The sequence below is a fragment of the Antechinus flavipes genome, chromosome 1 (assembly GCF_016432865.1).
Source record: "Antechinus flavipes isolate AdamAnt ecotype Samford, QLD, Australia chromosome 1, AdamAnt_v2, whole genome shotgun sequence".
NCBI lineage: Eukaryota > Metazoa > Chordata > Mammalia > Dasyuromorphia > Dasyuridae > Antechinus > Antechinus flavipes.
Window position 1 is genome coordinate 627,545,169 of NC_067398.1, and position 60,948 is coordinate 627,606,116.

The 60,948-nt window shown below is 34.5% G+C and overlaps 1 protein-coding gene across 1 annotated transcript; it reads right to left on the reverse strand.

Annotated features, from left to right (window-relative positions):
- Positions 1-1,924: 1,924 nt before the first annotated feature.
- Positions 1,925-58,785, reverse strand: HHLA1 (HERV-H LTR-associating 1). Its single transcript, XM_051974793.1, has 14 exons — positions 58,695-58,785; positions 55,774-55,833; positions 53,766-53,846; positions 49,212-49,295; positions 49,016-49,099; positions 43,327-43,410; positions 41,342-41,398; positions 41,138-41,224; positions 31,265-31,348; positions 24,522-24,590; positions 21,684-21,758; positions 9,671-9,827; positions 5,833-5,915; positions 1,925-2,177 (listed from the first exon to the last, which is right to left on the reverse strand). Exons 1-14 carry the CDS (start codon positions 58,783-58,785, stop codon positions 2,134-2,136), a joined length of 1,140 nt encoding a protein of 379 aa, XP_051830753.1. The 3' UTR covers positions 1,925-2,133.
- Between the last annotated feature and the right edge of the window lie 2,163 nt (positions 58,786-60,948).

Sequence of the window (60,948 nt, forward strand, 5' to 3'; positions counted from 1 at the left end):
ACAAAGGAATAGTTTTTTTAATATCCTTTCCATTCCTGAAATTTTTGATTCTTGGGATGACATCTGTTATCTTCACACACATGCATGTGTATGAGTACACACTCATGCTCACACATACAAATAAACACATAATTCCTGGGTTTGCCTTGACTATTTAAGTTTTTTTTTTTTTTTTTTTTTAATTAAAGCTGGCTTTGTGATCCCTTCCCATGCTTGAAATGGTTTTGCCATGGAAAAGCAAAATATTCAGAAATATGTTGATTAATGTTTGATTCTAGGTTTAAGGCAATGTAGCATCAAGATAATAAGCATTTATTAAGGTCCTACTATGCATGAATCTGGAGAAGGAAGCAGCAAACCATTTTCTTTGCTAAGGAAACTCCAAATAGGGTCACAGAGAATCAGACATGACCAAAAAGATAACTAAAAATATATCAGACATTGGACAAGGAGAGGCAGACTTTATCCTTCATTTTATTTTTTTCTTTTATTCCCCCCTTCAGTTTAAAAAAATTTCATTAATGACTTTTGCTTTTATATCCATCATTTCCAGATATACTTTAATTCATACCAGAATTAAACAGTCAGTCAACAAGCATTTATTTATATTTACCATATGCCAGGCACTATACTAACTACTGGGGATACAAAGATAAAGCTGAAACAGCCTTCAAGCAGCTCATATTCCAACAGAGGGAACAATATGTTCATATATGTTTATATATACAGAGATAGAGGTCTTGTACTTTTATGGATATATATATAACTCCTGGATAATAAAGTCCTTTCTATCAATACAGGCAGGCAGCTTCTATGCCCTTTATAGTTGTAGACAGCTGTCTAGGGCAATGGAAACTTAAGTTATTTGCCCAGAGTCAGACAGGTATTTGTGTATCTATCTATGACTGAAACAACTGAATAAAATCTATATATTTACCATATATCCATCTATCTATCTTTATCTACCCATCTACCCATCTACCTACCTATCTATCTTCATTTCTTTTTTTCTATCTGTTCGCCTATGCATATGCCTGTCTATCTCTGTATCTCTCTGTTATTTAGATAGATAGATTGCTAGATAGAACATTTATGATGTGCCATTTAAATGTTAAGTGTTGGAGACACAAATACATGTGAACAAGATAGTCTTCCCCATAGAAAGAAAACGCCCTTCCTATCATTTTAATGGAAGAAGATAACATATAAAGATGAACTAGAAAGGTGGAGAGAAAGAGATATATTAATTGGAAATGGGATGGATGAAGATATAAAACTAAAAAAAGGTACTTTTGTGAGAGAGGATGCTAGTAACTGTGTGTGTGTGTGTGTGTGTGTGTGTGTGTGTGTGTGAAAGAGAGAGAAAGAGAGTGAGAGAGAGAGAGAGAGAGAGAGAGAGAGAGAGAGAGAGAGAGAATGGGGTGGGAAATGGAGGAAGGGGAAAAGGGAGGAAAGGAGGGAGAGAACAAATTGGAATTACCAATTAAACAAATTAAAATCAACAACTTCGATGATCATTCCATTTGACAATACTTGTAGCATTCTGTTCCTGGTAATCCCTCTCTGTCAAGATGAGGGGAAACATATTTTCTCAAACACATTTTATCTTAACTAGAGCACTAGACCAAGATCAGTGCCATTTTCTTTGGGATTTACCTCCTTAACTATAACATGAAAACAAAGGAGAAATCTCTGACAGACGATTTTAGAGAACCTGGCAACGCATTTCTGTCCTATCAGCAAATCTTTATGTCTTGAGATATTGTGAGACACCAGTTTCTAATATAGAGGTGGGGTCACCTTAGGCATTTTGATATTTGCCTTCTGTGCCCAATTGGTCTGCCTGGGCCTGAGATGACCACAAAACTAAAACTGATGGGTTTATTAACATGAAATACGTTGGACAACTATTTTGTGTGTGTGTGTGTGTGTGTTTTTAAAATAATCTCTGGGCTCCCTGTCTATAGTGGCCTAGCACCAAACACACCTGCAAGAGAGAACAAAGGGCTGATTAAAAAACAACAGCAACAAAAACATCAGTTCTTGGTGATCTTGCTGGAACTGTAGAGTAAGGAAAGCAGCCAAGGAGGTGGAATGAATTCATAGCTCTGCTTCAGTGGTTCCCTTGGGGCCTCAGACAGATGTGCAGATATTTGAAAGACATTTTTGCTTTAAGGCTGAAAGAGAAGAGGAGGGGAAAAAAATCACCAGTACGGAACAAGTAGAAGGAAATGCAGTGTGTCTGACTGAAGTGATTCTGGGAACAATGCCAACTTAATGTGCTTCATCCATCATATACTGAGGCATTGTGGGATTATGGAAGAGGATATATATATATATATATATATAATTGAAGGTAAGCTGAACTAGTTCAGGTCCTGCCACTAAAAATGATAACTTCCATTTATGTAAGTTTGAAGAACAATATACATACATGCAAATGTGTGTGTGTATCTCCTTATTTGATCTCTACTTCAGCCCCAGAAGATGGGTACTATTGTTGCCTCCTTTTACTTACAGGTGAGGAAACTGAAATCTTGAGAAGTTAAGTCCCCTGCCTCTGGTTACATAAATATTAAATGTCAGAGGTAAGATTTAAACTAAGTGCTAGCTGACCCCACATCCAGCACACAATCTATTTACATCAACTATTTACTTCTCAATTAAATTGCTTGGCCAATTGTTCTCCCCTCTGATCTTTAATTTCCCATCTATAAAATGAAGGTGTTGGACTAGAGGGCTTAAAGGATGGAATTCTTCTAGATCTGAATCCTTAATTTTAATTATGAATCTGTGCTTAAGGTTCTAATATCATGGGGATGATCAGCACCCCCTTTGGATAAAGCACACTCCATTGGGTCATATATAGAGCTAAGCCAAGAGCCCTGGTAGTCCTAAGAAGCTCCAAGCTTAGCTGTTCTTGAGGAGAACTAAAGTGACATCACTAGGTTAGAGTCGAGTTATAATGTGTCTGACTGTGACTTACTGGACCAATATTATTAGTGTTTATGAATATTTGGGGTAGATTCTCTAACTTTGTGAGTCTTGCATTTCCTCTGACCTACTTCAATTCTGCTTTGCTCATAGAGCTCAGCCCCTTCTCTGATGAGGGTATACCATGCTGGGCAGTCCTGTGCCAGAGTCTCCCAAATCATACAATCAATTCTAAAGTTCTTAAGAGAGATCTTGAGAGAATTTTATATCATTTTTTTTTCTGACCATCTTGTGAGCTCTTGCCCTGTGTGAGTTCTCCATAAAATAATTTTTTTGGCAAGGGTACATTTGGCATTTGAATAATGTGGCCAGCCCAAATGGAGTCGTGCTCTCTGCAGTAGAGTTGGAGTTCTTGGCAGTTTAATTTGAGAAAGGACTTTCTTGGATCGACAAATGTTGTGTACAGACTCTATGCTGCTCCTGGCATTTTTCCTGGAGTTGTTGGGCATCAAATACCATATAGACCATTCCTTGCTCCTGTCTGAAGACACACTCTCAGTCACTGGGGAAGCTTTACGGGATCAGGGCCACAAAACTGCAGACTCTCCTTTGGTCTGGATTTCTGCCCTGGTTATTTCTCTGTGGTTTTCAGATCAGGCTACAAGTTGGAACTGAGATCCTGCTCTGTTCCTGTTGTCTGAGTCCCGTTGTTTCTGCTTATTTCTTAGTCGTTTTCTCTCTGGGTACACACCCCAAGGCTTTCTGGAATTTGTGGAGAGGGAGCATGTCTCTAACTTGGACTCAGAGCTGGATAGTCAGTGACCACTCAGACAGAGGATCATCATCCCAAAGTTATCAGCTTTCAAACTGAAATAGGATTTTGCTACTCCTTGATTATACTGCTTCCCTTATTACATCAAGGTATCCGCTCTACTGGATATGTTTTCAGTTTGATGACTACTGATTCCTACTTTAATTGGGAGATGGTCAAGACAAATCAACAAGAATTTATTAAGCACCTACTACATACCAAACATATTATCAAGTACTGATAATATTCAGAACAGGAAAGAAATTTGGCCTGGGAGTCACACAAGAACTACTTCCTGCTCCTATGTCTCTGCATATATGCTGTATGTGCTATATGATCTTGGGCAAGACCCTTTATCTTTCCAGACTTTTTAATTTCTTTCTTTCAAATGAATTTTATTTCAGATGTTTCTTGAAGGATTAAATTAAGTGGAGTTTGAAGAATCCTGGAATCATAGACTCTTGAAATTGGAAGAGGTTCTTTAGTGGAACTCCCTACCCAATGCATGATTCTTTGTATAATTATTCAGTCTCTTGTTTTTCTTCGGTAAAGAATCTTTTGCTCCCAGGTTATTCAATTTAGTTACAATTTAATAAGATCTCATTTAAGTGATATATTGTACATATGAGATATAAGGTTAAGCAAACCTTAAAACGCTACACAAAAGGTAGCTCTTATTATTATCATTATGAGAGAAACTGTAGTACAGTGAATAGAGCTGTCCTTGGTCCCAAGAATACTTAGATTCAAATTGAGTTTTTCACATCTATTAGCTATGTAATCTGAGCAAATCCCTTATCTTCTCAATGCTCTAAGAAACTCTCTAAAACACCAAGTCAGAAAGAAGCTGCTCATTTATTCCCTATGTTAATGAAATCACAGGTTCAATTTCTATATGATGATGATGATGATGATGATGATAATGATGTAATAATATGAGCAGATCTCTGCAATAATTCATAATTTTCATAAAAGTAGGAGTAGGCAATCTTTCTGATTATTTCCTTTTTCTTTTTTGTTAGAGTATTCCTTTCCCTCATGCTCCAATATTTTTTATTTATTTCATTAAATGTTTTTCAATTATATGTAAATTTTAAACATTATTTTAAAAAAATTAAGTTCCAAATTCTCTCCCTCCTTCCCTGAGAAGGCAACTAACTTGATACAGATCATATGTGTGAAATCATGCAAAAATGTTTTCATTTTAGACATATTGAAAATAAAACACAAACCTAAAAAAAATCAAAAAGATAAATAAAGTTTTAAAAAAGTATAAATTCTTCAAAATTGTCTAGGATCATTCAGTTGATCAGAATAGCTAAACCATTCAGAATTGATCATCACACAGATGTACAATGATGTTCTAGTTCTGTTTACTTCATTTTGCATCAGTTCATATAAGTCTTCCCCAAGTTTTTCTGAGCTATTCCTGTTGATCAATTTTTATTAGACATAGTATTCCATCACAATCATATATCACAACTTGTCACAACTTGTTCAGATACTCCCCAACTGATGGATATTCTCTTAATTTCCAATTCTTTGCCACCACAAAACACTTGCTTTAAATATTTTTGCACATATAAACCTTTTTTTTTTCTTTTTCTTTGATCTCTTAATATGAAATATCTCTTAATATGGATATAAATTCCACCTGGTCCTAGAGAATGATCTTTGTGATACATTATTGGAATCTCCTTGCTAATATTTTATTTAAATTTTTGCATCAATATTCGTTAGGAAAATTAATCTATAGTTTTCTTTCCCTGTTATCTTATATGCCCTTCAGAACAACCTTGTGAATTATCTTCCCATTTTGTAGAGGAGAAACTCAGTACAAGAAAAAGTTGAATGATATGCCCAGAATCACTTAGGCGATATATATCTAAGGTATGATTTCAACTTATGTTTTCCTGACTCTAAGACTTGCATACTATCTTAACTATTAAGCATTATTCATAATCAGGTCAAGTCTGATTTTATGGGAGTTGTGTTATACAAAGCCTTTCTTGATAATGATATTTGTTGTAGCTAAAGTAACTTTAACTAAAGTAAATACAGTAAGTGTCAATAGGTAGTGTACTTACTGTGGGAATGAGCCATCCTTGTCACTCTCTGACAGATGTAGGTTGCATTTCTCAAAAACCAGGAATAGTACTCAGTGCAGAACCTAGAGAGTTAATATAAGTCAGAGAAGAGACAAACTTGCAATTGCTAGCAATTTACATTTAGAGCAGCTTGGGGAGTTTAATTTAAAATATGTAAGGTAGGACTTGACTTATTAATAGTCAGAGAATGATTGCAATATACTAATCTTCATTTTGTCAGTGCTTTGGGGTTGTTTTTGAGGATGAAATATAAACTTCATAAGACCCTATTGTCTTTGGGATATCTTTTGCCCAGATGCTGTATTCATATACAGCTCAGAGGGCTCTAGAAATCTATAGAATAACTCAGTTCAGTCCAGTATCATGCTTTTCTTTGATTTCAACCATTCTTGTGAAACTCTCAAGAAATATCATTCAATGCTGACAAGATGACCGGAGTACTAAGGTATGTAAGGTCAAGGCCCTTATTCATAGAATAAGGAAGATGTAGATCTGGAACTGGAACAGGAAAAATGTCTGTGCTCCATATACTGATAAATGGGAAAATTGGATTGAAATTTTTACCCCTTATCCTCTCTATCTATTTCTTTTCCCAGATCTAGGCTACCACTCTTGAGTCTGTAGCCAAATACCTATCATGGTCATTTCCTCAAGTGCCATCATAAGTTAGGATGGATTTTTCTCCAACTTTCTCCTTTGTCCTGATCTGGCCAGACTCTACAGTCTTACCTCTTGCTTCACTCTATAGAAAACTTAGCCACATCCTTCCTACATTTCTTCTCAAGATTTCATTTCATTTCTACTACATCCTCTAACAACTGTTTTTGATTGTAGATCAGTGGAAAGATCAATGCATTTAGAGTCAGAAGACTTAAGTTCTAATGCTGGCTCTGCTGTTTATTTATTTTGTGCTTGGCATATAGAAGGTGCTTAATAAATGTTTACTGACCATATTATTTGTGTGATCTTGGGCCTTCAACTTCACTTCTCTGGATCTCAACTTTCTCATAGTTAAATGAAAAAGTTGCACTAGATAGTCTTTAAGGTCCCTTCCTTAAGTGTAAACCTATGGTATTAGATCTCTTCCTTTTAGATTACTTGTATTTTCTAAGGTCTGCTGCAACCTAGGATTTTTTTTTCTGAAGACACCACATTTCTTAGCACTCTTTTACAAGGCTGTCTACTCATTCCCTTATATTCCTTGAAGCAGGAGATTAGAGGAATTAACAAGGAGTTAACAAAATCCTTGTTCCCCACCATCACATTCAGTCCTTCTTATCACCACAAGTATCAGTCAGCAATCACTTCTTTTCTTATTAAATATAAACCAATCTGGATCCTTGTGGCTAGCATTTATTAACTCTGCGTCCAATACAATTAAGGTTTTTTCTTCCCAATTTTGTTCAGTCCAGTCTCCTAGATTCTCAGTTTATTCAACTCCTATAATCTCTGTCTTCAATCTACCTCAAGTATACTAGGGCAGATTATATCTTTGATTTACTTCGAGCCACTTCCACTCAAGCTCAACTAAACTTAAGTAGCTGCCAGGATTTCTGGTGAGGGTTTTGGAATATGAATCCTTGATCAAATAGAGCTACTGTTTTAGAAAGAGACTTGGGAGACTCCAAATGTGGCAGGAATGGGGAAATACAAATGTGTCCAGTAAAAAGAATCAGGTAGTATTAGACAAATGGTCATCTCACTAGTCCTCCCAGAATCTTAAATTCTTGATGTAGGATGGATTTACTACACCTACATTGCTATTCCAAAACCCAGTCTTTCTGTTCTCTTGGCTCTAGATTTTGGGACTGAAGATATTGTTCTCCTAACCTGACCTGTCTTTTTAGTATGTATTTTCTCTTCTTCCAGTTCAGATCCATAGTTCATTTGCTGTAGATGGGCTTCATTCTTTAATCATAGTTCTATTTTTAAAGAGCAGCCACAAATGCCCATAAGGTAGAATGATATTCCCCTTTTCTTTATTCATTTTCTCCTAATTCCTGACACTCAAGACCTTGATAAACTGTCCTTGGCCTATTCATTTAGCTACAGGAAACAGGAGATGCTGGATAAGGTATCCAAAGATAAGAGCTAGAGAGACAGTAAGGGCATCTATTGAAGGACTAAGAGTAGTTCATAAGAAGAGAATTGATCAATAATAGTTATAACTATTGAATTGGATTGAATTGCCACTTTACTTTAAGATTTAAAAAGCACTTTTTCATAACAACTTTGTAAGGTAGAGAGTATGAGTAGTATTGAGTTATTTTATAGAGGAAGGTTTCTAAAGGTTAAATGGCTTAACCACATTCACATAGATAATAGACATCAGATTTGTAACTTGTTCCAGGTGTCCTGACTCCTAATCTGCTACACTACAGATTCCAATCAACCAATCAGTTTTAGTTCCAGTGGGTCTTTTAGTAGACTTAAAAAAAATGATATTAAAGGTTTGAAAGTAGACAGGATCTCAGGACTAGAAAGGACTGTTGTTTTTTTGTTTTTTTTCCTCTATTATTCTGCTTATGGCAGCATCTAAAAGAAAATCACAGTGAAGAGAAATCATGTCAGTATTTCAGGGAAAGCAAAAATCCCTGACCAAATTTTCTGAAACATTACAGAGCCCATTCTCTAATTTTCCTTTACTGACCCATTCATTTGGCTCTGAAAATGACTGGTATTAGCCTTTGGAAGAACTGTGATTTGTTCATATTTGAAAGAGGGAGGCAGAGACCTCTCTGACCTAATCCCCAGCAAATTCCATTAGTCTGAGAAGAATGGGAGGCTAGGGAGTAATACACAAGATTTTGAAACCAACACTTACTCTTCTTACTTCACATTCTGTCCCAACATAAAGCCAGAACTCAAGTTTGTTTCCAAATGTATTTAGGAAAAAAAAATCAACCAGCTTTAGGACAAAGTCTTATGAAGACTGATTGATTAATGAAATGATATGATTAATGAATGAATGAAAGAATGATTAATGAATGATAATATCTAGAATTTATTTTAAATCTTCAAGCAGTATAAATTTTAGCAACATTCTTCATCTAATCCTTTAAAACAAAACATGAGAGTGCTAGTCCATTTATTAAATGTTCTCTAAGTGCCAGTCACTGCACTAAGCACCCAGTGATCTCAAGGAGCTTAAAGTCTAAAGCAAAGCTCCTTAAAGTGTGGGTTGCAACTTTATATGGGATCCTTTAACTGAATGTTAGGGGATTTTTTTTTTTTTTTTGCAAAATTATGATCTATTATCAGTAAATCTTTGATTTGTATATCTGCTTTATATATCTAGATAGCCAGAGTAATGTAAAATTTTCTCAGTTAAAAGGAATCCTTAGTGGAAAAAGTTTAAGGGACTCTGGTCTCAAGGAGGAAGATAACATATAAAAAGGGAAAAAGAAAATAGGAAAGAAAAGATGAAGGGGTATACACACTATGACATGTCTTAAAAATGAAGGTCCTATATCCTATGCTTTCTAAGGATCAATTGAAGCTAAAACAGTGCCTTAGATGTAATAGTACTTGATTAATTAATGTTGTTTGCGATAGCTTGAGTTATTTAAGTTTTTTGTTTTGTTTTGTTTTGTTTTTGGTGGGAGTGTTGGATCATGTGTGTTGGATAGAAATATCCCAGATAGAGAGACTGGTTTCTGAATTCTCAATCAAGTTATTTGTGCAGTTACTAAAATGATAAAAACCACCATTTTGCACAAACCAAAGTACAACTTTTCTTCCTGTAAACAAAAAAAGAGAAGCAGTTTAAAGGAAATATTCCAACAAAATAGGAAGGGTCAGAGGAGAGTGTGGTTACCTCATAGTATCTTTTCTTGAATATTGCTTTTGACTAACACAGAGGCATTGCTGATAAAATCGGCAAAGCTCCAGGACACAAGGATTTATCTTTTGGAGGCTAAGGGTGAGAGGAAGGGTCATCAAGTCTTTGTCCTGGAGGAGTGGCTGTGGACATCCTGAAAGATAAATAGAGAAGCAGGGTGTGGTGAAAAGAACATTGTTCTTGATTCTATGATTTTGGTTGTTATCACAGAGATCACCTGATGATTTGGGAACCCAGTGGTGGTTCTTAACAATGGTCCAAAGAGTTTAAGCTATATATTTTTAATGATGTCAAATACAGTAAATAATTGTAAAGAATATTATAAGTTCTATGTTCTACTACTCTGAAGATTCAAAACACTTTTTTGTTGTTGTTGAAAATAATTCACAGAATAGGACCAACTGGAACCATCACTCTACTATAAGTACATATTCTGCAGTTTCCCAATTCCATGCCCCAGGTAGTGCAGTAGACAGATTACTGTGACTGGAGACAGGCAGACCTGAGGTGGTCTTCATGGCTGTTGGAACAAATTGTTTTCATCCACTTATTCCACCAGGAGATATCTTCAAATGACTGAGGTAGACATCAGTTCACTGATGATGAGTTGGAGATTTAAGGGTTACTTTAACCTGATTTAGCTCATCTGCTAAGATGTGGCGGCTGTGCATGCTATAATTTCTTGGAGCCAAAAGTGAGAGTTGGATGACAGGTAAACACCAAAATTGGATGAGTAACCTTGAAAATGGCTTAGCAGTTTTTAATTAGTAGTAAAGATGCTTACATGCTGTATAAAGGAGTTTGTATTTGCTCCTATAGGTAATTGGGTACTATCAGGGTAGTGACACAGCCAGCTCTATCTCTGAGGAATCTTACTGGGCTGCTCCAAATCCTATAATTCTAATATTACCCAACATGCCCTGCACTTATTGGATGCCTTCCCTCACCCCATGTTCAGCTTCTGTGTATTATCATCCTACATTTGATTATAAGCTCCTTGAGGACAGGAAAATATATATTTTTATATTTGTATTCCCAGAAGTTACTTAGTCTTAGCTCATAGTGGGCATTTAATAAATATTTACTGTCCATTCTAGGGGTTGCTACAAATCCTAGAATTCTAACTTATTTCCAGTAACTCCTAAGTGAGTAGACAGAATTTCCCACTAGATTTTGCCAAATAGTATTGAGTATCAAAATAATAAAATATGAAACTAGAAAGGACATTAGGGGATGATTTAGTCCAACTTTCATTGAACAAAAGGACTGAGGACAAGAGTGGAGAAACAAACTGTGTCACTAAATTAGTAAGCGGCAGGTCTGTGACTAAAACATTCATTTCTTGTCCCAGGTTAGTGGTCTAGTGCTTACTTAGCAATTCATTTGCTGCATAGTAGGTGTTTAATAAACACTTGTTGACTGATTGATCTTTGTATTAAATCACACTGGCTTTATTTTACATCTATTTTCCCTTCCCTGTAAATGCACTCTGAAATTCTCACTTTAAAGGGTCTTATATCTGTAGAATGCTTGGAAAATGGGGAAAGTATCTGGCAGAATAATTGAATTTTTGTGTCTTAAAGCCCCATTCATTTCATGTGTGGGGTGATCATATGTTACTTGAAAGGAAGGATTATGCAGGTTGTCTTTGGATTAATAACACTCTGTTGAAATATGTCCCGATTGCATAATGCTGACATGAAGTTAATATAGAATGGCATTCACTGGCAGGAAGAAAAGGAGGGAGCAATTAGTCTGAAAGAGATAGCTTCGTAACAGTGTGTCTCTTATGGAAACTGACTTGACAGAAAAGAAAGACAGTACTGATTGTTCATCTGATAGGTGCAGGGGAGACCCACCCCTCACAAAAAACTCAAGGTCATGTCCAAGAAAATGTGTAATAAATTATGAATGTGATGCTGGGAGTATGACTAAGGCAAGAATTCTTAGTCTTTCTGAAAGCAGCTCAGAGACCAGCAAGGTAGGATGCCCATAAAAGCAAGCACTAGTTAATCCTAGCCGGTGATTATCAGAATTAAAACCTTGAATTGTTCCCTCTAATTATTCTGATGGCTTATATTTATATAGTACTTTACCTACTTATTTTCATTTTATTTTTCCAACCGTCCTAGGATTTAATCAGGGATATGCTGGGAAATGTTTACCAACTGGCTCTCCAAAAAGTATGCATAACACAGTTTTATGTTTGATCTACACACTGATTTTCTCTGTCACCTTTTGAAGCCTAGAAAATCCACAAAACAATAAATAAAGCCCTGACTTGTATTATTTAATGATTTTTGAAGCATATATGCTCATTCTGCAATTTTTACAACTGGTTTTCCTGATCTGGCTCTGAATACCCTTGGTTTTGACGAATATCAAGTACTATTGTCCTCATTAATCAATTAACAATACACATTTATTAAAAATCTACTTTGTGCCAAGTAATATTCTAGGCATAAGGGATACAAAGACAAAAATAGTCTTTACCCTCAAGGAGCTTATATTCTACTGGGGATAGGAAAGACATAATACATATACATTTAAGAGCTATAAAGTTTATGCCTGATAAGCACAAGGCAATAGGGGAAGGGAATAAGCATTTATATAGAACTTATTATGTGCATGAGTATGTATGTGTGTGTTTACAAGTTCTGATTTGTATTGGTGATGAAAATGTACAAGTTTCAAAAATAAAAAATCCCTTTACTAAAGAACTTGTTTTCCATTGGGATTTATGCTTGCCTTTGAAGCCTGATGGTTACATGATTGAAAGAATATTACTTCTTCCTGCACCTCAATTATTTCAACTGTAAACTGGGAATATCTATCTCATTTATGCTATATGCTAACTATCTTTGATCAGAAAGTCTCCTCCTGAGGACAATGACAGATTACATGAGTATATTTTGGAATTTTCAGAATGTATAACTACCAAAGAGGCCACATTTGCAAGGGCTGAACATTTTGTATTCATCTTTCTTAAAACACAAAGCTAAAGCTGATTCTGAAGACTTCAGCTGAACAGGGTAAGCTCAAAGAGAAGAATGAAACTTCCACCTCCCCCCTCCCATCTCTGCAGAGACAGAAGGCTTCTATGATCTGTGATAAATGACAAATATTCCAGAAATATAATTTTATTAGAAATGTAAGAAGTTAAAGGTGATTTTGAAAAACAGCAGGGTGAAATTGGAGTGTATTCCTTAGATCCATGAATCAGGCTTGGGGGGAAGATGCTTGGATTTTAAATGCAAAGTGGCCTTTGGAGAGTTTAGTTACCAGAAGAAAAAGACTAGAAGCAGAATTAGTTTAGTGATGGATAGCCTGAGATGACCCAAGGGAACAACTATAAAGACTGTAAATGGGCATCTTTCTGCTAGGATACCAGCTAGCTAGAGTTCTTCAAATCTCTGGTGAGAGAGCTGACCTTGTCATCTGGTGCTAAAAGTAACTTGAAGTTCTTTAGTAATTATGTTCAAAATGGGAGAGGAATAGTATAGTGGAAAAGGCAGAAGATCCAAGTTCAAATCTCAGAGCCAGCATTTAACACCTGTTTAGTCTAGGACTGGTCATGTCACTGGAATGGACCTCAATTTCCTCACTTATAAAATGAGGGATTTGGTTTCTAACATTCCTTCTAGTTTTTTTTTTTTAATATCTATAATCCTATGAAATAATCACTCACTTGCCCTGTGAGATTTTTTTGCTTCTATGTAAATAATGCTATGGTTGCTTGGCAACCAAGTTATATCCCCCTGCTCCCATTCCCCACCATACTCCTTAAGCTGAATGTTATCCTTTTGAACTGGGTCTTCCAAATCTGGCCTCAGCCTCTTATTAGCTAGGTGATCCCGGACAAGTAATAATCTCATTCAGCTTCAGTTTCCTCATGGCAAAATGGGGATAGGGTTGATGTGAAAATCAAATGAGATAATAATTGTAATTTTACACAGTTTGTAAGTGGCTGAGGATGGACATTCAACTTGAGGATTGTGTGATTGGGATATGGAAGATATAACATGGTTGCCAAGCAACTGTAGGTTCATTTATATAGAAATTAAAGTTACACATATGTCCTGCTTTATCATTATTATTATTGTGATTGTGATTATTATTATTATCATTTTCTTCATCTGCTTCAAATATTTTTTGTAATCACATTTTATTGGGATAAAGATAGTAACTAGAAAGATATGAACAGAATATTAATATTTAGTAAAATTTTCCTTGAACTTTACATCCCTAAATCCCTACTAGAAATGGCTTTGAGAAATGAATACCTTTGACAACAAAATGCAGTTTATTTGTCCCAGGACACAGGTACAATGAAGAAACCCAAGCAGTATAATTGAAGAAAGTAGGGGATTTAAAAAGTATGGTGGTCCTGGGTTTAGAGACACAGGGCCTGTATTCAAATCTTGACTTTCTTCTTTATTAACTATATGATCATGGACAAATCACTTGATGTCTTTAGATGAGAGATTTGGACTAGATGACCTCTGATCTAAGAAGATCCCTGAAGGCTCTTGGTCTATGATCTTATGATATCTGTATGTTCTACATTCCTTATTCCTTCCCCAAATATACTAGCCTGTAACTATGTTACAGTCATTCCATCATTCTCAAACCTAGCATTACTCAATTTTATTATGGTAATAATAATACTTATGACAAGTATTGACAAAAGTATTCATTTTCCACTATGCTACTCCTCTCTAATTTTACTATGACAATTTAAGAGTTGTCATAAGGTAAGTACTTTTCAAGTGTGTAGTGCTAGATAAAATATAATAGTTATTATCAAAATTGATATTAGTGCTTTTGGGTTCTGTGAGGCAAGGTGAACACATTTGGGTGTTGGGTATTTGTTGTTCCTTCTGTTTTTGATATATGGTAGACACAATGATGAATTTCATCAGTCCATCAAAGTGGGGGACTTTTAAGTTTTTCCAGTTTTCTACTTACCTAGATAATATCATAGGATACCCAATAACTTAGTTCTTAGCTCATCCCACTCTTGGTTAATTGGATGCTATTAGGTTGTCTGGGGAAGAAGGTAGTAAAATAAGCTTTCCCTCCTTCTCACACATGATATTAGTTCTCAAATGGGTCCCCACTGAAAGAATGACTTCCTATCGTGGTTTTTTTTGGCAGAACTTTCTTAACAGGCCTCGAGGAGGGATGAGCTCCATCTGTTCGTTTCATGGTAGTCAGCTTCTCCTTTGAAACTAACTTCTTTCTCACAGTTCTTCTATTGTGACTAGACAGTAGTTTTTTTTACCTCCAAGGAGGAAGAGCACCTTGTCTGAGCAGGTGACCCACTTTGCCTGCAGGTTTCATCAAGCATTGACCTTGACCTTATTTTTGACTACTCTATTTGTTTATTTATTCTAGAACGATCAGAAAATTCCTCTTTTTTCTTATTGTGGATAACAATGGCAAACACTGGACTACACATATAGTATTTTCCCTTTCATATAACTTTGAGGAGTAATGGCAGCCCAGTTTTGTGGATGTACTTCACACATATTCCCTGAACCTAGAATCATCAAGCTCTTATAGGAATGATTATGTGTTTTCTATTTTTAGGGTTATATTAAGGCTTTTCTTTTATATTATTATTATTATTATTTAAGAGCTGTAAAGTCGTACTAAGGGAAATTAGTACAATAAGAAGAGAGCTGCTTTGAGTCAGAAGTTCAGATTTTGCCTCTGACAAAGCTGGCTGGGGAATCTGGAGAAAGTCAACTCCTTTGTGAGCTAAGTTGTGGAGAAGGTATTTCATTAATAAAGAGTACTTCTTCATCTAGGAGATTCTCCTACCCATCAGTTCACAGGTTCAGTCTCTCTAATCCTGCCTCAGCTGAACTTGAAAAACTCACTTAATCTTTCAGTTCCCTAAGCAACTCTAAGTCTATAAAAGTTAAAGATTCTCATCTACTTTGGAAAGCAAATTTTCCTTGCTCAGAAATCTTACACTAAGGAAACCAACAATTAAAAAGGAGCCATTATTAGTAATTGTGTGTGTTGTTGAGCTAATGAGCTGGTGGTGGGCCATCTGCTAGATAGTTTAATTTATATCAATTCAGGATTCCCATGATTGAGCTCTGAGTGAAGAATTTCTCTGTGGGACACATTCTGATGATTCTCTTTAAATACTTCTTTCTTTAAAACATTTCTGACCATGCTGTTCTCCTATTTCATAAATTACATTGATGTTTTCTCTCCCTATTATCTCCAATTTTGAGGACTGGGATTGTCTTTTGCCTTTATTTTGTATCCTCAGCACTTAGTTCAGTGCCTGACACAGTAGATACTTAATAAATGTTTATTGATTGATTTAAAATAATCTCTTTCATTTGCCATTTAAAAATCTTCACAATCAGCCCCAAACTATCTTTGACCATTATAATACATGATTTCCTTTCACATATTCCATAAGCTAATCAGATGTACTTTCTTAAGGTTTTCATACATAAAATTACAAATCTCTATATCATTTTGCACACTGCCCCCCCATGCCTCCCTCATATTTATCCTTAGATTCCCTGTTTCATTCAAACTCAGGGAAAACACTACTTTCCACATCAAGCCTTTCCTGATTCCCCTTAGCTATTAGTGTTACTCACTTCAAACTATCTGATATTTTTTAATATGTATATGTATTTGTATATGATTCTATAGGTATATATTATATCCTTGGTAGAATGTAAGTTCCTTAATGGCAGGGATTTTTTTAATTTTAATTTTTATTTCTCTATAACCTACCATAAGATCTGGCATATAATAAGAGCTTAGTGAATGCTTGTTTGGCTAGTTAAAGCAAAATTGTGTAGCCATTTTGTGAGCTTCAGGTTTATAAGTATGATCCAAAAGTTCTGGCATTCCAACAAATTTGGCAAAAAGTTGTTGGGAGGTACATTTCCCTTCTTTTAGCCAGCTTGGCAACACAGACCATTGAGGTAGTAAGTATAACGTTCTTTTTTCAACCTTCTATACCATGTCCTACTGTCATGAAAGAGTGAATGCTGCTTTTAAGAAGAAAGCCTCATAGGCAATGAACAGCTCACACAGGAGGAATATCTATTTCCTTGTGACAAACTAACATGACAAAAGAGAAAAGAGAAGAAAACTTTTATTTATATAATCTTCATGGTTCTAGGATTTAGAGTTTTAAGGGACCTCATCTGATTCAACTCTCATTTTACAAGTAGAGAGTTATAGAGAGTTAAGTTTCACTAATGATGTCACTTTGCTTAAAAGCAATTTCCTTTGTTAGATAAGAACACTTCTTGATTGAATCAATCAGTCAGAAATGAGTGTGAACTGTGTCTATATACCTTTTTGAATCAATAAAAGTCAATGTGTAAAAGACTTAGTCATACACTGAAATGTTGTATAAAAAAGGATTAGAATCTCAGAACCAGATAGAGATTCTGAGGGTTTGGAAGCTGAAAGGAAGGAGCAAGGATCATATAAAGTTGAGCCAAGAATTGGAAGCTCAAAGCAACTTGTGAAAGACAAAGGACTGAGATATATCAGAAAACAGACATTGAAAAAGTTGATTGTCTCTGCAGGTATCATAGAACCAAAGCCTTGAATTGACACCATCAGGATACTCAACTACTCAAGGACTGGGCTAAGTCTCAAGAAAATATGTGCTCTACCCCAAAGTCTCCTCCTCATTTCTATCTGTCCACAGACACTATTGAAAAGTTTGATTGAAGGTCTACCTGCTGCAAATATCTTCCTAATCTAGCCCATATTCAGCTGCTAATTATTTTCCTCATTCCTCCTAACTCAATAAAGTCCAGTGACTTCCTCTCACCTCTAGGATCATATACAAAATCCTTTGTTTGGTGTGCAAAATCCTTTATAACTTACCCTGCCTTTCCCTTTCCAGTTGTATTTAATCTTATCCCCCCCCCCCCCCCATACTCTTCAATCCAGTGGCACTTACCTCCCCACTGTTCCATAAATAAAATCTTTAATTTCTCTGAATATTTCCTCTGAATTGTGTTTCTTCCTCATCTTGTCCAATTCCCTCATTTTTTAGATTAAGAAACTGATTTCCAGAGAAATTAGGTGAGTTGTACAAAGTCACATCAGTAGTAAGTAGCTGAGTGGGGATGAGAATCCAGATTCTCTGATGCCAAATTCAATGTGTGTGTGTCTCCCAGCCTTAATTAAATGTTATTAATTCAGGGGGCAGCTAAGTAACACAGTGGATGGAGTACCAGGTCTGGAGTTAGGGTGACTAAACTTTGTGAATTCAAATCAGACAATTACAAACTGTGTAATCCTGAACAAGTCACTTCATACTGTTTGCCTCAGTTTCCTCATCTGTAAAATGAGCTGAAGAAGGAAATGACAAATTGCTCAAATATATTTTCTAAGAAAACACCAAATAGAGTCATAAAGAGTTGGATATGATTGTAATAATTGGACAACACTAATTCAAGTCTGTGTGTAGTCAGGCTTTTTGTTGATCCCAACCTCATGAAATTAACTGCAAACTAGACAAAATGATAAAAATGAGGAGATAATGTATATAATGATAATAGCTCAGATTCAAACTAATCAGAAAAGTAGAGTGAATAACATATAAAGAAATCTCATCTGATTGTTATAATTTCCTGGAAAAATGTAATAGCTGTAAAGCATTTTACATGGAGTAGAGTCCAAAAGAGCCCAGAAATTGCAGACAGAAAATGCCTGATCTCCTTCCTAAGCTGAGAGAGGGCAGCCAGTTAAGAGTCCTGATTTAGAGCACAATAACATTTGCAAAACAGTACAAAGGATGAGGTCACCTTCACCTCACTATACCTTCTTTGCTGAGTTGGGAGGTCAAAAGGTATGGTAAATTGTATATATCTTTCCACAATTTTTTTTCCTTTAAAAATATTATTATAAAGAGTTAATCTCTGGGAAGGGGAAGGCATTTTGGTGATCTAAAAAATAACAATGAAAATACTATGGGATGTGATAGTAGAAAATTATAAGCAGTATTACCTCAAAACTAGTGTAGTGATAGGGAAAAATGAGCCAGTAGATTGTTTTGACATAAGACCTAATTAAGCCAAATTGTCCTGGGTATACTGATAAATGAAAATGAAGATAGGATAATAAAAAGAAGTGAAATGGACATTTTTGAAGCAATATATAGTTTCATTTATTATGGGAGTGAAAGCAGTACAATTGGACCTCAAACTTTAGTGTTCAATGTGCTATGTAAGGAAGTAGTAATGATACCTAAAAAGATTCGATTAGAAAAATTAATTGGACCTGACTAAAGACGCATGAAGGAAATACATGATATATATGACACAATTTCATAGATACTCAGAAATCAAGCTTCAAAATGTCAAAGAAAAGGAAATTATACATAGTATTATTAAGAAGAGATAGGCAGAAAGACAGCTAGGTTTATGTCTTCCTGCATCTGACAAATACTGACTATGTGACCTGGGACATCCCTTAATTCATCAGTGATCTAAGCAACTCTAAGACTTTAAGTTACAGAAAAAAAAGCAATTAGGGAGTTTTCTTAACCAGGAATTTCATTATCCCAATGAAATCAGTGATCTAATCCCTATCCCATTGTTACTAAAAATAAACAAAAGAATAAAACCATAAAGTAAGATACAGGCTTTCACAAATCATGCCATCTTGGTGAAACAAATGATGGAGAAATGTTGAGAATCATCTTGATATGTTTATTGTCTGGTTATTTTTTAAAAATCATTCAACTAAAGAACAAAACAAAACTCTAGAGGCTTTCTTATGGAAAGATATTTCCAGTGCATAAGTTAAGCTCATCTGAGATACCATGAGGTATTACAAATTTTGTTCCCTTGAAATCTAAGCAATTGTTGCAAAATAGAACTTTTCAACCTTTCATGTTGTTGCTGAATCATTTCAGTTCTGTCCAATTTTCTGTGATTTCCATTTATGGTTTTCTTGGCCAAGATATTAGAGAGATTTGCCATTTCTTTCTCCAGATAATTTTTACAGATCGAGAAACTGAGACAAATAGGGTTAAGTGACTTTTCCAGAGTTTCACAGTTAGTAAGTGTCTGAAGATAGATTTGAACTCAGATCTTTTTGGCTGATGCTCTATCTACTCCATCACCTAGCTATCCTCGACCTTTCATAATTTTCATATAATTTGAACAAATTTTATATATAATTCAACAAATTCTAGGCCTAATCTACATTAGAAGAGCTAAATCAGTAAGGATGAAAGATTTCCTAGTATCAGTCAAACATGGCAGCAAGAAGAGGCAGTTGACAATCTGACAAGGTAGAAAAGATAGAAAAATCATTAAAAGAAGCAAAACAGCAGAACTTTTTTCTTTACTATAACAGCCAAGCAATTTCAAACCTTTAATATTAGCTCATTTCTTGTATTGATGATTTTCATTTTATCCTGCTTGTTTTTATTTGGACAGGGTTGCTTGTATATTGTTTTACCCATTAGAATATGAACTTCTTGAGAGGAGGGATTATCTCTGGTCTCTCTTTGTATGACCAGCATTTAGCATAGGCTCTGGTACACAGTAGGAGCTTAATAAATATTTGTTGATTGAATGACCGACAAAGAAATCTTGCAGTGACTGACACAATGCCGGCTTTATGAATTGAATATGTACAGTTAAAGAAATGATATAGTTTAATAATTTTCTGAGTCACAATATCAAGAGAGGTATAAACCAGGAAGATGTATCTTTTCCAAAAATCTTTGTCACAATCATGGAAAATATCCTGCATAGATTTCAACTGGAATAGGATTCCCGATATAACTTGGGTTCTCCAGATGTTCTCTTTGCAGGTGACATTGAACTGATTGTGCATTTTCCAGTTGTTTACCAAAATTTCTCAAGTTGGATGAGTAATTGAATCACTCTATAGATATATCTTGAAAAGAGTTATTTAATGTAAGACAGTTGTCAGGATCTAGGATTGAACAAAATGGGAAGACAGTGCTGGATTTCATTTAGGAAATTATGCAGTCCTTTCAATAATCCCAAGTTCTCTTTACTTCAAAAGTCTGATTTTCTTAAACACCAGTATTCTCCTTATGATTTTATGTTGTTGCTAATTGTTGAATGCTATGATCTTAAAAAATTAAAATTGTGGATGACTTAAAGGATTGTAGATTATATATACGTGCTCAGGATGAGGAGCTACGGATAGGTTATAAACCACACTGATGGAAGGAGAGTCTTATCACATTAGGGAAATCATGGTTTTTAATCAAAGTATATCACATTAAGACTGCTGAAGTAAATAATTTTGGACAGTTATTTAAAAGCAGCAGCAGCAACAACAGAACATTTTCTTTGCAAAGAATTTTTACCATAACAATTTCATGAGGTAGCTATTGTGACTACTATGATTCCCATTTTGAAGACAGAGGAATCAAGACCCAGAAAATACCAATAGCTCCTATTTATATAGTGTTTTAACTTTCCTATAATAAATTTATGAGGTAGATGGAATGATGGAAATATTATTCTCATTTTTCTTTTTATTTCTCTTTTTTTGGCAAGATGATTGGGATTGTGTCTTGAGTAGGGTTACACAGCTAATAAATGTTAAGTGTCTTGAGGCTGAATTTGAACTCGGGTCCTTCTGACCTCCAGGCCAGTATTCTATCCACAATGTCATCTATCTGCCCCATGATTCTCATTTTTAAATGTGAAAAATGTGTCTACAAGAGGAGCTGTAACATACTCCAGGTTGCACAACTCATAAGTAGCTGGAGCTGGAATGCTAACTACTACTTCTCCTGATTCCACCAAAGGTTGCTTAAGTAAGATGCCTTCTAGTATGACGTCAATCAGTACAGAAAAATACCTTTACTTGGTTCAGCCACTGCTCAAATGAACATTCAAACACTGGCTGTAGCTGGATCGGACATCCCACAGGGACAATTGACTAATGATCTATTGCTGGACTCCAGGGCAGGTATTTGAGCACTTACTTGATATAAGGTGGAGTTTAGGGAAAGGTGATGGCTGAGACTGAGAGGGAGATATCAAAGCTGGAGCAAAATCAACTGCAGAGGAAAAAAGGAGTTCATTAAAGCAACAACAACAACAAAGCTTGCTTTGGATTATAAATAAATGCATAGGATTGCAATTGGATAAAACAGTATTGGGAATCCATCACTTAATTTTTCAGAAGCTCAGTTTCTTTGACTCAAAAATAAAGGACTTGAACAAATGGGTCTTTATAGCCCCTTTAGCCTCTAAATCTCTGATCCTATAATGAATGTCTCCTCAGCTTCTAAGTGGTGCAAAGATTAGAGAAGTCAGGAAGATCTAAATTCAAATACAGCCTCAGATTCTTACTGGCTATGTGACCCTGGGCAAGTCACCTAACATAGTTTGCCTAAATTTTATTATCTGTAAAATCAACTGTAGAAGGAAATGGCAAACCAATTCAGTATCTTTATCAAGAAGACCCCAAAGGGGGTCACACACAGTTGAGTAGTTTTCCAAGATCATCCCCAGTTCCTCCAAATAAGTCTTTAATTGTACAGACTCGAGATCTACCACTGGTAGGTCTCTGAATATTTTGTAGAAAGGATGAGATTCCTAAAAGAATGAGATTATGAAAGGGTGTATTGTGGCTAAAATAAGGAAAGTGAGAGATGTCCTGTGTTGTGCCCCTGTCAAGCCAAATATATAATATTGTGACCCATTTGGGGAATAAATTTTATGAAAAATTGGACAAGCTGATGTATAACAGAAGAGGGCACTCAGGCTAGTCATTGTGCCACATGAGGAAAAATTAGCTTGGGCAAGAGAAGATTATAGGTGAACATAGTCATAACAGTCAGTTAAGCAGTAAATATTTATTTGTTGTTGTTCATTTGTTTCTGATTCTTCATGACCTCATTTGGGGTTTTTGTGGCAGAGATATCAGACTAGTTTGTCATTTCCCCCTCCAGCTCATTACTGAGGCAATCAGATTTAAGTGATTTGTCCAGGTTCTCACAGCTTTTAAGTGTCTAAGGTCAGATTTGAACTTAGGAAGGGGAGCCAGTTTCTGACTCTAGGAACTTTCTCTATTGCACCACATGGATGCTGAATAAAAATGTTAAAGATTAAAGAGAACTGGGCTAGTTTGTTTTGGTTTTGCTCAGTTCTTTTACTCATCTCTGACATTTTTAGAGTTTTTTTCCTTGCCAATGATGCTGATGTGGTTTGCCATTTTTTTCTTCACCTAATTTTACAGTTGAGGAAACTGAGGTAAACATGGCTAAGTGACTTGCTCAAGATCACACAACTGTGTCTGAGGCCAGATTTGATCTCATAATTTGATCTTTCTGGCTTTAGACCCAGCACTCTATCCACTGTGCCAGATAGCTTCCCTAAACATTTATTAAGCACAGAGACTATGTGACAGAGACTATGCTAAATGTTTGGAGATTCAAACATTTAAAAAAAAAATCAATCTCTGCCCTGAAGGAGCTTATAATCTATGTGTCTGAAGGCTTGTCCTTAATAACATTTTGAAGAGTTTTAATTCTTAACTTTAATTCAAGGAGGCAACAAATGACTTCAAGAATCAAAATGTTATTATTAGCTTAAGAGACCTCTAGTTTTAACTGCATAAAAGAACTCTACATATAAGAGATAGAATACAAATAGAGGAATTTAGGTAACCATAGCTTCTCTGGTATTACTTGTACTTTGTTGTTTGATAACATAATACATTCTCTGCTTGTGTTGGGAACATAAAAACCTGTGTGTGATATGTTCTCTGGGGAGAGATCACTAAATTTCAGCCTCCTGGTATCTCTTTTCCATTTGCATACTCAGACTTGCTCCTAAGTATAATTCACAGTGTTACATTTTTTTTTTATCATATTTGGAAGAGGGAGTAGACTTTAGTCTGCTTCGGTCCCAGAGAGTAAACTGAGAAGCAGTGTATGGAAGTTTCCGACAAGCAGGTTTTGGCTTAACATATGGAAATATTTTCTAAGGAAATTCTTCAAAAGCAGAATGAGCCACCACAATGATGTTGGGCAAGGGGCAATCAGATGTCTTGTGAGCCTTGAGAATGTTTGAATAATTGTCCATTTAGGGCTGCTTTTGCAGGGAGTACGCAGATATATAAACCAAACTGATGGATAATGAATTTTCTGGGATCTATCAAAGAACTATATATATATATACACACACACACACACATATACACACATACATGTACACACATACATGTATGTGTGTATATGTGTGAATATATATGTATGTGATACACACACATATTTTAGAGCAGTGACTCCATTTTTCTATTTTACCTTACATTTTCAACCAATAGAATCTCCAGTCTATAGTGAATTAATCTATCTGTATCCACACCAGACAAGAGCAGAGATGGGAAAAGCAGAGATGGGAAATTTGTGATGAGACATTGAACTTCCAAATTGATTCTATAGCACTCCAGGAAATTGCAGGGGATGGAGAACAATTATTAACATGTAAGAGTAACTTTGTTTGAGAAGTTGTACCTGGAAGACTGTTTGAAAATTCCACTATATATGTATCTATTACTTCTCAATTCTGCAATGATTTTGCTAATTCAATGAAAGTAATTGAGACTGAGATGATTTGTGAAGAATATGATTGTGAAGAAAGAATTTAAAATAAAATTCTTTGTGTGTGTGTGTGTGTGTGTGTGTGTGTGTGTGTGTGTATGTATTTGTGATGGGAAAAGATGAATTAATGAGATTACAATCTAGAAGTAATTCGACCATTATAAAGGGATGGGGGTAGTAATAAGTAAACATTTACAAGAGGAATGAACTTACCAGTGTGTGGCTGTTTTGGAGCAGGTGCTTTAGTTGGTCCTGGAGTATCTGTTCCTAGAGTATCTGTTCCTTTAGTGAGACAAGAGAAAAGTGTGATTTAATGTCTTCAATCAATCACCAAACAGTATAAGTGCATACTCTGTCCCAGGTACTGTGCTAGGTGCTTAAAATACCAAAAGTAAAGAATGTTCCTTCATGGATCATGCAATTTAAAGGGAGAGAGACAGCACACACACACACACACACACACACACACACACAGAGAGAGAGAGAGAGAGAGAGAGAGAGAGAGAGAGAGAGAGACATAATGGGGAGAATGTAGGCAATAGCAGCTTTCACAAAGACAGCTTTTCTGCAGAAGGTAATATTTAGCAAAGTCCTAAATGATTAATTCTAAACCATTCAAAAATACAGAGGTAAGAAGGGAGTGCATTCCTTAAAAAATAAGGGAGAGTTAATGCAAAGGTAGAGACAGGAGATGGAGTACCATGCATAAGCAAAAGCAAAAAGTCCAGTTGAGTTGAATTGTAGATGCATGGAGAACTCAGAGGCCAGAGGAGACTGGGAGTTAGGAGCTCAGCCCCTGAGTCAGACTCCAGCCTAGACAGCCTAGTGAAAAGCCAGATCCTTTGCTCATCAAAACAGGATATTAATAGAGCAGAAAGGCCTTGAAATGTGGCTCATTACAGCACTAACTTAGTCACCTTCCTCATAGGCCACAGAGGCGCTAATTTATGAAAGATGGGGCTACTGTCTGTGTATAGCAGTTTGAGAGAAATAATTCTGCCTCGGGTACCTCTTTGAAAGCTCTGCTATAATGAGCTCCCCTGCTACCTGCTCTGAATGCCCTAGCCCAGGTGCAAGGGAACACTGGAAAAATGTCTTGACAGCCCTTGCAGAGAAGCGTCATAGAGGCCCAGCATGAGGTCCATGATCCATCAACAGAGCAACCCCTTGTTCAGCCGGAGCAGCCCTCATTTGCCTCTGGAATGGTTTCTTGGGGTCCTGGAGTATAGCACAATTTATGTGCTGCCTCATAACCGTAGGAAAAACATCAACAGAGTTATGAGCTAATGGGAGACTTTTCTCTTTCCAAACAATTCTACAGCATGTTAAATTTACTACGATTCTCCTTTTGCAGCTAGTAGCACAATTTATGTGCTCCCGAGCTGCCAAGTTCTCTGCTGGAGAAGTTAGTCCTTTAGAAAAAAACAGCAACAAAAAACTTTCCTCCAAATAAAAACAGTCCCAATTCTTCTGAGAGAAGGTTCATGAAACAGCAACTTTTAGCCAGTGACTATTCAAGGCAACCTAACAGAATCATTTGTGGTTGTTTAGTGTTCACATAGCCCATCTTCTCAATGGGAAAGACATCATGATATGGGCTCTTTCAAGTCTGGGCTCTGAAGTCAGAAGGCTTGGGGTTTCAAATTTAGGTCTGAGACCATTGGCAATCTCCTTCATGTTTCTGGCCCTCATTTTCCTTTTCTATAAAATGAAGATAACACTCCTAATATCTATTTCCCAAAGTGGTTGTCAGAAAGAAATAAATTAATTTATAATTCTTTAATAAGAATTAGCTTTAAGTTTTACAAAGCACTTTACAAATATCATCTCATTTAATCTTTCCAACAACCTGGGAGAAAGGTGCCATTGTTATCCCCATTTTACAGGAAAGTGAGGTAGACAGAAGTTAGACTTGTGCAAGATCACATAGCTAGTAAATATCTGAGATGGGAATAGATTTCAGGTCTACCTTTTGTTAATATTCTCTGTAATGGCAATGAATTACAGGACTTTCCAAGAAGATCAGAAGTAAAGCAAGAATGAATTCTTTAAATAATGAATATAAAACAACAAAAAAAAAATACAAATAAATTTGCAATTTAACAATAAGCAAGAAAAAGAAATTGAGGGAATAAGTATAGACCACAAGAAAACAGAATTATCATTTTTGTTTTTTTGCAGATGATATGATGATTTATTTAAGGAATCCTAAAGAGTCAGCTAAAAAACCAATGAAAACAATTAACAACTTCAAAAACACTGTAGGATATAAAAATAAACCTTCATAAACCATAAACATTTTTGTATATTAATAACAAAATCCAGTTAGAAGAGCTAGAAAGAGAAACCCATTTAAAATTAAAAGAGAAAATATAAAATACCTGGGAGACAAGACACAGAAACTCTGTGAACACAATTACAAAACAATCTTTACATAAACAGAGATTTAAACACTTGGGAAAATATTTATTGCTCATGTGTAGGCTGAGCCAGACTATGGAGGCAGAGGAAGGAAGAACTATGTAAGGATTCAGAGAAGGACAATATTATTAGCTCAGTGCTTTAGGTAGATTATTTTGGTAGCTGTGTGGTAAATGAATGGATGCAGAAAGACATTAAAAGCAGGAAATTCAATTAGGCAGTTTATTAAATTTAATAATATTTTATTAATATTATCAATACCAATATGAAAATAATAATCTAATAATAATTAGTATTTTTAGCCAGCATTATCAATGTCTTGGTTATATACCCAAATCACTGAAGCATATTCCTTTAAAATGAAATTCAAATGGCATTCATTTACATGACCACTCTATGGGTAATTCAAGATGTGTTTCTAGGCTTGGATAATTTAATAGGGAGGTTATTTGCTATTCAAGATTGTGAGCACCACATGAGCAATCTGCCACTAAAGCATTTCTCCCTCAGCACAAGTGTATTTTATCATATAAGCCTTAGAGAAGTTAATCTCCATAAAATCCACCAGTCTACAACTCAAACATATAATAATTAACCTTTTGACTGTTTCATAAATCCCACTAAAAAATCATAGGCTGTTATGCTGAGTAAAACAAGTTAATAAAAGAGACAAGTTGTAAAATATTTAAAAGACAGGAGAGATTGATATGAATGGCCCCAGCTAAACTTAGTCTCTTAAAGACAAAATCTGAAGCAATAATAGTCTGAAGATAGAATGAAAACATTACCAGCCAATGGAAAACAATGATGTCATCAGCATCCACTTTGATTAGCTGAGGGCTTGCCTGGGGCTGGTATGCAGGTTACTTAGCTAGTGTGCATGTTCCCTGCATTTACACTATTGGAAAACTAGACAACTTCTGAGTAATAAAAAAGATTGAATTTAAAATATATTGTGGGTTTCAGCATAATGATCAAAATAAAATTTCCACTAATCTTAAAAGCCTCTTAAATGGGAGTTAGACTTTAGCTTTAGGAAGAACAAAAATAACCACAAAAATGCACTTTTCCCCCCACGCCCACTCCTACCCTCCAAATGGAAGTAGAATGGTGGACTGCAGGCTGCAATGGAAGAACACTGAATTTGGAAGCGCACTAACTCATGGAATCAGAATCTTGAAGACACTTTGGAGATATGGAAGAATGACACATTCCCTGCCACACTGGGGCCTGCAGTCTAATAAGCAAGTACAAGGCATGCATACAAAAAAAAAAAAAAAGTTTAATCACTAGGTCATCTATGAGATGAATAAAGAAAACTAATTTTGTCTTGTTTATTGTTAAATTGCAAATTTATTTGTATTTATTCATTTTATTGTTTTACATTTATTAGTTAAAGATTCATTCTTGCTTTACTTCTAATCTTACTGGAAAATCCTGTAATTTGTTATTACAGAGAATGTTAACAAAAGGTAGATCTGAAATCTATTCCTGTCTCACATATTTACCAGCTGTGTGACCTTGCACAAGTCTAACTTCTGTCTACCTCACTTTCCTGTAAAATGGAGATAACAATTACTCTAAATTTTATGATCTATGAAAAACTGGGGAGAGAGAGAACATGATCAGCAGCAACAGTCAAGTAAGGCTTCATAGAAAAGGTAAAATCCCATCTCAGTCTCAAAAAATAGAGAAACATTTCCATAGGTAGAAAGGAGTAGGGGGCATAATCTAGTTATAAGGATGAGATAAAATTAAAGCACAATTAGAAGACTTGTTTGGCTGGAAAATAAGGGGAATAATAGTATATAGTATACAGGTATTGTAAATGAAAAGAATACTAGATTTAGGGTCCAATTCTTATTCAGTCTCTTACCACTTGTGTGAATTTAGGACAATGACAACTTCCATGGTTTTCAACTTTTCCATTTTTAAGATAATGATATTAGGCTAGAATATTTCTAAGGTCTCTTTCAACTCTAAATCTATATGCATTATCTTAAATATCTTTTAAAAATTTTATTTCAATGGCATATTATTTTCCATTTACATATAAAGATGATTTTCAACTTTCTTTTTGGTAAGATTTTGAGTTCCATATGCCCAAAAGGCTTTAAAATGGTGTATACGCTATTCCAGCAGTCTCACAACTGGATCTCAAAGAGATCATTAAAAGAAGGGAAAAATCTTTGTAGCAGCTTTTTTTATAGTGGAAAAGAATTGGAAATTGAGTGGATGCCCATCATTTGTGGAATGGCTGAATAACTTATGATATATGCAGATGGCATTTTCCTTCCAAAGTTTAGGGGAATTGTCTTGGATCACTGAATTTCTGAGAATAGTTAGTCTATCATAGTTGCTGTTTCTATGTACAAAGTTGTCCTGGTTCTGCTCATTTCACTTAGTATCAGTTCATGTAAATCTTTCCTGGCTTTTTAAAAATCAGCCTATCCATAATTTCTTATAAAAATTAGTGTTTCATAACATTCATATACCATGACTTGTTTGGCCATTCCCCAATTGATATGCATCCATCATTTTCTGAATTCTTTGTCACCAAAAAATGTTATCTTAGAGTCACTGCAAAATCATCAATGGTTTTTGAGCATAGAAGAGCTATGGATCACTGGGCTGAAAGCACTAACTCTTCTCTACCGTCAATAAAAGACCCCTCTGTGGACACTGGGAAGAAGGTAGGAACAGTTTGTGAACCTTGAGTACTTAAAAGAAATGGAAAATAGGGAAGATCTTTAGGAAGATTGGAGGGAAGGGTAAAGAAATAAGTATTTCTTAAGCACCTAATTTGTTGCAAGCACTTTAATAAATATTATCTCATTTGATTCTTAAACTATCCTGGGACATAAATTGATAACTTTGTATCTCATTTTATACATACAGAAAATGAGACTGAGAGGTTAAGTGAGTTGCCTACCATAACTCAACCATAATTATCTAAAGATCTGCTCAAATTTGTATAAATACTCAATCTGAAAAAGAGAATAATTGGTTATCTTTAAGTATTTAAACTAAAAGGGATTAGATTAATTCTGCTAGTCCCCAGAGGATCAGAGCAATGAGTGGATATTATGCAGAGAAGTAGAAATAGGCTTAGTGTCAGGAAAGACTTCTAATAAAGTTATCTAAGAGGACAACAGGTTACTTTAAAAAGTAGCAGTATTCTTCCAGACCACTACTCATGTTCTCTTTCTCCCCAGTTTTTCATATAGCATAAAATTTGGCTCTTTTCTTTAACCATCTCGTAGGTTACCTAGTGATTAAGCTTTTTTTTTTTTTTTTTTTTTTTTTTTTTTATATTTTAGTCTCTTTTAGTAGAAACTAAGTAGGTCCCAATGTGTTAGAGATTGTGTCATCCTTTCATATCTCCAAAGTGTTTTCAATCAGTGTTAAATGGAATAGTCTCTCTCTCTCTCTCTCTCTCTCTCTCTCTCTCTCTCTCTCTCTCTCTATATATATATATATATATATATATATATATATATATTTACTGAATAAATTCATGAATGAATAACTCTAACCTTGTTGCTATCAGAACTAATCTTTCTTGTGGTCTTGCTTAAAAATTTTATTTTCTTTCAGAGGTGACAATAAATAGTAATGGAATTTACAGATATGTTACTCATGCCTTTTTCTCAGCCCTTTTAGAATTTTTTGGCCAAAGGAAAAGGAAGGAGATTGTTAATTCGATTTTTAACAAAGTGGTTTTTTCATTCTTTCAGAAACCCACATTGTCTTCATGACAGCCTACTTTTTCATCCTTTGACTATTCAAATCTACCCATATTCCAAGACCTAAATTTTATACTATGTCTTTCAGAAAGTCTTCACTTACTTACCTTTCTATTCTCCAAAGCAAGTCCTGAGATAACATGAAATTTGTACTCTGGGATTTGAGGCTTTGAATGCTGACTCTGCAATTTGGTTCATAAAATTTAGAGTTGAAAGAAGTTGAAATTATCTAGCCCAACTGCCTAATGTTGCAGAGGAAGGAACTTAGTTTGCAGAAGGTAACTCATTTGTAAATTATTTGTCTAAAGACATACAAACAATAAGTAGCAGATACAAGTAGCAGATACAATGAAGTTTCCTCATCTCTAAAGTGGGGATAATAATAGGACCTGTCTCTCAGAATTATTGTGAGTATTAAATGAGATGATATTTATAAAACAATCTGCACACCTAAAAGTGCTTTGTAAATGTTAATAATAGCAATCATTATCATTAAAATATAATCTGTTAAGAGAGGCAACTGAATTTAGAGACAGGAAGATTTGCATTTGAATTTTCTTTCAAATATGTGAGTTATTTACATTTCTTGGGTTTTAGTTTCCTCATTTATAAAATAAAACTAATAATAACATACTTCACAGGGTTTTTGTGAAGATCAAATGAGATATTATATTTAAAGTCTTTGCAAACCTTACATACAGTAAGTGTCAACTGTTATTATAATGATCCGAATGAAACTGTTCATTTCACGGACAGCTTACCTCCTTATAGAGATTTAATAATCTTTACCTGAAAGAAGAAATGCATTGGTTGTATCTTCTCCCTGCTTGGAAGGGGTGAAAGTCATTGATGATGATGGTGAAGAACTCAACACTGAAAAGAAAAGCAAAACAAAGCAAAAATTAGAGATGAATTTTCTGAGAGTTAAAAATAGAGGCAGACACAGAGAAAGGGTAGATGGTGAGAAAAATGATTATCAATGACTAATATTTGGGGAAGGTTCAGAGCTTCCACTCCCTATCCTAAATTCTGATTTTAAGTTCAGTTTCTTGTAGGACAGTGCTGATAATGAGCTTGAACTTCCTATTTTGTTCAAGGACCCATACTGGTGAAAGCTATTGTGTTTTGCTCAGTCTTGTATACAGTCTGGTATATTTTCTTATCCAAGGGTGACATTCTTATTCCTTCATTTTAATATAACCCACTTCCAATGCTGTTAATTAAATTTAATTGTTGTTTGATGGTCCAGCTCTTGACCAAAGGCAAAAGGACCCATTTTTGTTAATCTCTTACCTGTTGTGATTGATAAAAATTGATTATAATTTATGCAAAATTGTGTCTTTCAAAATTATTTTTTTTTGTCACAATGGATAGATAAGAGCTTTTTAATATGGCCCCATAGTGTAATGTGACCACAATAGGGGATTTGAAATCAAGAGACTGGATTTCCACATCTGGTTCCCACTTTTAGAGGATAATCCAAGTATCAGAACATTTGAAGACAGACAATGAACTCCATTGATTCCCTTTCACCTCCAGGATTAAATATAAAATTTCTTTGGCATTCAAAATCCTTCATAATACCATGCTCACACTTTTGGTCTTTTTTACCCTCTCCCTCACTTCAATACTCTTTATTCTAGTGACACTGGTCTCCTTGTTGTTCCTTGAATAGGAAATTTCTTCTCTTGACTCCAAGAAATTTTTTTTTCTTTCAGTGTTCATGGTATTAAGGAATTCTCTGACATATAGTAAGGTGTCCCTTCTGCCTGAAGGTTCTCCCACATTCATTACATTTATAGGATTTTTCTCCAGTATGAATTTACTGATTTATTGTGAGGTAACTTCTCTGGCTGAAAGTTGTTCCACATTCATAACATTTGAAGTGTTTCTGTCCAGGATGAATTTTCTAATGTATATTAAAGTTTCCTCTCTGGTTTTCCACTCTTAACATATTTATTGGATTTATCTCCAATATGCATCCATATACATAAAATATTCCTTCTGGCTGAAGGCTTTCCCACACACATTACTTTTATATGATTTCTCTTCAGTATGAATTTTCTGATGAATAATAAGGTATCTGTTTCTGAAGACTTTTCTTCATTCATTACCTTTATGGGATTTTTTCCCAGCATAATTTTATGTTTAGTAAGATTTCCTTTTTGGCTTTCCCACATTCAGTATACATATATGGTTTTAAGCTGGTATGAATGATGTACTATTAAGGCTTGAGTTGGAGTTGAAGGTATTTTCACATTCATTACATCTATAAAGTTTGTTGCCAAAATGAATTTCCTGAGGTCCATTATCTGCTCTGTCTTAAAGATTCAATACATTCACTTTTCTTTAATGAAATATAATTCATATTTCATAAGATTTTATTCCTATTCATGATTATAACTCATATAATTTCTTTAATGAAATATAATTACATTGCTTTGGAAGAGAATCCTACTCTTCTGATTAAGGGGACCTGGAAAGGGCTTTTTTGGAACTTTTGTCCCAAGCATCCATTGTGTACCTCTTCCTTCTAACTTGGAGATTACTTTTGGTTTGGAAATTGGAAACCTCAAGGAGATGAGGTTCTTGCATTTCTCCATGTCTCTGTAGAGATTTCTCTGATCAGAATCCAGGTGTTCCCATTTTGCCCTGGTGATCTTTAAAGGTCATTGATGGTAATATCAGCAAAAGAACTGGAAATAAAAACTAGATCTTCAGATGTCAAATTCAGAACTCTTTCTATTGCTTCTACATGGTCTCTGCATAATCTTTGCTGTGTGAATGTCTGAGGGATTGAGTGAATGCATGAAATAAAGAATGAATGTATAATATACGGTGGGAACACTGAAGAAGTGAATATCCAGAGGAATGAATGAGCAAATATCTGGCAGGTCAGAGCTTGCTCCTCAGAGATATATCACCCTCATCCTGGGCCTGGAGTTGGACCAAACCCTGTACTGTCCACCCCATTGGCCACTCCCAATCCTGAGAGACCTCTGACCTGGATGGGGGGAAACATCCTGGCTAAGAACCAGATAGAAAGCTGTGCTACAATCTGGTATAAGAGTCCTGAAGATTTATACATTTATGGGGCATTTATGGGAAAAGCTGAGCCCAGAGTCAGAGAATTCTCCAGGCATTTTCATTAGCTGTCCCTCATTCCTAAAATGCTCTTTTTTTTCACCTTTGTCTTGTGGTTTTCCCAAGTAAAATCCCACTTCCTACAGCAAGAGGTTTCTCATCCCTGTCAATTATCTAGCACTCCCTCTTTCTTGTACGTTTCTTATTTATTCTGTCTATAACTTGCTTGTACATGGTTGTTTATACATTTTCTCTCCCCATCACATTGTGAGTTCAGGTGTTTTTTTTTTTTTTTTTTTTTCTTTTCCCTTTCTTTGTATCTCCAGCTTTTGGCACTCTGATACATAGTAGGCTCTGGTTAAATACTTATCGACTAAGAGCAAGTCACTTAACCTCTTGTATCTTTAATTTAGTCAGAGGACTGTGAGAACTGAGTGTGGATCACAACATAGCATTTTCACTTTTTCTTGTTCTTTGCTCACATTTTTTTCTCATTTTTTTTCTTTTTAATCTGATTTTTCTTGTGCAGCAAGATAATTGTATAAATATGTATACATATATTGGAATTATCACATATATTTTTAACATGATATACTGGATTACTTGCCATCTAGGGGAAGGAGTTAATGGAAGGGGGGGGGATTTGGAACACAAGGTTTTGCAAGGGTCAGTGTTGAAAAATCATCCATGCATATGTTTTTAAAATAAAAAAAATTTAATAAAAATATTTCCTCTCCTCTATGCTTACTTATACAGTCTCCCTCCAATAAAAAATTAGGAAAAAGAAAATCATTAAGAGCTAAGCAATTCAAATTAAGATTTCCTCCCTTCCTCCCCCATTGACGATCTTTTAATTTTATATCTTTGATATGAGACTTTTATCAGCAAAATTTGCTATAAAGATTTTCCTCCCAGTTATCATGTCTTGGTTTTATTTGAACAAAAATTTTAAATTTTATATCATCAAAATCTGGCTATTTTATCTTTAGTGATCTTCTATCTCTTATTTGACCATAGTTTTGAAAGGTAATTTCTTCCCTGCTTCTCTAATTTTTTTTGATGTGACTTTTTATGATTAAATTATATTTCTACTTGAAGTTTACATTGGCATATGGTGATGTTGATTTATAATTAATTATATTGTAGACATTAATTATATTATAGTATAGAATATAATTATATTCTATATATATAGAGAGAATATAATTATATTATAGAAATTAATTATACTTAATTTCTGCAGACTAATTTCCAGTCCAGTAGCTGAGATCTTTGGGTTTATTGAAAACTATGCTTCTGTGTTCATTTGTTTTTATATATTGTATAACCTATTTATTCTATCAATCTCCCTTTTTATTTTTAACTATAATCAGATCATTTTGATGATTACTGCTTTGAAGTATAGTTTTAGAACTAGTACTTCTAATCCCTCTTCTCTTATATTTCCTCTTCTCTTTATTTCCCTTATGAAAGGAATTTTTTAACCTTTTGTTCCTATAAGTAAATTGTATTATACTTCTAAATCCATAAAAAAATCCTTTGGTAGGCTGATTGGGATGACAGTTAATAAGGAAATTAATTTAGGTAGTATTATCACATTTAATTGTAAATTGTATTAGAAATGTCAGCTTTAGTAATAAGAGAAGGAAAAGAAATTAAAGGAATCAGAGTATGTCATGAAGAAACAAAATTATCAAAATTATCACTCTTTGCATATGAGATGATAATATACTTAGAAAATCCTAGAGAATCAAGTAAAAAGACCATTAGAAACAATTAACAATTTTAGCATAGTTGCAGGATTCAAAATAAATTCACATAAATCATATTTAATTGTATTGGTAAACCTATCCATAAGCAATTATCTTTTCTATAATTATTTAAGTCCATTTTTTGGTAAAAAGTTTCTGTCATACAGTTCCTAATTTTATCTTGGTAGATAGTATTTTATATAGTCTGTAATTATTTTGGATGAAATCTTTATGCCTTTTAGCTGGGTTTTGTTGATAATAAGTAGTTGTGCCAGTGACTTGCATGGACTTATTTTACACCTGTAACTTTAATGAATTTATTATTTATTTTTTAAATTGACACTTGAGGATTCTCTTGTGGTTCTCAAAATATGTTCCAGAAAATCTTAGGAGTCTCTGAAACACTTTGAGTGTCTACAAATTAGTTTTTATTTCTAATATGGTAAATATCTATAAATAAGACCCACATAAACAAAAACTCTTTGGACAGATCTTCAATAATTTTTAATAGTATAAAAATTCTGTGAACAAAAGTTTGAGAAACACTGCTTTAGATAAACCATTTTCACTTTATTTATTTTATCATCTCAATTTCTCTCTCTCTCTTTTTTTTTTTTTTAGTTTTGTTGCTGTAGTGAGTGTTTCTAGAATTATGTTAGGTAGTAGTAATGATAATACATTCTTGTTTTTACTCTTGCTCTAATGAAAAGACCTTTAAGCTTTCATCTATTAGTATAATATTTGATTTTGGTCTTAGATAAATAATATTTATTATAGTAAAGAAATGTCCATTTATTCCGTTTTCTCTTGTGTTTTCTAGTGCTTTCAATAGAAAATGGAATTGGATTTTGTTAAAAGACTTTTTATCATCTATTAATATCATGTATTTTTATTATTTATGTTGTAATGTGATTTATTTTGTTTAGAATATTTTCACATTTAACCAACCTTGCATAAGTCAATCTTGGCATAAATCCAACTTGTTTCAAATATATAATAATTTAAATACATTGGTTTGCCTGTTTCTTAATTTTTTGTTTCCTTTCTTTGGCATCTATTAGAGATGGGGGTTTATAGTTTCTTTCTTTGCTTTAACTCTCCTTGTTTTAGGTATCATGGTCATATTTATATTATAGAAAGTGGTTAAAAAGCTCCCTTCTTTTCCCAATTTGACAAACATCTTATGTAATATTAATAGCAATTTTTCTTTGAATGTTTGTTAGATATATTTGTAAATGCATCTAGCTTGGAGTTTCCCTCTTAATTTTTGCAGGTCAATTTCTTTTGAAATATCGGTTCATTTAAATAATTTATTTCTTCTTAAATTTAGTATTTTTGTAGGTATTCATCTATGTTTTCTAAATTTTCAGTTTATTTTCAGCAAAGAGTTGGGAAAAATTCTGACAGCTTCTTTTATTTTCTGATTTTGATATGAACAATTTAACATTCCTCTCTTTAAAAATCAGACTAGCTAGATGTCTATCTATAGTGCTGATTTGTTGTTCTTTTTTTTAAATGTTGCATTTTCCATTCTTTGATTTAATCTTTTTGTGATTGTTGATCAAAGTTATAAAATTTCTTCTAAGTACTATTTTCATTGTTTTCCATAAGTTTTGGTATATTGTCTCATTAATATTATTTTCTTTTATAAAATTTTTCAGGTTTTTTTTTAGAATTTATTTATTCACAACTTCTTTAAGATTAAGTTACTTATTCTCCCAATTAATTTCTAATTCTTCCTCCAAAGACCCCCTTTTGAATAAAATTTTAATTACACTATGATCAATAAATGATGTTTTTGCCTTACACATTTTCTTGAGTTTTCTCCCCCTAATAATGGTCAGTGTTTTTAAACATGCTGTGTGTGGCTGACAAGTATGTGGACTTCTTTCTATTCCCTTAAAGAATTCCTCATTAGAAATGGCTAGGTGGCACAGTGGATAGAGCACCAGCCCTGAAGTTAGGAGGACCTGAGTTCAAATTTGACCTCAGACACTTAACACTTCCTAGCTGTGTGACCCTGGACAAGTACTTAACCCCAATTGCCTCAGGAAAAAAAAAATCCTTATTACCTGTAGTTAGGTATGTGTGGGAGGAAGTGTCTTGTGTCATCATAATCCTTGTAAAGGGAGAAAATCTATAAGGTGTTCTTGTGTATAGGGTTTCATATTCATGTGAAAGTCCAGTTTGCATTAGGGAAGAAATTTTCGTAGAGGAAATTCCAGATCCTTCTAATCTCATGGTTTGTGTCCATGATGGGAATTTTGTAGCTATTTCTTCAGGTCTTTTCAAAGACTCACTCTGAGCCCAAGTAGTCATTCTAGTGGCTGTAGAGAGACAAAAAATATGCTCTGAAATGCATAACAGTTTTGATTTAGAAATCAATATTGCCAGGAGACTGAAAGTTAAGCAACAAATATAATGTTTTATTTTGAGAAATAATGATGACTCACTTTTATATAGTACTCTGTTGTTCCAAAGCACTTTACATACATTAACTTCACCTATTTTCATCAGAAACTTCCAAAAATCAGAGTAGGCAAACTCCCAGAATTATAGATTTTTGAAAGAGACCTTAAAAGCCATATTCAAGTGGATAGGATATTTAGAGTTATGGATCCTATTTAAAGAATTTTAGAAACAATTTTATAAGAGTTAGTTCATAAGATTGATTTAGAGCTTGAAAAGACCTTAGTGTCTATTGACAAATTCATTTATGTTACAGATGAGTAAGCTGAGGCTGAGAGACATTAAGTAACTTATTCAGAGTATCATATAGGAGGCAAGTATCTGAAATGACATTTAAACTTGGGGCTTTCTAACTTAAATTCAATGCCCTGTTAACTTTTCAAAAGGAGATTTTTTTTACATATATTACAATGAAACATTATTATTATTTCTCTTATTGTCTTTCTTTCTTTCTTCCTTCCTTCCTTCCTTCTTCCCTCCCTTCCTCTCTCTTTCTTCTTTCTTTCTTTTCTTTTCTTTTCTTTTCTTTTCTTTTTCTTTGTTTCTTTGTTTCTTTGTTTCTTTCTTTCTTTCTTTCTTTCTTTCTGTCTGTCTGTCTTTCTTTCTTTCTTTCTTTCTTTCTTTCTTTCCTCTTCCATTCTGTTTCTCTTTGTCTCTATCTGTATGTCTCTGTCTCTGTTCCTTTTCTCTCTCCACATAATAAATAGTCATGATAATGTATGGGCAAAAGAGAAATTAAGTCTCAGGGGTGTGATTGAAGCCACATCTTATCACCTTCCAGCCAAGTGATCTTTGCGAGTAGGAAGTACCGAATCAAGATTATCTAGAATCTAGTATTCTGTCCTTTAACTTCAGGCTTCTTGTGCATCCGTGTTCATACCAAGGTATGCTAGCAAATAGTTAACAATAAGAAATAAAAAGAACTCATCATCTTTTATGTTTAATCTGCTTTATTCATATTTTCTTTATGACTTTCATAAATATAGGCATTTAAAAAGCAATAAATCAAGTCTGGATTTTTGGTGTTTGCTGATTTCCATGGCATAAGTGCTCACACTGAAAATTTTTAAATTGGCTTATTCAAGTTGGCTCCAAATGGATTCCATAAGTAGCTAGCTAAGAAAATCTGGGCAATATTTTAGGAAGAAAGCTAGCTCTAGAGCCAGGGCATCTGGATTAAAATTTGACTTGATCTTGAATCAATTCGCCCTTCAGAGTCTCTGTCCCTTCAGGTATAAAAAAGAGCAAATCACTATGGTTTTCAGTTTTTAAGATACCTTTAACATATACCAACGTCATTTTAACTAAAAAGAAATCTTCATGACCAGTCCTCAGACTGACACGGGTAGCATTGCAGTGGAAAGATTTTGCCTGGGTAGGGGGTTTCAGGGGAAGAGAACTTGGTTCTAGTCACAGTTCTGCCATTAACTTTTTGGATAAGTTTGTCCAAGCCAATTTTCCTTCCTGAACCTCAGTTTCCTTATCTATGAAATGAAGTAATTAGATTTGTTTGTTTGTTTTTCTTAATTTCTTAATTTCATTTCAAAGAGGACCAATGACTTGAGCACCGAATGGGGTTAAGTGAGCCAGGATTCAGTGGATAACCTTGGTATCTTTGACACTTGACCGGAACTCCAATTATTCTACAGTGTCTATTTTTATCTATTTTCTTTATATCTATACTTTATCTATTTTCATGGCCCTTGGAACACTGTTCTTGTCTGACCATTCCATAGAGGGAAGCTTTCACATGTTTGGGTTAGATATCCCTCCAACTAAAACAAAAAAATCCCTCTACATGGTCTGAAAAAATACACCATATTTAGCTGTTCTGGTTTCCAGCTTTGCCATAAATGTGATTTTAGACAAATCACAAATTAACAATTAAATCCCACCTGTTATACTTAGTAGTTGTGTGACCCTTAGGTCCTATGCTTACCCTTATTGAGCATCTGTTTCATTAAACATAAATCTCTCTCATTATCTATCTATAATTCTCAGAAATAAGGAAACCCTGCTATTATTATTTCCACCACTAGATGACTCCTCTGCCTACTCTATAAAAAATGGCTCCATTGAAACTCTCCACTAATTCCCTGGATTAGCTGGAAATTGACAAAGGAGTATATTAGTGGGAAAGAGCAAAATGGAGATATAATTTAGATGACATCAGGTTAAGTAAAACAAAAATCTTTTTTTTTAAATTGGATTGTATATTATTATTTTATGTGTATTTTTGTGTGTCTGTTCTAAATAGCTTGACCCAAAATCTTAAGAATTGTTTTAAGCTTCAGCAGTGTAAGACTGCCCTAAGATTTTTTGGGACATTTTGTATACATCAGCAATTTTCAGCCTTGGAAGGATAGTTAGAAATCCCTAGCTAATAATTTTAGAGATGGAAATTATTCCATAAGGGTAATCTCTTCCAGCCTCCTCGTAAAAGACTTTAAGTGACCTGTCCAAAGATGGTCATGAATGTGTAGGAGAGCCAGATTTCAAATGCGGGTTCCTCCAGCCTAATCAGGGATCTTTCCACTATATTGTGCCATGGTGATATTCTCCTGCATCTGCTTGTCACATAGGAAATATTTAATTGACCATAATGCTATTACTTAGGAAGCAGAACATGCCATGAGAGAGAATTGGTTTAAGACTTTTCTTAGACAAAGGATCTGATGATTAAAGTAGGACTTTTTAATAAAGCATATCATTGTTAAGGTGATTCCTTCTATAGGTTGATGATCTAGATTTAGAATACATCTCAGAGGATTAAAACAGAGGATTATGCAGAGGATATGTATAAGAGGTTTTAGATGTCATCTAGTGTCTCCCCTTGATTTTTCAGTGAAGATATTAAGGTCCAGAGAAGTTAGATGACACTACCAAAATATTAAGTAGAAAAACCATAATTGGAACTCAAGAACCTTTAGCTAAATCAAAGAGACTTTTTACTTATGGCACACATAGAAGGCTGACATCTGAGTTGAGATTTGAAGGATGGACAAGATTCAGAAACATCCTCTGGTTTAGTCCAACTCTCTCGGAACGAGCAGATATTCCTATCCAGAAAGCTGGCCTCTTAAAAAGACTTTTCTGCTTTCCTGCCTATCTATCTGCTGTCTTTTAGCTTTGCTGTCTGTCTGTCTGTCTACTTGCTGGTGTGTCTGCCGGTTTGTCTGTCTGTCTGTCCGGTCTGCCTGCTATCTGCTTGTCCACTCTATTTGTGTATCTGTTTATCTGCCTATCTCTCTGCCTTCCTGCTTGTCTGCCTAAGTCTCTGAGGTCTGTCTGCTTGCTTGTCTGCCCTGTTTATCTACACTATCTACCCATATGTCTATTTGTATTTTAATCCACTTACCCAGAACACCAGACACATTACTGGTAAATGTGTAATTAATAACAGGGGATTTTTCCACCATTTCCCAGAAGTCAGAAAGATTTCTTCCTGCAGAAAAAGAAAAACATAATTGGGAAAAACAAAATTCCACCCCCTAAAAGATTCCTCCAACTAGAGAGCAACATTTTATTTCTGGCATCTATAAGAAAAGATCAGCTGTCTCACCTGTTTTCCCTGTCATCACACAGATGTAGATGCAGTCAGACTCAGTGCTCTGACTCACTGAAAGACAAATGAATACATGCTGACAGCTTTGTAATTGCATCCATGTCACAATTTCTCTGCATAAATGAAAATTCCCAGACCTAGATGTTGAGGGACATGTAATGCACAACATAAATCCAAAGTGCTTCAGTGGCAATTGATACTGACAACTGGACATAATGAAACCTGATGCGAATTCTGAGCGACATAACTCCTAGAACAGGACTAGGTAGTAGTACATGAGTACATCATGGTAGAAAGAGAACTAGCTTTATAATCAGAGTATATGGGATCAAATTTTTTACTTTGAAGCTTACTGTGTGACTTCTGGGCAAATCTTTTTTTTTTCTTATCTTTAAAACTGAGCAGTGGGACTGAATAACTCGAGGTTCTTCTGTCTCATTCTTAATCTATGATACTATGCATCATTTGTTTCCTGTCAAATTGCTGACAATCCAGTTGCCTGGGAATTGATTAGATCAATCTTTTTATTAATCAGCTAATTTGTTATTCAAAAAAGGGGCAAATCAAGGTATCCTTGCAGTCTCTCACATCCCCCAACCTAATGGTTAACTAGGTAATATGTTGTGTAAGGTGAGAAACCAAACCAAACTTCAAATGTGCCCCTCAGCATATTATATCACTGACATAGGACAGACTCATGATCATATTTCTCTATTAATAATTCTAGGGGGTAAGTAAGTCAGGTCCTCTTATCCTTATTTTTACAGATGAGAACTTGTACATGGCCACAGAAGCAATAAGCATCACAAAAAAGAATGCAGAGTCCACATTTTTTCTCTCCAAGACCACTTGTAAAACTGATTTTCTTGTGTGGCTCACAGAATGAAGCTACTGCATTTGTATAATTACATCTGCAATATGACTCTCAAATTTCTTTTAGCATTAACTGAAAAAGTCACATTTTTCTCTTTTGCCACCTATCCTCCTGGTTATTAATTAGCTGATAGTAGCTGACTATCTATGTAGTAGGATGAAGGAATGAAGGTTCAAGGAGTAAATTCACCAAGAATCAGTGATTTTCAAATATCTTCATGTTCCCGGGGTTAGAACTTAATTGGCTAGTCACCCATAACTCAGACCAATTATCTATATTTGCATCTATACCTATAACCCACATGCATATATAAATATGCATATGTATATGTAAATATACACATGCATATATATGTACTTATATATGTATATGTCTATGTACACACACACATATATTATACATATACATACATATAAAGACATCTAGGTGGTGAAGAGAACAGAGTCCTGTTCTGGAGTCAAGGAGACTCATTTTCTTGAGTTCAAATTTATCTTCAGACTCCTATTAGCTACATGACTCTAGGCAAATCACTTCGCCCTATTTGCCTCAATTTTTCATCTGTAAAATGAGTTGGAGAAGAGTATGACAAACCATTCTAGTTTCTTTGCCAAGAAAACCCCAAACTCATAAAGGGTTGAACATGACTGAAACAATAAATACATATATTGCTATATACTTATATATGTATAGCACAATATGGGTAATGATGGATTATTGTATGTGGATTGTTGTTTCTGGATTCAAAAGAGGTAGTATAATATGATCGATAGAGGACATAGTTGGAGTCAGAAATATTTGGATTCAAATCCTGCCTTGGACAACCCAGTGAAGCTTGGCAAGTCACTTAACAACTCTAGGTCTCAGGTTCCTCATATACAAAATGATCAAGTAAGCCTAAAAGCGCTTCCCTTCCAGCTCTAGATGAAGATGCTATCATTCCATGTTCCTACAATCCCAAGCTTCATTAATAGGACAAGTGCTGCCTTTGAAACCTTGATTTGCTAAATGTAAAGACAGCAACAGGAAAAGGAGGAAAGTGGTGGCAGACTTGTATGTACTCAGGGATGCCAAATCCCAAATTTGCCTTGGACTTTCATGATTGACCCACCTGAAAGAATGGAGGTCGATTTGAAAATTTCCGTGAGGTAGCTAGTGGAGTTCCCAATGATGTCCACTAGGAGAGCTGTAAAATCTAGAAAATGGAATAAAACAGGTTTGTAATCCATATTTAGAAACACATGAGAAAAAAAAAAAACAAAAATTGTTTTCAGACTCATTTTTCACTTGTTTCTGAATTTCTCCTTTGCTCTAGTTTGAATGATTTCCTTACCATTCCCCTTCCATGAACCCTTCTCTGAGGGTATAAGTGACACAGAGGAAGATAGCTTGTTTTATACTTTATAGTCTCTTGCAGATCCTAAAATTGTCTTGTATGTAATGGGGGACATTTGTTAAGTGCCTTATAATTTATTAAAGCTTTGTTTCATCCTAAAAACAACCCTGTGAGATGAATTGTTCTAGTATTATTGGAAGTGTAACTAGGGTGAGATGGTCAGGACTTTTCCCTGTAGAGAAGATATTGGAAGATCTCTTTAGAAGATCTGCTGCTAGACAAGTGTCATAGACTCCTACACCCAGGACTTTTCCCTGTAGAGAAGACAGTGGGAGATCTCTTTTGAAGATCTGCTGCTAGACAAATGTCATAGACTCTATACTTGTTTACTCTTTTTAACTCTCATGCAAACTCAAGGACCACCATCACTCTTTCCTTCCCTAGCCATCTTCAAGCCCCTTTTCTAGGGCTTTGCTTGCTAAAAGGTAAAACATCTCATGGTGAAAGAGAGGGCCATTATTCTAGTTCCCTTTTCCCTTATTTTTAACTGCCTTTCCCCTTTTAACCCTTCTCTATATCTTCAAGGGTAAGAAAGTAAAAGAAAGTAAAAACTGCTGTACCCTGACCAAGTTGGTACCTGTATCTCAGGTGCTCTTCACTGCCTCACCCGTTTCCCTCCTCTCCTAGCAGCCTCACTGCAGTAGCTTGCTGATAACATGGTCTTTGTCCTCTCTTTTCTTTCTTTACTTCATTCATTGTTTTGGTTCTTGCTCCTTTGCACTAGAATTTCTAATTATTATTATGTTTTATCATCAGGGTTATTTTTTGGCTTACAGGTGAATCTACCTTTTCTATTTTTAAAATTTAAATATTTTTATCTTAACTTATAAACATCAAAAATGAATATTTCTACATATAAAGTAGAACATAAAAGAGGATTTTATATGATATATAAAAACTGTGAAGTATATAATTCATTCACATGAAAATTGTAAAGTACATAATTCATTCATCTCATTACTATCAAAACTGTCTTGATTCCTTTCCTTATCTTCTGTTCATTTTAAAAAAGAATGACAATTATCCTCTATTTTGGTATCATCATCACTTCTCCTTCCCCCTAACCTATTCTAAAAATTGAAAACAGAGAGGGGAAAACCCTTGTAACAAATAATTACAATCAAGGAAAAATAAAACCACATTGATTTATTTCCAAAATATATGTTCTTTCTGCCCCTTATGTCCATCAGCTCTTTATCAGTTCAACATAGTTTCTTTGGGAACATCATTGCATTGATCCGAGTTAGTCTTTTAAATTTGGAGTTTTTTATTTGTTTTGTTGTATAATCTTGTATAAATTGTTTTCTGGTTCTACTCATTTCATTCTGCATCAGTTCATATTTTCCAGGATTCTCTGAAATCATCTCTTTCATCATTTATTTAGGTATAATAATATTCTATTGCATTTATATAATACCATTCCTCAATTAGTGGACATCCTACCCCACACCTTCTTCCTTCTTCTTCATCAGTTTTGATTACTCTCTCTGGCATTATTCTCCCTCTTAACTTGTCTTTCCCGATTCTTGCCTGTTTCTTTTTTAAGTTTTAATATATTTTTATATCAAACATGTGTATATGTGTGTGTAAAGCATGGGTTTGTGCTTAATTTTCCTTTATTTATTTCAGAGAGAATGAGATTCATCTGATACTGATTATATTATCCAAATATAAATTTGGACTTTTTACTCACAACAATTTTAAGAAAAAGCACCTCCTTCTTCCTCCTTCCTACCCTATTTAATTATTTTCCCTCTTTTCTCTTCTCTTTGCTTTCCTAAAACTCTTAGAATAGAACAGACCCAATTCACCCCTCAGAGTTTCTATTTTTTCCTATTTATCTCCCCAATACTCCAAACAGACTTCAGAGTTCTGAAGTTCACTTCTTATCCCTCTACCACAATGTTAGTCCCACAACATCATTCATCCTTTCCAATTTCTCAAAAAACATTAACTTTCTAAATTTTCTTGACTTCTATTTGAATTACTAAATCCCTGCTTAGCTTTATTCTTTTCATAAGGATGCTTGAAAACGATCTATTCCATTAAAGATCTATTTTCTTTATTATAGGATTATTATCAGCTTTTCAGGGTAAGTTATTTTTGTTTGTAAGCTTGTATACCTTTGGGAATATTGTATTCCTTCCTCTCCATGTCTTTACAGTAGAAGCCGACAGGTCTGTGTAATCATGACTATGGTTCTGGTCTACATGCATAATTTTTTCCTGGATGCTTGCAAGATTTTTTTCTTTGTGTTAGATTCTTTCTTTAACAATCCTAGGACTTTTTCTTTTGGTATTTCTTTCAGGAGAGAATTGTGGGGTTGTTTTTTTTTTTTTTTCTGTTCTTTCTCATTTCAATAGATCTTGATAAATTTCATTTATGATTTCTTGAAATTCAGTTTACAGGTGTTTTAAAAACTATAATTTTCAAATAATTCAGTGATTTTAAAATTATCTCTTCTAACTCATTTTATGGCCTTACATTAAAAAAAAAATTGATTTGATTTCTATTTGGTCTCTTTAGTTTTCAGGAAGTCTATTATTTAGGTAAGGTTTACCACTTTCTATTCTAAATAGCTTATCCATTTTTTCAATTTTTTCCTCCAGACTTTTTATTTTATTTTAAAAATATTTTGGTTCATTTCTTCTAGGTATTCAATAGTTCTTATGGAAAAATATTTTTTCCTTTGATTTCTGCTTGAATTTGTTATGGTGATACTTCTTCTAGATTGGATTTTTTGGTATCTCTGGATCAGTTAAAATTATAATCCACTATGTCTTTTCTGTTTAATCATATCTCTAACTTTAACTTTTGAACTGGGATCTTTGGGATAGGTCCAAGCTCTGTTAAGTGCTATGTTTGGTGTTTGATACTGGTTGAACTTGACTTGGACCACCTAGGATCCTGATCTCTACTTTCCAAGAAATGTCCACAAGAAGAGAAATAATAGGTTGTAGGGCTTTTTGTTCAGCATGATAGCTCTTCATAGCTGTCTATGATGTCTCAAGACATTATACTGCAGATTATGCCTCGGGACTTGGTTTATCTGGATTTAGATGCTACCATGAAAGTACTATTTGCTCCTTATTTCAGTGGGTTTCCACGTTCTATAATGTCAATTTCTGATTACTATGGGGTTTTTCTTTGCTTTTTTTCCCCTCTGAATATGGAGCCCTGTGACTATTTGTCTCAGGTCTACTCTTATCAGGCTAGGAAGCTATCTTTAGTCAGTCAGTCAACAAATATTTATGAAGGTACTGCTATGTGCCAATCATTGTGCTGGTGTTGGAGATTCTAAAAGAAAGTCCTTCCTCTCAAGGAGTTCACAGTCTATTGTATGAGCAACATGCAAATGAATATGCACAAACCAGTTATGTATAGGATAAATTGGAGATAATCAACAGAAGGAAAGCATTGGAACTAAGGAGCAATTGAAAAGGCTCTAGTGCTGGATTTTCTGACAAGCCCCCTTTCCAGTTGCCCAAGGATTTCTTGTTGACTTTGTGTGTTTCTAGAATGGAATAAAGAATTAACTTTAGTTTCTCATCAGGTTTATTGATTGTTTTTTCAATCCATTACTATTGTTAGGATTTTACTAGAGTAGGGTGAGGGCTGCTTGCTTCCATTCAGGTAGCCATCTTAACTACAATCCTTCCTTCTTTCTCAAGGGGTTCAACATCTGATTAACCAGCTTCTTGCTCTTATACATGCCTTTTATGACAAAAACCAGAGAAAAATGAAAAGAGTGAAGTCTGATTTGGGAGGAGAGAGTATATTTTTTTTAAAAGGGAGGTTCTAGGAAGAAATGATCAATAAAAAAGTACTTCAAGGGTAAAGGGATCTTCCTGAATGAAAAAGCTGCCAGAATATGGTGGCAAGGGTTCTAGGAGGAAAGGATCACTCAAAAGAAAATGCTTCAGGAGTTTTCCAGCATTCTAAGGCTACTAGAATATGGTTGTGAAGACAAATTCTATTGAAAGAAAGTTATTTCATTCTCTCCAGAACTCTAAGCATTCACTCAGACTACACTGTAGCCCCCAAATCTAATTTCTCCATATTCTCACTTATAAAATCTTTTCCCATCCTTTCAGCCTAGTAAAGTGCCACCCTCTCCAAGAAATCTTCTCTGATATTCCCCAGGTTAATATATGCTGCCCCTCTCCAAATTTTCTCTAGAGGATTTTGTGTACATCTTGCCATTGCCTTTACCTCATACTACACATCATTCCAATTCCACTCTTATTATTTATTATCTTTGTGGGCCTCAATTTCTTCTGCTGGGTGGTGCAGTGGATAGAGCACTGGGCTTGGAACCAAAAGGATTCATCTTCATGAATTCAAATTCAACTTTGGGCAATGTACTATTATATACTAAGAATATGTTATATTCTAGGGAAAATCACTTAACCTTGTTTATCTCAATTCTTCATCTACAAAATGAGATGAAGAAGGAAATGGTAAAACACATCAGTATCTCTGCCAAGAAAACCCTCTATGAGGGTCATGAAGAGTTGAACCAACGAAAAATGAATTAGCAACAATGAAAAGAGGGGATAAATTGAATAACCTTTAAAATTAATTCTAGTCTTAAATCTATGATCCTATTATCCTGCTTTTATAGAATATTTACCTTAGTACTTGTCTCATCTTACCAGGACACTATAAACCTCCTGGTGACCAAGGACTATGCCATGTTTCATTTATGTATATCAGTACCTAATATAGTGACTTGAATTTTGTTTTATTGTTGTTTTAAAAGTGGAAGTCCTCATGTATAAACGCTTCATTAATGTAGATTATCAACTTTTGTCTGTGCCTTATATTTTTAAAGAGTTATCTAGGGCACATGGTTTACCCATGATGACTTAGCATGTATCCATCAGAGATAGAATTTGTCAGAGGTAGAGTTTGAAATCATATCTTTTTGATTAAAATGACATCCTTCTGTTTACAATTTCATGCTGCCTCTTGAATTGCCCAAATGTTTGTCGAATTGGATTTTTGATTGATTTTCCATACTCAAGGGCCTTTAGCTGGACCAGAACTATGGTTTACAAATCCCAAAGACTATAAGAGCTTTCTAATTTATTTTAAATTCCTGGATGAAAAGTCATTGTAAGGAAATGGTTTTTCAAGTGCCTATGGTAGATCAAAGCTACAAGGGAATTATTAGTTTCTGCTTGCTTAGCAACTGGGTATTATGCAGGTAGGATTCCACAATAGACTCCTAAAGGTCATAAGGGGAAAAGTAGAAGCTATTAATATGGTAATTAAATATTAATTAAGAAAGGGAATTAATAGGATTTTGCCTTGGATGATATAGATGGAGAAGACAAGCTCAATCAAGTATTTTTATTTTAAAGTTAAGGTGGCTTCAGTTTTTGTGGATAATCATACCCACCTGAGAGGTCATTGGTTTGATTGTTTAGACAGTAACAGTACCGTGTGGGGAACTTGGTGGCATCCATGATTTTCAGGTTAGAAACTGCAAAGAGAAAAAGTTGGCATGTTGAAATGTGATAGAACCATTTGGCCTCAAACCAATCTTGTTTTTGCTCCCAGAAAGAAAGCAAACTTCCCAACCTGATGGTACCTACTGTTATAAATCACCACCGAAAACTTGTGGAAGGCAAATGAGCTGTGAGATGTTATGCTCAGCAAAGAGAAGAATTTTTTGCTGTCTGCTGGAGAAAAACAATACACAGTCACTCAATAACATTTTTGGACTCAGAATCTTTAATACTTGAAAAGAACAATGAATGTTCAATCTGGGGAACTCAGAGATCCTCTTAACAATCCCCTTTCATATGCAAGATGAGGAAATTGAGATTCAGAGAATTTAAGTAATTTGACCAAAGTTAAATGCCTCTTTCTTTAGTGGTGGAATTGGGACTGAATCCCATGTTCAGGCACCATTTTGATATAGAAAGCTGCTACTTCCCTGGATATTTTTCATAGATTTCTTTCCTCCTTTTCCATCAAATTCCATATTTCCAAGGCCCAAATCTAGGACTATTCAGTGTTCTAACATACCAACTATATGTTTTTTAAGATTTTTCACAGGAGAACTCAGGAAACCATTTGCCTTAATATCTTTGAGTAACTATATGGGCAAAATTGACCAAATTTTTTTTTCCAAATATCTTAAGTATTTAGAATATTGCACTGAGTACTTAAGGACAATTAGGTAGCTCAATGGATAGAGCACTGGAGTCAAAAAGACCTAAATTCAAATACAACTTCAGACACTTACAAGCTGTGTGAGCTTAGACAAGACCCTTAACCCTGTTTACCTCAGTTTTCTCATCTTTCAAATAAATGAGCAGAGTGGAAAACCACTCTAGCACCTTTGTTTAGAAAACCCCAAATAAGGTGACAAAGAATTAAACATAACTAAAATGACTGAACAACAATATTGAGTACTGATAGGAAAAATTCTAAGGAACACACTATCATGGGAAAAAGTAAGGGAACAATAAATTACCACATTCAGACTATGTACCAGGTATTGGGCTAAATAATTTATAAATATTATCTAATTTGTCCTCATGAGAAGACAAAGTAAAATGCACTTGCACAGGAATTCATGGTTGGACATTAAAAGCGACCTAGATAATAAACTCCTTGATTTCAGGAACTGATTTTTTTTTTTTATCCTCTCTGTACCTTAAACAATGTTTATTAGAGGTCCAGTTAACATTTGTTGAATGAAGAACTTAGATGATTGGGGTGTCTAGAACTAGGTGAGATTCAAATTCTTCTATACTCAATAGACTGGTAATTGGAATTCTTAATTAATTGGCATTTTCTCTAAACTAGTATTTCTCTGGCTCATTTGTAGTATAATAGAAAATAATGGCATAATGTTGTTCCTGTATCACTATAAAATCTCCAAACCATTAAAGATGGGTTACATATGAGAAAAGAAGCATGTCATAGTAAAAGAGACTTTATCTCAAAGCCTAGAAGAAGTGGCTTTAAGTCCTGCTTCTGACAAACACTGGATGTGTAATTAGCTCTAGGAAAGTCACTTAATACTCTAGGCAATTCTGTAAGACTATTTAATTTTTAGGAAAAGTGCCAAACTGTTTTGGAAGAGATTGTTTTCTTTCACTTTTTGATATTGCATATAGCAATGAAATCATGGGTCTAGTCTATCACAAAGTAGTGTTTAATGGAGTTTAATTATTGTTTCTGCCCAATCAATAATGCATTAAATTCAATAAATATTCATTGGCTTTTTACTATCAATAACCAAGGGTGTGCTGGAGCCAGCTCAAACCAGCCAAGAGCAAATATTAAATATTCAGTGTGAGCATTTATATTTCAAAAATCGTAAATGCTACAAGACTTGATTTATTATGTTGTTGATTATCTAGACCAGAGGTGTCAAATTTAGATAGAAAATGCTGCCACTAAACCTTACATAAGGATCCCTACTGCTTCCTACTGATAAAATAAAATTACATATTAACATTGTGTTTTATTGTATTTTTATTTATTTTTAAAATAATTCCCAATTATATTTTAATCTGGTTACTATTCACTTAGAAATGTTGCTTTTAATATAGAATGCCTCACTTAAAGTGTTGGGAAAAATGTTAATAATGCATATTTAACTTTAAAATGTTTCCTGTGCATAGTCTTTTTTTTTTTTTTATGTAATGCCCAATGTTAATATTTATCAGCGTACTCTTAAAAGACCATGGACTACTGGGCTTGCACATAAATAAAAAGTATTTCCTATCCTTAAGATGTAGACTTTTTTTGTAAGAGATTATGAAATAAGCATACAAATCTCCAAATTATAATCCAAAGTATAAGAGCCATAGGAAAATTAAAAGCAAAATATTATTTTAAGAAGAATAGTGAACATTTATACAGCCTCCACTATGTACCTAGCACTGTGCTAAGCACTGTACAAGTATAATCTCTTTTGTTCTTCATAACAATCTAGAAAGTAGGTGCTGTTATGATATCCAGTTGAAGAAATTGAGTTTAAGTGGATTGTCCAGGGTCACACAGCTAGTAAGTGTGAAGCCAATTTGAACTCATCTTCTAGACTCCATGTCTAGTGCTCTATTGGAATCTCAAAGGCAGAAGGAATTGCAAAAACCATTTACATCTAATCCAGCCTGAACTTGAATAAGAAATACTTCCGTATCATAAATGAAAAGAGGTAATCCAGATAGATCCTTTTGAAGAACTTCAAAAATAGAGAAAACTTACTGCCTCCCAAAACAGTCCAGTTCCTCATTCTAAAGCTTTAATTGTTAGGAAATTTTTCTAGTATCTAATTAAAATCTGTCTATTTGCAATATCCATGTATTGTTTTTAGTTCTTCCCTGGGAAAGCCAGAACAAATCTACCTTCTCTATCACATAGAGTTCTATAAGAGTTCAAGGAGAGATTACTTTTTTAGAGCCACATGATTTAGAGCTGGAAAGAGATATTAGAGATAATTTAATCTTTTATCTTATAGATGGGCTCCCATTTTACAAATATAGTCTCTCCAATTGTGCTCTATGCTTTGTTACTGTTATTAGAAATTGAATTGTGTAATGGGTTCATAGCTTTATGGACTAAAGGAACATTAGAAATCACTGAATTCAACCCCCTCATTTTAGAGATGAGGAAATTGTGACCCCAATGGAAAATGACTTCCCCAGAGTCATACAGTTTATTAAACTTCTAAGTTAAAATTTAAATGCAGGTTTTCCTAATTCATATATGTTAAGTATGCTTGTCTCTTTATTAATCAGTACACTCATGACTAATTGTTTATTGGTCCCATCTTTAGAAGAAAAGCTTCTTAAGGCAAAGCAGTGAGGTATGACAAAGGACAAGTCTTTCCCAGGAGATGAAGATTTTGCAAAACAGAGGTAATATTACTGGCATTAGGAGGGACACACATCTCCATAGAGAAAACAAGAATAGCAACAACAAAATGCATCCTTGGCTTTGTTTCAAATGGATATTAGAAAATAGCCAAGATTTAGTAAATACTCCAGAAGGAAGGTTGTACAAGGGTTGTCTGATGATTTGAATTAGAAATTGATTACATTTCAATAGTGACTTAGAAGTTTCTCCTACTTAAGCTGTGGATTCCCAGAATACCAGAGAGGGAAGAGACCTCACAGGTCATCCAGCTTAATCTCTTGATTTTTATAAATGTAAGAACTGAGACCACACAGGTGATGTGACAATCAAAGATAACAGGATCTATTTAGTAGAACTGAGATTTAAATGCAGGTCTTGTGATTCCAGATCTTTCTTTTCATTACTCAATGTGCCTTCAGGATAGACTCCTGTACTATCTTTAGGAGCTTTCTAATTCAGTAAGAGATTATTTTAATATCTGTGACTCATAGATTTTTAAATATTTAAATTTATTTTCACATTCATAGTCTCTCCTTTTCCTGGTGCCCATTGTTATAAAAAAATTAATGCTAGATTTTTGGAGTTATAAAGTTGTAATAGTTTCTTTATTTTTTGGAAGATCTAATGTAGGTCAGATACTTTTTTTTAAGTTATTAAAGGGACAGCTAGGTGCTGGATGGAGTGCCTGGCCTGGAGTCTGGAAGACTATTCCTGGATTCAGTTCTGGCTTCAGACACTAACTAGCTGTATGACTCTGTGCAAGTCACTTAGCTCTGTTTGCTTCAGTTTCCTCACTTCATCTGGAAAAGGCAAAGCCAAACTACTCTAGTATATTTGCCAAAAAAAAACCCAAATAAGGTGTTGAAGCATTAGACAGGAATGAACAGTAACAATTTATTAGAGCCATGTCTGGATCAATGAAAGGCTAAGGCATTTCCCCAGGATCACTAGTCAATATAAAACTTGAACCCTTCCCAGCCTGACTCTCTCCCTCTGTTCAATATTCCTTTTTAACTTCTCTTTATTATCAAGATAATCTGCAATGTAATAAAAAGCTGCCATTTACATCTTTCTTGGAATGTATTTCAGATTACTTTCAAATTTGTGGTAGAATAATTGTTCCTTTTGAGCCTGACAATAGTTCTGCTGGATAGCATGAATTTTAAAGTTGTCATTTTATAGATAAACAAAGTGAGTTAAAGAAAGTTCTGATGTCTTTCCTGGGTTCATTCAAGAGACAGATTAGGGCAAAACTCCCCTTTTCTTGTTACCTTTCAAGGCTTTGGTCAGCATCCCATTCACTAGCTCTGTAAGGTTAACTGTAGACAAATCAACTGTCCTTGCAGGGAGCTCTGAAAAAGAATTAAGCACAGTTACACAGGGACTTTTCTTCAATAAATAAAAAATCCTGTTTGACTTTCAAGCCCTAATAATCTGTTTCTGTCTTCCCAATCTTCTTATACATTTCTCTCTTCCAATGTCTAAGACCCTTTCCTTCTTTGATGTTCTCTATAAAGAAAACTCCATCTTTCAGGTAGCCATTTTCACTGGCTTTCTCCCACTTCTGGAAGTCTCTTTCTCTGGTCTCTGGTCCTATATTCCGGTTTCCTTCAAGTCTCAGCTACAATTTTGTAAGAAGTCTTTCCCAGTTCTCTTTAATCTTCATGCTTTCCAGCCGTTTATTATCTCACTTTATCCTATCTCAATTGCTACCCAGCCTTTAATGGTACAGCCTCAGTCAAACTGAGACCTGTTGAAGATCTTAGCTTAAAAAGGACAAGGTCTCCCATTGCATCCAGACCATCTCCAGCCCTCCTGATCTATCTATGGCCACTGGACTCAGATGACTCTGGAGGGAAAAGTGAGGCAGGTGACCTTGCCCAGCCCTCTCTCACTCAAATCCAATTCATGTGCATGTCATGATCCTCTTCGAGAACAAAGGACAAACAACAAAAATAATAACAATTTTATCCTGTCTATATTTTATTTATCCATAGTTGTTGTCATGTTGTCTTCAAGACGTTCCAAATTATCTTTTGTCTTTAATTTTATCTTTAGCACTTAGCACAACTACTGGCACATAGTAGCTGTTTAATAAATGTTTGTTTACTTCACTTGATTAATGAAATACTTCATTGACTCAAAATATAGAATTCTCATGAAATTATAGAAAGTCAATGTAAAAGATATGAGGTTATGAAATCTGATCTGCATCTAAATAAGAATCTCCCACCAACTTCCCCCCATCCACCCCACAACACCTTCTATAAGTATTCATCTGCCTTCTTCTTGAAGAACTTCAGTAAAGAAAGCATTCATTTGATTTTTCACTTCTTTCATTTCAATAAGCACTTAGTAAATACCTTCTGAATGCTATATTATAAACTAGAGATACAAAGACAAAGAAAAAACAGTCTTTGCCCTCAAGGAGCTTCCATTTTGCAGTGAGATGTCAGGAAACTATGTATACAGGAAAAAATATATGAGACCTATAAAATAACTCTGAAATAGTGGTGAGATTCTATAACCAACTGAGTTTGTCTCAAGTGCAATTAGGTTTCTTAAAACTCTGACTGCACAGGTTTTTAAAAATATATTTATTGTGTTGCAGAATATGGTGGAAGAGAAATAAAATGGACTTAAATTGGAAGGCATTCTCCTACAGATGATTAATTTTAATTGTTAGCAGTTTGAATAATGTATTAGAGATAAACTAGATAAAATGCATTAAAGCCCTTATTGTGGAGAAAAGGAATAATCAGTAACTTTAGAGAATGTAGATTAGTGATTAAACATTGTTCAATCGACAATTGACTATATGTGACACAGTACCAAAAAAGATCAGTGTGTAAGAGACCTTAAAGAATTATTGAGCCCAACTTAACTCATTTACTGAGGATAAAACTGAGGAACAGAGGGAGGGATTGCCTAAAGATCATACAGCTAATTAGTAATTAGTGGTAGGGTCAGATTTATAACTCCCAGTCCTATGTTCTTTACTTGCCCCCTTTATAAAAAATATGTTATCAAAAAGAAAAGAAAAAACACAAAACACAAAGGAAGGGGGCCAAGGATGATGAAAGTATAATGGTAATGAAGACAGTGATAAAACATATAAAACTTTTCCCAAAATACTTTCATACTTCCTCATACTCATAAAGTATATGGAAAAAAAAATATGCCCATTTTGTAGATGAAACAAAGCAAATTGAGGTGAAGTTGACTGATGTATTTCCAAAGGTCACAAGAGTATGAGATGGTGAAGTGCTCACAACTTACCTGTTTTAGCTAGAAAAGCCACTCCCTTTTCTTTTGTAGACTCTCCCTTAATAGTAGATCCTGAAAAGTGAAGGTAATTCATTAGAGAAAAGGTATCCTAGAATCTCAGAATATTAGGCCTGAGAGACCATAATTTCATTTTACATGTAAGAGAAATGATGCTCAGTGAGGTGGATGGTCTCATTCAGGAACAGTTAACTGGTTAATGATTTTGTTGGCCCAAGTTTCCTGACATCTGGTAGTGTCCTTCCCAGTCTACATTAAAAATGATTACCTCAAAGAATACAAGGAACTGACATTGACTTTGCCTTTAAGCTGGTAAACTCCTTTATCTCTAATTTTCTCTGTTGAATCTCTGAACAATCTCTAAGAAAGGTATTACTGCCCCCAATATATGCACATCTAAGAAGCTAGGTGCTATAGAGCCTAAGTGCTAGACATTTGATCAGGAAGACTTGAATTCATATCTCAGCCTCAGATACTTATTTCTATGTGACACAGAACAAGACCCTTATTGTTGGTCAGCCCAAGTTTCTTCATTTGTAAAATGGGGATAATAATAGTGCTTACCAGGGGACTATGGGAATTAAATAATGTAATATTTATAATGTTTTTCACAAACCTTAAAATGCCATAAATGCTAATTATTTGTATTTTTATTTCTATTATCATACAATTGAGAAAAATGAGATGTAGAGGCATTAGATAGCTTCTCATAGTCATCCAATATATACCTACATGTAACAGCTACCATTTCACAATATAGTTAAAATGATGAGATAATTAAAGGCAATATGTTATCAGCAATATACATTTTCAATAGATATTCATCTTTTTTCCACAATTAGAGATGTCACTGTATTTAGACCTTCTCTAAAATATGTCTCTAAAATATGTCTATATTCTCTAAAATATGCCATTTGTTAGAAGGCTTTCCTGAATCCAAGTCTAGAATTCTCTCCTAAATCATGTCATCATGTTTATTCTCTAAATGTTTATACAATTTTTTAAAGAAAAACAAATAATTTAATTCAGTTTGAGTTCTGGAGTAAGTAGCTCTCTAAAGACCTAAGAGGTTTTCATTGTAACTGTCATAATTCAGCATTAAAGACTAGCTGGACAAAGAGAGAGACTATATCAATGGAAACATTATCTTTTCTACTATGCTTTTTCACATAACAAAAACATTTTTAAACTTAATTTTCTAGTTTAGAAAATATATGGATTAGTTCCTATTTGTTGTTCTTTATTTTTTTAAAAAATGTTCTATCTATTTTCCCCAGTAACGTGTAAAACATTTTTTGTAAATGTTTTTTATTTTGGTTTTTGAATGATTTTTTCTTACCTATTATCTCATAATAGATGTTTTATGCCTCATAAGATAGGAGAATGGCCTTGGATTCACGAAGAGGTAGATAAAAGTCTCTCTTTTGAAATATATAATCTGTATGACCTTGAACAAGTCATTTAATTTCACAACTGCCTAGGACTAGCAGAGCAACTTTTGGATAGAAGGAATTTCTTCACTAAGCATTCCATACCAAGATGAAAATATGGGTGCTGGTTTTTAGGGTCCTGCTACTTTCTCCACTCTCAACACACACAGCAAATAATCTTATTTTGATCCTTTATAATAGGGTGGGCCCTATAGTTTCAGTTTTCCAGAAGTAGAGATAGTCTCAAAGAGACTGAATGATTTGTCTAAGATAACTTAGACTCTCCCCATTTGCCTCTTTCCTTCTCCAATTAAATTGTAAGCTCCCTGAAGGGAAGAACTGACTTTTTTTTTCTAATTTGTATCCTCAGAACTTAACACAGTAATTGGCAGATTTTCAGTCTTCTGACTCGTATCCAACTCTTTAGGGAGGTTTTCTTGGTAGAGATACTAGTTGTTTCTCATTTTTTTCTCCATCTCATCTATAGATGAGAAAACCGAGGCAAAGAGGGTTAAGTGACTTGCTTAGGGTCACACAGCTAGTAAGTGTCTGAGGCCAAATTTGATTTCATGAAGATGAGGCTTGCTGATTCCTAGCCCAGTGCTCTACTCACTGTACCACCTAGTAAATATTTATTGAATTGAATTGAAATAGTTTTCTTACCTGTAACATGAAGGGAGTAGAATCAAAGATCATTTTCCAGCTTTAGATCTATGCCTGAAAAAGTCATTCTCAGTTCCTGAAGATGATGATTATTCCCAAGTACCATCCCTAAAATCCATATAACATTAACAAAGGCTTGTGCTTATCTTAAACTCTCAGTATACTCACCTACATCCCAGAGACAAAGGAGGCTCATGAATAACAGCCCTGGATGCCAGGATGTCTGGAACAACAGCATTTCTTTAGCTTGAAGAAAGAAAATGGGAATTTTGGTGTGTCAGGAGTGCCCACTATCATATAGATCTGAAACCTCTTTCTGTTTTGTTGTGAGAGAGAGCCAGTATGCTGAAGGCAGAGATAGGGGAATCACTAATGTTTACCAGGATCTCCTTATCCATAATAATAATAATGACAATAATAATAATAATCACCAAAACTGCTGTATAAGCTCCCCTTTTCCCCCACCAAGCACATTTTTAACCTAGTACTGACCTGGGCACTCCCAGTAGTAGCTGTATAAGTGCCCCTGGGAAATTCTTCACTTCTCTACCAAAACCATCTCTCTTTCTCTCCCTTTCTCTATCCCAGATTACCTCCTAGTGAGCACAGCTCAGAGGGCAGGCTCTAGGCTTGGGGCAATGGCGGGTAACAGGATGAGACAGTGATCATGGTCACCACCTCCCTTCCAGTCACTCAGATCCATCTCTATCTGTGACCATTCCACATTATAATCCATCCCCAACACACCTGCCAAAGTTAACTTCCTAAAAATCAGGTCTGACCATTTTACTTCCTTACTCAATAAACTCCACAAATTCCTACTGATTCTGGGACCAAAGACTAAGTCTTCCGGTTGACATTTAAAAACTTCACCACCTGACTCCAGACTGATTTTTCCAAGCTTTGGATTCATTGCTCCCTTTTCTGCATTCTAAGAATAAGCTGAACTGGCCTGCTTCCTGTTCACACATATAAAAACACAACTAAATTATTCAAACTTGATACCATCCATTAAGCAAAACCACATAAAGAGAAAGGAATGGTTTTATAATGAAAGCTTTCTGCTTAGTTAAAATTAGAGGCAATTCACTTTTGCTTTTTTTTTTTTTTGGCATTGTGTGTGAGAAGTTATCTACACACAGAAACGCAATTCCTGGGACAAAAGTCATGTTCATTCTCTGTTGTGATTTTTGTCTGACTTTTGTAGTATCTTTCAATAAAAAAAATTAACACAATTTTTCATCTGCTTGGCTAGCTACATAGACTATTATAATCTTCCTATCTGATTTCTGTTTCCTTTTTCCCTTCTCCAAACTAACATCCACCTACTATTAAAATAATCATATATGCCATAATTTTCCTGCTCAAAAATTTTCAATGACTCATTTCTTTAAAAAATAAAAAAACTTAAACTGATATCAAAGATATTCTCTAATCTGCTTATTAGCTACATCTCTAATCTTATTTGTTACTTTCTGCATTTTACATTTATTTTGGCATATTTATTCCAAATTTGGCATATTATATCCAACTTTTGTTTACTCAAACAAGCAGTGGGGATAGATAAGGAAACAAGGCATTCCAGACTTGTCTAGATGTACACAATAAGTGACAACATAGATTGGGATGAGTTGAATAAAATCAAATGCATACTCATCAATCAAGGTTTTAAATAAGCACCTATTATGGTGCTGAAATAAAAAGTGCTGGAGATGAAAAAACAATAATGAAACTGACTATATACAAAGGGTTTACATTCTAACTGGAGATAACACATGCTTATCTAAATATATACAGCATGCATATATGTAAATGAATATAAACATATACAAAGTAGTTAATAATAATAATAATAACAACACCTTGTTTGTTACAAGGCTGCATAGTATACAAAATTCTAGATTTGGAATCAGGAAAACTACACTTCTTGAGTTCAAATTCAGCCTCAGACATTTACTGTGTGCCCTATGTAAGTCCCATAAGCCGGTTTGCCTCAATTTCCTATTCTGTACAAAGAGCTGGGAAAGGAAATGGAAAACTACTCCAGTATCTTTGCAAAGAAAACTTTAAATTGGGTCATAAAAAGTCAGACAAGAGAGAAAAACAATAAAAATAAAGATCGCAAAGCGTTGTACCCATTATCTATCTAACCTGACTTCGTAAGCCTATGAGATAAGTACTATTATTACAATTATTTTACAGATGAGGAAACTGAGGATGAAAAAGGTTAAGTGATTTGTCCAGAGTCATAGAGCTAATATGCATCTAAGGTAGGAGTAAAAAACCAGGTCTTCTAGATTTCAAGCCCAAGCCTCTTAACTCACCATACTTCTACTTAGTCACCTAGGTTGGTGGATCCTAGCATTTAGGAGGATTAGAACAGGCTGAAAATCACCCTATTGAGCTATATTTTAAAGAAAGAGAGATATTTTAAAGGACAGAACTAAGAAAGAAATGCATTCCAGGAACTGGAAATGTCGATGCAAAAGATTAAAGTATTACATGTGGGGAATGGAAAAGAGGTCAGTTTAGCTGAAACACAGAATTTAGAAAGAAAAGTAATTTCCAATGATGCTGGAAATTAAAGCTGGATTGATTCAGGTTCATATTTTATGAACCTAAGAGCAAGAAGAAGCCTACGTGCTTAAAGAAATTACTTTGACATCTGTGTAATGTACACTAGAATAGGGAGAGATTTTGCATATGAACTTTCAATGCATTCTCACCTTATTGATATTAATAATCAAATTACTTGCAGTGATATCATACTTTATAGTGTGCAGAGAGTCTTAAATGATGTCAAATGAAATAACATACAGAAAGTACTTTGTAAACCTTAAATGTATAAAATGCTAGCTATGAATTTGCTCATTTGATTCCTGTGAGATAGACCCCAGGGAATCTCATTTTTATTTGATTAGTAATGCAACTGAAGTTTAGAAAAGATTAGTGATTTCTCTGACTTCCCACAGTTACCAAGTAATGGAGGTAGGTCTTCTAATTCTAAATCCAGTGTTATTTCTGTTATATCATGATTAATATAAAGGAACCAACAAAACCAAGACAAACAATAATA

Coding starts and splice junctions, on each gene's coding strand:
- HHLA1 (XM_051974793.1), bottom strand. CDS start 58,785: ATGAATCCAAAGCTTGGAAAAATCAGTCTGGAGTCAGGTGGTGAAGTT. Junction 53,847..55,773: donor GGCTTTTCTAGCTAAAACAG/GTAAGTTGTGAG, acceptor ATTCTTTTTCAG/AGCTCCCTGCAAGGACAGTT. Junction 49,100..49,211: donor TTCGGTGGTGATTTATAACA/GTAGGTACCATC, acceptor TTCTCTTTGCAG/TTTCTAACCTGAAAATCATG.